This window comes from Somniosus microcephalus, chromosome 12 (assembly GCF_052327205.1).
Source record: "Somniosus microcephalus isolate GS21.2 chromosome 12, FLI_Smic_1.0, whole genome shotgun sequence".
Classification (NCBI taxonomy): Eukaryota; Metazoa; Chordata; class Chondrichthyes; order Squaliformes; family Somniosidae; genus Somniosus; species Somniosus microcephalus.
The window spans coordinates 189,768,998-189,841,086 of NC_140998.1; the positions used below are offsets into that span (position 1 = coordinate 189,768,998).

The 72,089-nt window shown below is 47.5% G+C and overlaps 2 protein-coding genes across 2 annotated transcripts; both read right to left on the reverse strand.

The window, feature by feature from the left end:
• Positions 1 to 2,695: 2,695 nt before the first annotated feature.
• On the reverse strand, positions 2,696 to 18,953 carry LOC147109787 (large ribosomal subunit protein bL17m-like). The gene is made up of 3 exons (XM_086002377.1): positions 18,942 to 18,953; positions 4,542 to 4,610; positions 2,696 to 3,244 (listed from the first exon to the last, which is right to left on the reverse strand). The coding sequence occupies exons 1-3, from the start codon at positions 18,951 to 18,953 to the stop codon at positions 2,960 to 2,962; spliced, it is 366 nt and encodes a 121-aa protein (XP_085858503.1). The 3' UTR covers positions 2,696 to 2,959.
• Positions 18,954 to 18,972: 19 nt separating this feature from the next.
• On the reverse strand, positions 18,973 to 48,357 carry LOC147109788 (uncharacterized). The gene is given in 8 exon segments (XM_086002378.1): positions 18,973 to 19,026; positions 19,028 to 19,953; positions 37,978 to 38,168; positions 38,644 to 38,711; positions 42,851 to 43,122; positions 44,166 to 44,303; positions 44,559 to 44,736; positions 48,286 to 48,357. Coding segments are annotated over 8 exon segments (1,899 nt in total).
• Positions 48,358 to 72,089: the final 23,732 nt, after the last annotated feature.

Consider the following 72,089-nt stretch of genomic DNA (forward strand, 5'->3'; position numbering starts at 1 on the left):
AAACAGGGAAGGGATGGTCGGAATTATTACCCAGCATACTAATGAGGCTGCGAGCCACCCCAGGACGAACGACCGGACTGACCCCCTACGAACTAATGACAGGACGAGCTATGAGACTACCAGAGGATTTGGCTGGAGGGGTGAGAGAACCAGGACCAGTACAAGATAGATTAAGTACAACTAAATCAGGAGGTACAAGCACTAAATAAAGAAGTAAGGAACCAACAACAGATTAAAGATCTAGAAAGGCAGAATGCTGGACTTAAACCAGACGAGTTGCCCAGAATAGGTCAACAAGTAATGACGCAAGTTATCGGAAGAAAGGGAATGGAACCCCGTTGGATGGGGCCATATACTGGATTAATGACCAGTGATACGTGTGTTTGTCTACAGGAACCGACGGGTATGTGATGGAAGCACTGGACCCAGGTAAAACCATTTAACACTAAAGACCCCCATTCTACCCTCTCCTCTAGGGGAAAGAGCTCGGAAGACGACCAGACCTCTGTTTAAATTACAGATAAACGTGGATCCAGTGAGATGGATTATTATAACTACTCTGATGACAACATTTATAAGCCCAAATAACGGGCTGAAAGAAATGGACTGCAAGTTAAGATCCCCTAGTGGAGACTCCACGAGGAACTTCATTATATCACACAGTTACGAGTGTGAAAAACAGGAAAAGGATGTTACAGGTGTAACGGTATCTGGGTGAACTTGGATCAACGACCATGCGGACCCTGTAGAATGACAGATACCAGCAATATGGTAAGATGTAATAGACACTGGCAGGTGTTGGGTCAAGTAGGGGGAGGATATATCCTGAGCTGCACGGACAATATCATAAGATGGACTATTGTACACAGCATTACAACACCTCAACCAACAACAAGAAGGATCACACCACAAGGAGTAACCCTAGAACAAACAACACCCCCAATCACAATGACACCTGAAGAACGAAGGTGTCCGAAATGGACGCCTGGGCCCGAAAATGGACTGGTGTTATTTACCGAGGGAGAACAATTGTATGATAATGTGAGACACGAAATTGTACCGGTACTAATGAACTTAACCATGCTACAATGGCCAGGATATTGTGAAAGATTTACTAAAACTAGAGAGTTGTATGCATATATGATAAGGAATGTAATTAACCAAGCTGCTGATGCAACAGGGGCTTCTAGTTTCAGGGGACATGCTGCATTCCACCAAAGAATTAAGAGGGGCTTAGGAAACGATGTACTCACGGGAATAAATACGGGGACGTCATTCATTAATGCCCTGGATATACAAGGAGTCCAGAGTAGTGTGGAACAATTACAAAGGGTAATACAACAGATTTTAGAGAAAGAAACTGGTTTGGTTCAACAAGATTCAGAGTTGGGAGAACATACGATAAGGAAATTACTCGAGGGAATCAAAGTTATAGAAACCATGCTGGCACTATCAACAAACTAAACCATAGAGATGAGGAACAGGCAAAGATGGGGTAGGGAGAGGCTTGTGCCATGCCTATGGCCAATGGACCACCGGACAGTTAAACACAATCTGGCACAGATACAACGAGGTGAGGTACCAGACTGGATTAACAGCACACAGCTCTATGGCCTGAGCCAGAATCCAGGCCCTCTGAGTGCCTGTACCCTCAAGGGGATGACCAGAGTATATCCAGTGATACAAAAATGCAAAGCAGAAGTGACAGCAATGATAGGCATGGTACTCATGATACCAGTGGTGAGACTAGACACGACTCCATACCCACAGTACCAGTTAACAAACATAGGCATAGTGAGGGGTGAGACATACCTCCAATACTATCCAATTGATACCAATGCCATCAGGAAGAATGATACTATAAGAGGAGTCTCCCTAAATGGATGCCATGGGAAAGGTACGCTTAAGATATGCCCACATCCGGTAGGAGAAGGCACTAAGGATGAGTGCAGCTATAATAAGACAGAGGGGTGCATGTTGGAATTATCACATCGATCACCATCACACCCGCTCGGGATATAGAGGCAGAGGGGAGTATTGTATAGCCACCACAGAGACTGAGTACCAATATTGTAACCTTGTATGTGTAATCACAATGCCTAACTTCTGCTTTACACCAAAGATCCCTGTGACAATTGGACACAGCAGATTGGTGTATGTACACTCAAGGGAGGAAATGAAACTAAATGTGACAGATAGTTTAAGGGACGAATTGGTCAATTATGAAGATCCGGTGGGGGCTCCAATACCCCGCCTGCAAGGGGATCTGCAAGAGATAAAAGAGGGCTTAAGTAAAATGGTGAAACAATACGCAATGTTGCAAAGGAACCTTGGGGAACTAGAAAGGGACATAGAAGTAGAACTACAGGAGGTCCCATGGTATAAGAAGCTGTGGGATTGGGGGATGAATGTCAACATCCACCCATGGGACAGCATTACGTCTCACATACCAGTTATAGTACAATTGGTTTTGGCGATAGGAATGGGAATAGCAGCATGTGCCGCCTGTAAAAAACGTAGAAAACAAAAAAGAAAGAAGGAAATGGAAGAAATATACATGACCTTGATAAAGTAGTAATGTATGCTGTTCGATGGTAATTGTTACAGAAACCTCCTGGGCAGATTCCCATCGAGCAGACAGACTATTACTATGAACGAGCGAAGGCTTGGGAGAAAGACCTGCTTAACGGATGTATAGTACAAATAACATTAATGCTTATAACCTATGTAATTGGATGGATAATATATTGATGGAAAAGATGTCGGGCTGCGCAGATTCAGGCCCGAGGCTGTCGGCGATTCCCAGGAGGCCGTCATTCCAGTGTGACTCCGGGAATCCGCCCCCAGATTTGTTCCCAGGCGGGCCAATAGCAGAAGGTCGTCCCCCGGGGGTGGGAGGGGGAGGGGCGGGTGATCGATCACACATCGCTTCCTTGCTCTCCGCCGGTCAAGCTCCCAGCTAGGCTGCACTCGAAGCCTGGGACTCGCCTGAGCCCGAGGCCCTGCCCCAGGCCCCCTCCTCCCTGTACCCCTTCAGCAGCTGGTTGAGCAGGGTCTTCTCGTTGGCCCCTTGCTGCCGCGAGAGGAGGGGCGGCAGCGGGTTGCACCGGTACTCGATGACCGCCATCTTGGCCCGGTCCAAGTTCTCCCGGGTGGGAATCTGCATCATCCACACGGAACTCCTCCGGTGGTCCTGGAATCGCGGAGCCTGGACCTGGAAGAGCTTCGGGATCAGACCTTTCTCCTGACACAAACAGAAAAAAAGAGGTTTATTCCCAGAAATATTCCACCCTGCCCCTCCTCCCAACCGGGCCCAATAAGAACTCTCCCTTCTCAGTTAAGGCTCACTCTCGCCTCCGAGTCAGAAGGTCGTGGGTTCGAGCCCCACTCCAGAGACTTGAGCCCATAAACCAGGCCGACACTCCCAGTGCAGTACTGAGGGGGCGCTGTACTGTCGGAGGGGCAGTACTGAGGGAGCGCCGCACTGTCGGAGGGGCAGTACTGAGGGAGCGCCACACTGTCGGAGGGGCAGTGCTGAGGGAGCGCTGCACTGTCGGAGGGGCAGTACTGAGGGAGCGCCGCACTGTTGGAGGAGCAGTGCTGAGGGAGCGCCGCACTGTCGGAGGAGCAGTACTGAGGGAGCGCCGCACTGTCGGAGGGGCCGTACTGAGGGAGCGCCGCATTGTCGGAGGGGCAGTGCTGAGGGAGCATTGCACTGTCGGAGGGGCAGTACTGAGGGAGTGCTGCACTGTCGGAGGGGCAGTGCTGAGGGAGCATCGCACTGTCGGAGGGGCAGTACTGAGGGAGCGCCGCACTGTCGGAGGAGCAGTACTGAGGGAGCACCACACTGTCGGAGAGGCAGTGCTGAGGGAGCGCCGCACTGTCGGAGGGGCAGTGCTGAGGGAGCACCGCACTGTCGGAGGGGCAGTACTGAGGGAGTGCCGCACTGTCGGAGGGGCAGTACTGAGGGAGCGCCGCACTGTCGGAGGGGCAGCACTGAGGGAGCGCCACACTGTCGGAAGGGCAGTGCTGAGGGAGCGCCGCACTGTCGGAGGGGCAATTCTGAGGGAGCGCCGCACTGTCAGAGCGATTCCCTGTCAGAGGTGTCACCTTTCAGATGAGAGGTTAAACACGAGGCTCCGTCAGCCCTCTCCAGTGAATGCAAAAGATCCCACAGCCACTATTTCAAAGAGGCGCAGGGGAGTTCTCCCCGCTGTCCTGTGACCAATATTTATCCCTGAGCCAACATCTGGTGATGATCACATTTCTGTTTGTGGGAGCTTGCTGTGCACAAATTGGCTGCCGGGTTTCCTACATTACAACAGTGACTACACTTCAAAAAAAAAACCTTCATTGGCTGTAAGGTGCTGTGGGACGTCCTGAGGTAGTGAAAGGCGCTATAGAAATGCAAGTAGCCAAGGCTCTTTGCGATGGATAGCGCGGCAAGATCGCGGACGTGGCGGAGAGACGCTCGCGACACAGGCCGACCCCGAAGACCCCGCGGCCCCCCCCACCCCCAGCCCCGCGCCAGAGATACTGACCGTCAGCCAGAAGTCGGCCATCTTCATGGCTTTCTCGTCCGTGTCCCCTCGCTTGGCGTAATCCACCAGCTGGAAAGCAAGGGCAGATCAGTCAAACCCGCAGGCTCCTTCCCAGCACAGACAGAGGCCAGTCGGCCCCTCCAGCCTGCCCTCCTTCTGTACGCGAGCAATCCCCAAACCCATCCCACTGCCCCGCTCTCTCCATTGACAAATATTGATCCCAAATTCCCCCTTTCACAGAAGCCATGATCTCGGCCTCAACCTCCTCCCCATGGCTTCAGTGACGTGGAGGATTGGAGAAGCTGGGATTGTTCTTCGAGCAGAGAAGGTTTAGGGCAGATTTAACAGAATCATAGAATGATACAGCGCAGGAGGAGGCCATTCGGCCCATCGTGCCTGTGCTGGCTCTTTGGACCCACTCCCCTGCTCTTTCCCCAGGGCCCGGAAAATGTTTCCTTTTCAAGCATTTATCCAATTCCCTTTTGAAAGTTATTATTGAATCTGCTTCCACCGGCCTTTCGGGCAGCACATTCCAGATCACAACAACTCGCTGTGTAAAAATAATCTCCTCACCTCCCCTCTGGTTCTTTAACCAATCACCTTCAATCTGTGTCCTCTGGTTACCGACCCTTCTACCACTGGAAACAGTTTCTCCTCATTTACTCTCAAAACCATTTATGATTTTGAATACAATCTTCCCCTTAACCTTCTCTGCTCTAAGGAGAACAATCCCAGCCCCTCCAGTCTCTCCACATAACTGAAGCCCCTCATCCCTGGAACCATTCTGGTAAAGAGCGGCGTTCAAAATCATGAGGGGTTTTGATCGAGTAAATGAGGAGAAACTGTTCCCACTGGCAGGAGGGTCGGTAACCAGAGGACACAGAGTTAAGATAATTGGCAAAAGAACCAGAGGGGAGATGAGGAGATTATTTTTTACGCAGCGAGTTGTTGAGATCTGGAATACGCTGCCTGAAAGGCCGGTGGAAGCAGATTCAATAATAACTTTCAAAAGAGAATTGGATAAATACTTGAAAAGGAGATATTTGCAGAGCTCTGGGGAAAGAGCAGCGGGAGTGGGAACGAATTGGATAAATACTTGAAAAAGAGATACTTGCAGGGCTCTGGGGAAAGAGCAGGGGGAGTGGGAACTAATTGGAGAGCTTTTCAAAGAGCCGGCACAGGCACGAGGGGCCGAATGGCCTCCTTCTGTGCTGTGAGATTCTATGGGAGCATTCCGTGCTTCAACACCTCTGTGTACAGAAATTTCTACTAATCCCTCTCAGAACACTCATTAAATTGATGGGCTCACGTCACGGACTCCCCGAGCACAGGAAATTTATTGTCCCTATTCACTCCATCAAAACTCATTATCATTTTTAAAAACCCTATTAAATCTCCTCTTAGCCTTCTCTGCTCCAGTGCAAATAGTCCCAGGATCTCAAGTCACCTCTCTAGCTCAGTGGGTAGCACTCGCTCTCGCCTCCGAGTCAGATGGTCGGTTCGAGTCTCAGTCCAGAAACTTCAGTACATAATCCAAGCCGACACTCCCAGCGCAGTAATGAGGGAGCACTGCACTGTCGGAGGGGCAGTACTGAGGGAGCGCTGCACTGTCGGAGGGGCAGTACTGAGGGAGCACCGCACTGTCGGAGGGGCAGTACTGAGGGAGCGCTGCACTGTCGGAGGGGCAGTACTGAGGGAGCGCCGCACTGTCGGAGGGGCAGTACTGAGGGAGCGCCGCACTGTCGGAGGGGCAGTACTGAAGGAGCGCTGCACTGTCGGAGGGGCAGTACTGAGGGAGCGCCGCACTGTCAGAGGGGCAGTACTGAGGGAGCGCCGCACTGTCGGAGGGGCAGTACTGAGGGAGCGCCGCACTGTCGGAGGGGCAGTACTGAAGGAGCGCTGCACTGTCGGAGGGGCAGTACTGAGGGAGCACCGCACTGTCGTAGGGGCAGTACTGAGGGAGCGCCGCACTGTCGGAGGGGCAGTACTGAGGGAGCTCTGCACTGTCGGAGGGGCAGTACTGAGGGAGCACCGCACTGTCGGAGGGGCAGTACTGAGGGAGCGCCGCACTGTCGGAGGGGCAGTACTGAGGGAGCGCTGCACTGTCGGAGGAGCAGTACTGAGGGAGCGCCGCACTGTCGGAGGGGCAGTACTGAGGGAGCGCCGCACTGTCGGAGGGGCAGTACTGAGGGAGTGCGGCACCGTTGGAGGTACCGTCATTCGAATAAGTCGTTAAACCGAGGCCTCGTCTGCCTTCTCAGGTAGACATAAAAGACCCTGCGGCCACTGTTGGAAAAAGAGCAGGAGAAGTTATTCCAAGTGTCCTGGGCTAATATTTATCCCTCAACCAATAATCACTAAAGACAGATGATCTGGTCTTTTTAAAAAATGCATTCATGGGTTGTGGGCGTTGCTGGCAAGGCCAGCATTTATTGCCCATCCCTAGTTGCCCTTGAGAAGGTGGTGGTGAGGTGCCATCTTGAACCGCTGCAGTCCGTGTGGTGAGGGCTCTCACAGTGTTGTTTGGGAGGGAGTTTTTAGGGAGCCTCTTTTCCAGGTTGAATTGCCCAAGTCTCTCCACACAACTCAGTCCCTCTGGCACCGGGGATCGGTCTCGTGGCTCTACTCTGTGATGCCCCTAGTAGTCGAATATCTCCCTTATGTCTGTGTGTCCAGAACTGGACCCAGTACGTTTAAAAGGAAGACTTGCATTTATATAGCGCCTTTCACGACCACCAAACATCCCAAAGTGATTTACAGCCAATGAAGTACTTTTGAAGTGTAGTCACTGTTGTAATGTAGGAAACGCGGCAGCTAATTTGTACACAGCAAGCTCCCACAAACAGCAATGTGACAATGACCAGATAATCTGTTTTCTAGTTGAAATAAAGAGTAGATTTGCCTTTCTAAATCTAGGCTTTATTAACCTTAAAAACCCAGCAGCACATCTTCAACACCCAGTCCCAACCAAGGCTGTAGAGAACTGAATTTAAGATGGCCACCACAAATCACATGACATCAACTACCAATGAGTTTACAGCATATATCTCAAGGCAGGAAACAGGCAACCAATTACAATGTTTCTTACAAAACAAGAATAATCACCACATTCACCCCTCCTTTTAAAACATACTCCAACCTAGGTAGCCTTTACAATTTACAATTAATTATTTATAACTAAAACAATACAAATATAATATTTCAACAATTTTAAAACATTACTATCTAATCATTTTAAAAGTCCATTTTCAATCGGTCGACCGGATATCTTGTTCGTGTTGACCTTCTTAACCTTGGTGAAATTCCTTGCCCTCCCACACCAGGAGACACAGAAGTATCTTCTGCAGGAAGGCTATCCATATCCCAATTATCAACGGTTTCCGGATTGGAAATCCCATCAAAAGGTAAACTGGGAGGGTCGTGAACATCCATCGAAGGCTGACTAATAGAATTATAATTATCTGCAATAGGATTGGAAATATTTGTAGTATCTGTGACGACATCCACATTATCTGAATCATGACTATTGTTAATATCCTCAGAAGAGGGCTGGCCACCACAAGGAGCCAAGTCTTTAATTGAAACAGTACTTTCTTTCCCATCTTGGAATCGAATATAAGCATATTGGGAATTTGCCTCCAACAGCTCCACCTCCTCCACTAAAAGATCATATTTTGACAATCTAACATGGCGTCGAAGCAGCACAGGTCCCTGCATAGTAAGCCATGAAGGTACCGAATATCCCATAGTAGATCTCCGCGGATAGTTAAAGAGCCTTTCATGGGGGGTCACATTAGTAGCCGTTGAAAGCAATGATCTAATGGAATGCAGGGCATCAGGCAATACCATTTCCCACTGGGTATTCTTAAGGTTCCGGGATGTCAAAGCCAACACAACTGCCTTCCAGATCACCCCATTATATCATTCGCACTGTCCATTACCCTGGGGATTATACGGGGTAGTTCTACTAGTAGAGATTCCCCGACTCTGGAGGTATTCCTTCAACTGGGAAGACATAAAAGAACTTCCCTGATCCGAATGGATATAGGCAGGCATCCCAAAGATGACAAAAAGTTGAGTCAGACATTTGATAACTGTAGCAGCTGATACATCTGCGCAAGGAAAAGCAAAAGGGAACCTTGAAAACTCATCCACAACAGTAAATATATATCGATTCTGAGTCGTTGAAGGAAGAGGCCCCTTGAAATCAACGCTCAAACGTTCAAAAGGAGAAGTAGCCTTTATAAGATGAGCTCGTTGAGGCTTAAAGAAATTCGGTTTACACCGAGCACAGATAGAACATGATGAAGTCATCCGCTTGACGTCTTCAACTGAAAAGGGCAAATTCTTACTGCGTACGAAGTGTATCATCCTCGTAACACCAGGATGGCACAAAGCATTATGAAGATTAATAAGCGTATCTCCGTGAATCACAGAACAATAAGCCCTCGACAGCGCATCAGCAGCAACATTATCCTTCCCCGGACGATAAACTATATCAAAATGGTAGCATGCCAACTCAATCCTCCACCTCATTATTTTATCATTCTTGATCTTTCCAAAATGTTTGACATCAAACATAAAGGACACAGATTTTTGGTCAGATACCAACGTAAAATGTCGCCCCGATAAATAATGTCTCCATTTACGCAGTGCTTCTACTATTGCATACGCCTCTTTCTCTATTGAGGAGTGTCTTTTCTCACTATTGTTCAAAGTACGTGAGAAAAAGGCCACAGGTCTTCCATTTTGGTTCAGAGTAGCCCCAATTGCAAAATCGGAAGCGTCCGTCTCAATCACAAAGGGAACTTGCTCATCAATAGAATGCACAACTGCTCCCAGGATATCCTTTTTGAAATTATCAAAACACGTCCTGGCCTCCCATGATAGAGGATATGTCGTAACCCAAATAAGGGGCCGGATCTTCTGCAAAAAGTTTGCAATCCAATTAGAATAATAAGAAAACAGTCCAACAACTCGTTGCAAAGCCTTAGAATTAGTAGGACAAGGTAAATCGATCAATGGTCGCAGGCGTTCTGGATCTGGTTTAATCTTGTTTCCCGAGATAATATACCCCAGTAAATTTACCTCAGTGGTCGAAAAGACACACTTCTCTTTATTGAAAGTTAAACCAACTTTTTCCGCAGCTTGAAGGAATCTTTCTAAATTAGAATCATGCTCCACCCTTGATTTGCCACACACCGTGATGTCATCTAAATATGAAAAGGTGTCAGAGAGAGAATTATCACTTATAAAAGCATCCATTGCCCGTTGAAAACAGGCAACACCATTAGTAACACCAAATGGTACTCGGCAAAACTGATACAGCTTTCCGCCAGCCTCAAAGGCCGTATATGGTTGATCCCTCTTAACGATAGGAATCTGATGATAAGCACTCTTTAGGTCAATAGTGCTAAAAACCTTATACTGAGATACTTTGTTGATAAGCTCATCAATCTTAGGCAAAGGGTACGCATCTAATTGAGTATACCTATTAATAGTTTGAGAGTAGTCTATCACCATTCGTTTCTTATGTCTCTCGTTAGTGGTGACAACTACCTGTGCCCGCCAGGGCGAACAACTAGGTTCAATGATTCCTTCCAATAAAAGACGTTGAACTTCAGAATTAATAAATTCTTTATCCTGACTGTTATACCTTCTTGACTTGGTAGCAATTGGCTTACAATCCGGCATCAAATTGGAAAAAAGTGATAATGGAGAAATGGATAAAGAAGTTAATCCACAAATAGATAAAGGTGGCTTAGTTCCTCCAAAAGAAAGATTGAGAGACTCGTGTAATTGAAGCACATCATGACCAATCAAAATATCCGCACAGAGATTAGGCAAAACAGATAGGCGTATATCAGTATACGTATTACCTAGAAGAATTAATTTCACAAGGCAACAACCAGCTACTTGTGAGGTGAGAGTCGTCTGAGCCATACACACCTGATAAGTAACAGGCGAAATTTTCAAACGCTTCTCCTTCACAAACTGAAGACTTATAAAACTCTCGGTGCTGCCCGTATCTATAAGGGATGTTCGGTACCTTCATGGCTTACTATGCAGGGACCTGTGCTGCTTCGACGCCATGTTAGATTGTCAAAATATGATCCTTTAGTGGAGGAGGTGGAGCTGTTCGAGGCAAATTCCCAATATGCTCATATTCGATTCCAAAATGGGAAAGAAAGTACTGTTTCCCTGTTTTCAACGGGCAATGGATAATGTGGTGATTATTCTTGTTTTGTAAGAAGCATTGTAATTGGTTGCCTGTTTCCTGCCTTGAGATATATGCTGTAAACTCATTGGTAGTTGATGTCGTGTGATTTGTGGTGGCCATCTTAAATTCAGTTCTCTACAGCCTTGGTTGGGACTGGGTGTTGAAGATGTGCTGCTGGGTTTTTAAGGTTAATAAATTGAAATAAAGAGTAGATTTGCCTTTCTAAATCTAGGCTTTATTAACCTGGGACAGGAGGGAGCTGTTCCGTTGGGACGGACTCCACTTGGCCAGTGCTGGGACTAGAGTCCTGGCGAATCATATAACTAGGGCTGTAGAGAGGGCTTTAAACTAATTAGTGGGGGGGAGGTTTCTAGAGAGCAAATCATAGAAATGACAACAGAGAAGGTCATAGACTTAGGTAGCAGTGGGGGAATTAAAAAACAGAATGTGTCAGGAAGGGACAGAAGGTATGGAGTAAAAAGTAAAGTACTAAAAAGGGAAAAAACAGGAACTAAGTGTTACAAAACATATTTGAAAGTTCTTTATCTGAATGCACGTAGCATTCGTAACAAAATGAATGAGTTAACGGCACAAATAATGACATATGGGTATGATCTTGTGGCCATTACAGAAACATGGCTGCAGGGTGACCATGACTGGGAATTAAACATACCAGGTTATTTAACAATCAGGAAGGACAGGCAGGAAGGGAGAGGAGGTGGGGTGGCTATGTTAATAAAGGAAGGAATCACTATAATACAGAGAAATGATATTGGGTCAAAGGAGCACGATAGTGAAACAGTTTGGGTGGAGGTAAGGAATAATAAGGGGAAAAAAACACTAGTGGGTCTAGTCTATAGGCCTCCGAACAGTTGCAACTCTGTTGGACGGAGTATTAATCAGAAAATAGTTGAGGCTTGTAATAAGGGAACAGCTATAATTATGGGGGATTTTAATTATCATATTAACTGGACAAATCAAATTGGGCAGAGCAGCCTTGAGGAAGAGTTCATTGAGTGTATTAGGGATGGGTTTCTTGAGCAGTATGTAACTGAACCGACCAGGGGGCAAGCAACCTTAGATTTGGTCCTGTGTAATGAGACAGGATTAATTAAAAATGTCCTAGTAAAGGATCCCCTTGGAATGAGTGACCATAACATGGTTGAGTTCCATATTCAATTAGAGGGTGAGAAGGTTGGATCTCAAACAAGCGTGCTGAGCTTGAATAAAGGAGACTATGAAGGTATGAGAGCGGAATTAATGAGAGTGGACTGGGAAAATAGATTAAAGGGTAAGACGGTACATGACCAGTGGTGTACATTTAAGGAGTTATTTTACAACTTCCAAAAAAAATATATTCCACTGAGGAAAAAAGGGTGTAAAAGAAAAGATAGCCATCCGTGGCTAAGTAAAGTAATTAAGGATAGTATCCGATTAAAAACAAGGGCATATAAGGTAGCCAAATCTAGTGGGAGGATGGAAGATTGGGAAGTCTTTAAAAGACAGCAAAAAATAACAAAAAGATTGATTAAGAAAGGGAAGATAAATTATGAAAGTAAATTAGCAAAAAATATAAAAACAGACAGTAAAAGTTTCTATAGTTATATAAAAAGAAAAAGGGTGGCTAAAGTAAATGTTGGTCCCTTAGAGGATGAGACCGGGAAATTAATGGTGGGAAACATGGAGATGGCAAAAACACTGAACAATTATTTTGTATCAGTCTTTACAGTAGAGGACACTAAGAATATCCCAACACTGGACAAACAGGGGGCTCTAGGGGGGGAGGAACTAAATACAATTAAAATCACTAAGGAAGTGGTACTTGGTAAAATAATGGGACTCAAGGCGGATAAATCCCCTGGACCTGATGGCTTGCATCCCAGGGTCTTGAGGGAAGTAGCGGTAGGGATTGTGGATGCATTGGTAATAATTTTCCAAAACTCACTGGACTCAGCAAAGGTCCCGGCAGATTGGAAAACTGCTAATGTAACACCATTATTTAAAAAGGGTAGTAGGCAGAAGGCTGGAAACTATAGACCTGTTAGCCTAACATCTGTGGTTGGTAAAATGTTAGAGTCCATTATTAAGGAGACAGTAACGGGACATTTGGATAAACACAATTTAATAGGGCAAACTCAGCATGGTTTCATGAAGGGGAAGTCATGTTTAACAAATTTGCTTGAGTTTTTTGAGGAAGTAACATACAGGGTGGATAAAGGGGAACCAGTGGACGTAGTGTATTTAGACTTCCAAAAGGCATTTGACAAGGTGCCACACAAAAGATTATTGCTCAAGATAAAAAATCACGGGATTGGGGGTAATATTCTGGCGTGGGTGGAGGATTGGCTCTCTAACAGAAAGCAGAGAGTTGGGATAAATGGTTCGTTCTCAGATTGGCAACCAGTAACTAGTGGTGTTCCGCAGGGGTCAGTGCTGGGTCCCCAACTCTTTACAATCTATATTAACGATTTGGAGGAGGGGACCGAGTGTAACATATCAAAGTTTGCAGATGATACAAAGATGGGACGGAAAGTAGTGAGTGAGGAGGACATAAAAAACCTGCAAAGGGACATAGACAGGCTAAGTAAGTGGGCAGAGATTTGGCAGATGGAATACAATACTGGAAAGTGTGAAGTTATGCACTTTGGCAGGAAAGATCATAGAGCAAGTTATTATCTTAATGGCAAGAAACTGGAAAGTACTGTAGTACAAAGGGATCTGGGGGTCCTGGTGCACGAAACTCAAAAAGTTAGTATGCAGGTGCAGCAAGTGATCAAGAAGGCCAATGGAATGTTGGCTTTTATTGCTAGGGGGTTGGAATATAAAAACAGGGAGGTATTGCTGCAGTTGTACAAGGTATTGGTGAGACCGCACCTGGAATACTGCATACAGTTTTGGTGTCCATACTTAAGAAAAGACATACTTGCTCTCGAGTCAGTACAAAGAAGGTTCACTCGGTTAATCCCGGGGATGAGGGGGTGGTCATATGAGGAGAGGTTGAGTAGATTGGGACTCTACTCATTGGAGTTCAGAAGAATGAGAGGCGATCTTATTGAAACATATAAGATTGTGAAGGGGCTTGATCGGGTGGATGCGGTGAGGATGTTCCCAATGATGGGTGAAACTAGAACTAGGGGGCATAATCTTAAAATAAGGGGCTGCTCATTCAAAACTGAGATGAGGAGAAACTTCTTCACTCAGAGGGTGGTAGGTTTGTGGAATTTGCTGCCCCAGAAAGCTGTGGAAGCTACATCATTAAATAAATTTAAAACAGAAATAGATAGTTTCCTAGAAGTAAAGGGAATAAAGGGTTACGGGGAGCGGGCAGGAAATTGGACATGAGTCTGGGTTCGGAATGGTCATGGCCCTATGGGTAGTGGAGCGGGCCCAGGGGCCGTGTAGCCTTGTTTTGCTCCTACTGTGTTCTAATTCTGTTAGATTTCAGGAGATGGTTTTATTCCTGTTCCTGGCTGGGGTGGAGATCGCCTTTACAGAAGGTAAGTACTGTAGAAAATATAGGGACAGAGTGATCTCCTGGAAGAATTTCGATCGCCTAGATGGGTCGGAGAGGAATTTCCCAGATTTTTTTCTCCCAAATTGGCCATTGGGTCTTTATCTGGTTTTTCGCCTCTCCCGGGAGATCACATGGGTTCGGGTGGATGCAGAGTGATAGAAGATTTGAGGTTAGGATCAGATCAGCCATGATCTTATTGAATGGTGGAGCAGGCTCGAGGGGCCGATTGGCCTACTCCTGCTCCTATTTCTTATGTTCTTATGTATGTTCTTATGATCACCACCCCCCCGGACCCCGTCCCACACTGATCACCGCGCCCCCGGACTCCGTCCCACACTGATCACCGACCCCCCGGACCCCGACCCACACTGATCACCCCCCGGACCCCGTCCCACACTGATCACCGACCCCCGGACCCCGTCCCACACTGATCACCCCCCAGACCCCGTCCCACACTGATCACCCCCCCGGACCCCGTCCCACACTGATCACCGACCCCCGGACCCCGTCCCACACTGATCACCCCCCGGACCCCGTCCCACACTGATCACCGCCCCCCCAGACCCCGTCCCACACTGATCACCGACCCCCCGGACCCCGTCCCACACTGATCACCCCCCGGACCCCGTCCCACACTGATCACCCCCCGGACCCCGTCCCACACTGATCACTGACCCCCCGGACCCAGTCCCACACTGATCACCGCCCCCCCGGCCCCCGTCCCACACTGATCACCGCCCCCCCGGACCCCGTCCCTCACTGATCACCGACCCCCCGGACCCCGTCCCACACTGATCACCGCCCCCCCCGGACCCCGTCCCACACTGATCACCGACCCCCCGGACCCCGTCCCACACTGATCACCGACCCCCCGGACCCCGTCCCACACTGATCACCCCCCGGACCCCGACCCACACTGATCACCCCCCGGACCCCGTCCCACACTGATCACCGACCCCCCGGACCCCGTCCCACACTGATCACCGACCCCCCGGACCCCGTCCCACACTGATCACCCCCCGGACCCCGTCCCACACTGATCACCGACCCCCCGGACCCCGTCCCACACTGATCACCGACCCCCCGGACCCCGTCCCACACTGATCACCGACCCCCCGGAACCCGTCCCACACTGATCACCGGCCCCCCCGGACCCCGTCCCACACTGATCACCCCCCCCGGACCCCGTCCCACACTGATCGCCGACCCCCCGGACCCCGTCCCACACTGATCACCGCCCCCCCGGACCCCATCCCACACTGATCACCCCCCCCCGGACCCCGTCCCACACTGATCGCCGACCCCCCGGACCCCGTCCCACACTGATCACACCCCGGACACCGTCCCACACTGATCACCCCCCGGACCCCGTCCCACACTGATCACCGCCCCCGGACCCCGTCCCACACTGATCGCCGACCCCCCGGACCCCGTCCCACCCTGATCACCCCCCCGGACCCCGTCCCACACTGATCAGCACCCCCCGGACCCCGTCCCACACTGATCACCGACCCCCCGGACCCCGTCCCACACTGATCACCGACCCCCCGGACCCCGTCCCACACTGATCACCGCCCCCCGGACCCCGTCCCACACTGATCACCGACCCCCCAGACCCCGTCCCACACTGATCACCCCGCCCCCCGACCCCGTCCCACACTGATCACCGACCCCCCGGACCCCGTCCCACAATGATCACCAACCCCCGGACCCCGTCCCACACTGATCACTGACCCACAGCTGACTCGGTCTGCTAACTCTGGTTGCAGGTATTCCTGGAGATATCATCATATGAACTCCGACCTCCAACCACTCCACCCGGTCAAACAGCCTTCCCCCCGTCCCCATCTCACACTTGCCTGGATGAGTGCAGCTCCAACAACCCACAAGAAACTCGACACCATCCAGGACAAAGCAGCCCGCTTGATTGGCACCCCATCCGCCACCTTGAACATTCGCTCCCTCCACCACCGGCGTACCCTGGCCGCAGTGTGTACGATCTACAAGATGCACTGCAGCAACTCACCAAGGCTTCTTCGACAGCACCTCCCAAACCCGCCACCTCTACCACCTAGAAGAACAAGGGCAGCAGGCGCATGGGAACACCGCCACCTCCAAGTTTCCCTCCAAGTCACACACCATCCCGACTTGGAAAGAGCACTTCAGCTCGTCCCACTCCCCCGCCCTTTCCCCGGAGCCCTGCAAATTCTTTTTCCTTCGGGTTCTTATCCAATTCCCTTTTGAAAGCCACGATTGAATCTGCCTCCACCACCCTTTCAGGCAGTGAATTCCAGATCCTACCCACTCGCTGCGTAAAAAAAAAACTTTCCTCACGTCGCCTTTGGTTCTTTTGCCAATTAAAAAGTGGAAATAAATTTCCCGGATTAAAGTAGACGAAACGCTTTAATGAAATCTAAAAGTAATAATCAGGTTAAATTTAAAATATAGTATAAATTTATATTTAAGAGATTAAAATCATTTTTTAAAATCAAATAGATTACAATAAAATTAAAGAGGGGTTAAAACGAGCTAATGTTTTTAGGTGCGACTAAGTGTAAGAGGTTGAAGTGAATGAGAAGTTTGAGTGGAATGTGAAAGTGCTGCTCAGGTTGAACTGGGCTGAATGTGGGTCCTGGGCCTGAGGCTGGGGGAGGGGAGAGGAGGGGGACCTGGGCCTAGTCTCCAGGGCCCAGCCCGCCCACTCATTCCCGCTGCCAGCGCCTCTCCGGCCCCACTTACCCCAACTCCGGGGCCTTATCGGCGGCTAGCGGGTGCCCACTCCCAGGGCGGCTCTTTCTCCGCGGCTCCGGCGGGTTTCTTAAACCCGGTTTTCTTCCTCTTTTAAACGACAAGAAGCCGCTTTTCCCCCTCACATGAGCGCCGCCATCTTCCTTCCGGTCCCGCGTCCCCGCGCTAAACCCGCCGGCCAGCGCACCTCACCCCGCCAACAAACGTTCCGCCTGACTCCCCTCGGATCAGAGGCAATTCAGTCATTTTCAGAATAAAAAGAAAGACTTGCATTTATATTGCGCCTTTCACGTCCACCGGACGTCTCAAAGCGCTTTACAGCCAATGAAGTACTTTTGGAAGTGTAGTCACTGTTGTAATGTGGGAAACGCAGCAGCCAATTTGTGCACAGCATTAAATAAACTGCTCAGTGATAATTAATCAGATCACAATTTGCTTGTTTAATAATGTTTGAATAACTCTGTACACCAACATAGATTTTACTTGGACAATGTAGACACACATCAATCAGTTTGCATGTAAATATTTTAAATACAATACAGAATAATACAAATTAAAGCACATTTCGGCCTGTCGAGCCTGGGTCAAATAAATTACACGTTTCAACCAACTTTTCAATTTTCAAATTCAGCTTCTGCTTAAACTCTTGTCGACACTTTCTTAAACTTTGAAAACTCCAATAACAGCATTTTACAGAACATCTGTTCAGAAAATCTCATGGGAAACAATTTTTCTGTCCCTATATTATTAACACAGTGGGGGAGAAATTGGGTGAGTAGCGCCACCTGTTAACGCCTAAAGAGGCAGTCAGTGGCTGTAGCGCCACTGGCTGCGCCTCCCGCGATATTCAGCGGGGGCGCTAATGGTGGCGTTAGCCTGTTGCGCTGCGCCGCCACCGATGACATCATCGGTGTGCGCAGCGCCCCAATCGTGCCCCGATCGCGATATTTGGTAGCGAACGCCGCTGTAGCGCCGTTCGCTACCCGCGCCCGGTTCACGGGGCCTTGCTGCGCCGGCAGAGGCGCAAGTTAAGGTGGAGGTGCGGGGCGGCCGGTTTTTTCGGCGGTCGCCTGCCAGCACCTCCGTCTCCGGCCTCCAGATCCCCCCCCCCCGCAGCATTGCCGGCGGTTTCCCGAGAGCCCGGCACTTCTCCACGGTGCCGGACTCTTTTGCCGGCACTCGCGCTCGGGGTTCGCGCTGCTGCAGGCCCCTCCCCCTTAACAATGGGAGGAAGGCCTGCAGTACCGCAGCATGCCGTGCCGCAGTGTGTGGCGCTGCGGCACTTTGCGCTGTGATATTCAGTTTCAGCGCCCTAAGAGGGACGCGGAGCGCCTCGAGCCTCGCCCCGTGTCCCTCTTGGGGCACTTGAACTGAATTTGAGGCGATCGCTGCTGCTCCGATCGCAGCGCAAAATCCAGCGCCCAGGCGAACTTTGCGCTGCTTTGGCGCCTCCAGCGAATTTTTAGCCCAGTATATTTTGTGATCGGCACCTTTACCAACACAGATTTAACCAGACTGCATAAAGACAGCATCGATCCCAGCGATCTCTCACCATCAGAATAAAGGGGCTGTGACAGCTCGGCGGGACAAAGACTCACGGAGATTAAACACATTCTGCAGATGCTGCAGTTTATATCAGCGGGAACATTTTGAAATCCCAGTCAAAAGATACAATTTCAGAGTGAGAGGGTCAGACATTAGGCTACAGCAACAGAGCCCCAAATCTCCAACCCTCACTGGGAGTGAGGAATTGTGGAATTTACCCTTATATTCCATCTTAATCCACACACAAATATTATCATAAAGAGTGAAAGGTAAGAAGTATAAATATGAGTAATCTTTGAGATAACTAGTGGTTATTGAAGGCCATTCAAATAGAAAGAAATATTTAAACTTAGTCAAATTATAAATTGGTTACCATTATCTTCATTATGCTTAAGAACATTTTCTCAGGTGAACTTTGAAAGCTGCTGAATCCTTGAAGAATTCCCCACAATGACGGCAGGTTTCAAAGCACGTGTGAGCTTTCAACTGATAGATGTAAGCAAAACTCTCTCCACATTCAGCACATTTATACGGCCTCTCTCCTGTGTGGATCCGCTGGTGTCTATGGAGGCTCCCTGCCTGTGTGAAACTCTTTCCACGTTCAGCACATTTATACGGCCTCTCTCCTGTGTGGATCCGCTGGTGTCTATGGAGGGCCCCTGAATCTGTGAAACTCTCTCCACATTCAGCACATTTATACGGCCTCGCTCCTGTGTGGATCCGCTGGTGTCTCTTGAGGGCCCCTGAATCTGTGAAACTCTTTCCACATTCAGCACATTTATGCGGCCTCTCTCCTGTGTGGATCCGCTGGTGTCTATGGAGGGTCCCTGAATCTGTGAAACTCTCTCCACATTCAGCACATTTATGCGGCCTCTCTCCTGTGTGGATCCACTGGTGTCCATGGAGGTGCCCTGCCCGTGTGAAACTCTTTCCACATTCAGTACATTTATATGGCCTCTCTCCTGTGTGGATCCGCTGGTGTCCATGGAGGTGCCCTGCCTGTGTGAAACTCTTTCCACATTCACTACATTTATATGGCCTCTCTCCTGTGTGGATCCGCTGGTGATTATGGAGGTGCCCTGCCCGTGTGAAACGCTTTCCACATTCACTACATTTATGCGGCCTCTCTCCTGTGTGGATCCACTGGTCTCGGTGAAAATCTCCTGATTTTATACATTCTCTCCTGTGGACAGTTTGTGTGAACGATCCCTGCCCATTTTTGCATTGTGCAAGATACTTTATGCTGGCAGGAGATTGTCCTGCTGAAATTTGTCTACTGGATTCTGGATGTCTTCTGATGTGTTTCTGAAGAAAATCTGCAGTGGCAAAAGCAACATTGCAATGAGGGCAAGGATGAGACTCATCTCGGTGCACTTGTTGCCCTGCTGGAGAAGGAAGAAAGAGAAATTGTCAGTGTAATGAATCATCTAGAAGTTTCTTTTGGTAGTACAATTTGTGGTTATTTCAGTGTTAACGCGGGGCTCTTTAGATGTTAATATTGTGAATTTAGAGCCTCCTTCAGTGAAAGAAGTGGTGAGGGGGGAATCATCAATAGTGTGTGGAGATTAAAAGGGCAGTCCCAGCCCCGCTCACAGCCCCCAGTCCCTGACCCGTCCCCAGTATCAGCCCCAGTACCAGCCTCAGATGCAGCCCCGCCTCCAGTACACAGTGACAGCCCCGCCCCCAGTCACAGCCCCGCCCCCAGTCACAGCCGTGCCCCCAGGACCAGCCCCACCCATTGCCCCACCCCCTGGCCAAGTCCCGACCGCAGGCACAGCCCTGCCCCTAATCCCAGACCCTACCCCCAGTCCCAGAGAGAGAGAGGGGCAGAGAGAGACAGTGGGGCAAAGAGAGAGAGAGAGTGGGAAAGAGAGAGAGGGGGCAGCGAGAGAGGGCCAGAGAGAGAGAGTGGGACAGAGAATGAGAGGGAGGGCGGCAAAGAGAGAGGGAGGGGGGGCAGAGGGAGAGAGGGGGGGGCAGAGGGAGAGAGGGGGGCAGAGGGAGAGAGGGGGTGTGGTGATTATTCTTTATGTTTAGTAAGAAGTATTGTGATTGGTTGTTTGTTTCCTGCCTTGGGATATATGCTGTAATCTCATTGGTAGTTGATGTCATGTGATTTGTGGTGGCCATCTTAAATTCAGTTCTTTCCAGCCTTTAGTTGGGACTGGGTGTTGAAGATGTGCTACAGGATTTTTAAGTTAATAAAGCCTAGATTAGAAAGGCAAATCTATTCTTTATTTCAATTTATTAACTTTATGTCAGAATGGAGCGATATCTTCAACCAGAACGATTCAATGCTGACCCCAATTCTGCAGGAGTGGATGATAAATGGAAACATTGGTATTGTACATTTAAAAACTTTTTGGGCGTGTTGGATCAAGAGTCTCTAAATAAGCTGAATATGCTGATCAACTACATTGCTCCGGATGTGTATAAGTACATTTTGGACTGTAAAACTTACGAAGTGGCTATTTCTACATTGGAAAAGATTTTTGTTAAACCAAAGAATGAGGTATTTGCACGTCACCTTCTATCTGCCCGTAGGCAGCAGGTGGGAGAATCTTTGGATACTTATTTACAAGCACTTCGGTGCCTTAGTGTTAACTGTAATTATAAGGCCGTGACGGCTGAAGAATATAAGGAAGAATCGGTACGGGATGCTTTTATTAATGGATTACTGTCTAGATCAATTCGTCAGCGGTTGTTAGAAAATAAGACTTTGGATCTTAAGAGTGCTTTTGAGCAAGCTTCTACATTGGATGTGGCTCAGAGAAGTTCAGATTCTTATGCTCTTTTTAATCGGCCTGTGACTGTGGTTTCGGCAGTTCCGGATGAAAAGGAATTATGTGGACTTAATAGGAGTGGTTTACTAGATTCTGAAACAGTTTCTACTTCAGCGGCTGTTGCCTCTAGGATTCAGAAGTGTTATTTTTGTGGGAACGTCCGGCACCCTCGTCTGAAGTGTCCTGCTCGGGAGGCTGTGTGTAGTAAATGCGGCAAGAGAGGTCATTACGCACGTGTGTGTAAATCATTAGGTTCAATTACCTCCTCTGTGACTATTCAGCCTTTAGATAGGGCGTTTATTGCAACAATTTCTGCTGCATTTGCTCATGGCCTAAACAAAGCTATAGTTACGGCCCAAGTTAATGGGTTGGAAGTGAAGGCCCTTATAGATACGGGCAGTACCGAGAGTTTTATAAGTCTTCAGTTTGTAAAGGAGAAACATTTGAAAATTTCGCCTGTTTCCTATCAGGTGTGTATGGCTCAGACGACTCTCACTTCACAAGTAGCTGGTTGTTGCCTTGTGAAATTGATTCTTCTAGGTAATACGTATACTGATATACGCCTATCTGTTTTGCCCAATCTCTGTGCGGATATTTTGATTGGTCATGATGTGCTTCAGTTACACGAGTCTCTCAGTCTTTCATTTGGCGGGACTAAGCCACCTTTATCTATTTGTGGATTAACCTCTTTATCCATTTCTCCATTATCACTTTTTTCCAATTTGATGCCGGATTGTAAGCCAATTGCTACCAAGTCAAGAAGGTATAGCAGTCAGGATAGAGAATTTATTAATTCTGAAATTCAACGTCTCTTATTGGAAGGAATTATTGAACCTAGTTGTTCGCCTTGGCGGGCACAGGTAGTTGTCACGACTAACGAGAGACATAAGAAACGAATGGTGATAGACTATTCCCAAACTATTAATAGGTATACTCAATTAGATGCGTACCCTTTGCCTAAGATTGATGAGCTTATCAATAAAGTATCTCAGTATAAGGTTTTTAGCACTATTGACCTAAAGAGTGCTTATCATCAGATTCCTATTGTTAAGAAGGATCAACCATATACGGCCTTTGAGGCTGGTCGAAAGCTGTATCAGTTTTGCCGAATACCATTTGGTGTTACGAATGGTGTTGCTTGTTTTCAATGGGCAATGGATGCTTTTATAAGTGATAACTCTCTCTCTGACACCTTTTCATACTTAGATGACATCACGGTGTGTGGCAAATCAAGGGTGGAGCATGATTCTAATTTAGAAAGATTCCTTCAAGCTGCGGAAAAAGTTGGTTTAACTTTCAATAAAGAGAAGTGTACCTTTTCGACCACTGAGGTAAATCTACTGGGGTACATTATCTCGGGAAACAAGATTAAACCAGACCCAGAACGTCTGCGACCATTGATTGATTTACCTTGTCCTACTAATTCTAAGGCTTTGCAACGAGTTGTTGGACTGTTTTCTTACTATTCTAATTGGATTGCAAATTTTTCACAGAAGATCCGGCCTCTTATTCGGGTTACAACATATCCTCTATCATGAGAGGCCAGGACGTGTTTTGATAATTTTAAAAAGGATATCCTTGGAGCAGTTGTGCATTCTATTGATGAGCAGGTTCCTTTTGTGATTGAGACGGATGCTTCTGATTTTGCAATTGGGGCTACTCTGAACCAAAATGGAAGACCTGTGGCCTTTTTCTCACGTACCTTGAACAATAGTGAAAAAAGGCATTCCTCAATAGAGAAAGAGGCGTATGCAATAGTAGAAGCACTGCGTAAATGAAGGCATTATTTATCGGGGTGACATTTTACGTTGGTAACTGATCAAAAGTCTGTGTCCTTTATGTTTGATGTCAAACATTTTGGAAAGATTAAGAATGGTAAAATAATGAGGTGGAGGATTGAGTTGGCATGTTACCATTTTGATATAGTTTATCATCCGGGGAAGGATAATGTTGCTGCTGATGCGCTGTCGAGGGCTTATTGTTCTGTGATTCACGGAGATACGCTTATTAATCTTCACAATGCCTTATGCCATCCTGGGGTTACGAGGATGATACACTTCGTACGCAGTAAGAATTTGCCCTTTTCAGTTGAAGACGTCAAGCGGATGACTTCATCATGTTCTATCTGTGCTCGGTGTAAACCGAATTTCTTTAAGCCTCAACGAGCTCATCTTATAAAGGCTACTTCTCCTTTTGAACGTTTGAGCGTTGATTTCAAGGGGCCTCTTCCTTCAACTACTCAAAACCGATATATATTTACTGTTGTGGATGAGTTTTCAAGGTTCCCTTTTGCTTTTCCTTGCGCAATGTATCAGCTGCTACAGTTATCAAATGTCTGACTCAACTTTTTGTCATCTTTGGGATGCCTGCGTATATCCATTCGGATCAGGGAAGTTCTTTTATGTCTTCCCAGTTGAAGGAATACCTTCAGAGTCGGGGAATTTCTACTAGCAGAACTACCCCGTATAATCCCCAGGGTAATGGACAGTGCGAACGATACAATGGGGTGATCTGGAAGGCAGTTATGTTGGCTTTGACATCCCGGAACCTTAAGAATACACAGTGGGAAATGGTACTGCCTGATGCCCTGCATTCCATTAGATCATTGCTTTCAACGGCTACTAATGTGACCCCCCATGAAAGGCTCTTTAACTATCCGCGGAGATCTACTACGGGATATTCGGTACCTTCATGGCTTACTATGCAGGGACCTGTGCTGCTTCGACGCCATGTTAGATTGTCAAAATATGATCCTTTAGTGGAGGAGGTGGAGCTGTTGGAGGCAAATTCCCAATATGCTCATATTCGATTCCAAGATGGGAAAGAAAGTACCGTTTCAATTAAAGACTTGGCTCCTTGTGGTGGCCAGCCCTCTTCTGAGGATATTAACAATAGTCATGATTCAGATAATGTGGATGCTGTTACAGATACTACGAATGTTTCCAATCCGACTGCAGATAATTATACTTCTATTAGTCAGCCCTCGATGGATGTTCATGACTGTCCCAGTTTACCTCCTGATGGGATTTCTAATCCGGAAACCGTTGAAAACCGGAATATGGATAGCCTTCCTGCAGAAGATACTTCTGTGTCTCCTGGTGTGGGAGGGCAAGGAATTTCACCAAGGTTGAGAAGGTCGACACGAACAAGATATCCGGTCGACCGATTGAAAATGGACTTTTAAATTGATAGTAATGTTTTAAAATTGTTGAAATATTATATTATATTGTTTTAGTTGAGAGATACTTAATACTTATGTGCAATGTTACTAATTGTTGTTGCTCACTTAGTATTGTGTCATGTTGAATAGTTTTATTTTGTCTGTGCATAGTTTTAGTTGTAAATAATTAATTATAAATTGTAAAGGTTATTTAGGTTGGAGTATATTTTAAAAGGAGGGGTGAATGTGGTGATTATTCTTTATGTTTAGTAAGAAGTATTGTGATTGGTTGTTTGTTTCCTGCCTTGGGATATATGCTGTAATCTCATTGGCAGTTGATGTCATGTGATTTGTGGTGGCCATCTTAAATTCAGTTCTTTCCAGCCTTTAGTTGGGACTGGGTGTTGAAGATGTGCTACAGGATTTTTAAGTTAATAAAGCCTAGATTAGAAAGGCAAATCTATTCTTTATTTCAGGGGGGCAGAGGGAGAGAGGGGGGCAGAGGGAGAGAGACAAGGGGCAGAGGGAGAGAGACAAGGGGCAGAGGGAGAGAGACAAGGGGCAGAGGGAGAGAGACAAGGGGCAGAGAGAGAGAGACAAGGGGCAGAGAGAGAGAGACAAGGGGCAGAGAGAGAGAAGGGGCAGAGAGAGAGAGACAAGTGGCAGAGAGAGAGAGACAAGGGGCAGAGAGAGAGAGAAGGGGCAGAGAGAGAGAGACAAGGGGCAGAGAGAGAGAGACAAGGGGCAGAGAGAGAGAGACAAGGGGCAGAGAGAGAGAGACAAGGGGCAGAGAGAGACAAGGGGCAGAGAGAGTGAGTGTGGGGCAGGAAGAGTGGGGTAGAGAGAGATTGGACAGAGAGAGAGAGAGGGAGGTGGGAGAGAGGGAGGTGGGAGAGAGGGAGGTGGGAGAGAGAGGGGGAGGTGGGAGAGAGAGGGGGAGGTGGGAGAGAGAGGGGGAGGTGGGAGAGAGAGAGGGAGGTGGGAGAGAGAGAGGGAGGTGGGAGAGAGAGAGGGAGGTGGGAGAGAGAGAGGGAGGTGGGAGAGAGAGAGGGAGGTGGGAGAGAGAGAGGGAGGTGGGAGAGAGAGGGGGAGGTGGGAGAGAGAGGGGGAGGTGGGAGAGAGGGAGGTGGGAGAGAGAGGGGGAGTTGGGAGAGAGAGGGGGAGGTGGGAGAGAGAGAGGGAGGTGGGAGAGAGAGAGGGAGGTGGGAGAGAGAGAGGGAGGTGGGAGAGAGAGGGGGAGGTGGGAGAGAGAGGGGGAGGTGGGAGAGAGAGGGGGAGGTGGGAGAGAGAGGGGGAGGTGGGAGAGACGGAGGTGGGAGAGAGAGAGGGAGGTGGGAGAGAGAGAGGGAGGTGGGAGAGAGAGAGGGAGGTGGGAGAGAGAGGGGGAGGTGGGAGAGAGAGGGGGAGGTGGGAGAGAGGGGGAGGTGGGAGAGAGAGGGAGGTGGGAGAGAGAGAGGGAGGTGGGAGAGAGAGAGGGAGGTGGGGGAGAGAGAGAGGGAGGTGGGAGAGAGAGGGGGAGGTGGGAGAGAGAGGGGGAGGTGGGAGAGAGAGGGGGAGGTGGGAGAGAGAGGGGGAGGTGGGAGAGGGGGAGGTGGGAGAGAGGGAGGTGGGAGAGAGAGAGGGAGGTGGGAGAGAGAGAGGGAGGTGGGAGAGAGAGGAGGAGGTGGGAGAGAGAGAGGGAGGTGGGAGAGAGAGGGGGAGGTGGGAGAGAGAGGGGGAGGTGGGAGAGAGGGGGAGGTGGGAGAGAGGGGGAGGTGGGAGAGAGAGGGGGAGGTGGGAGAGAGAGAGGGATGGGGGAGAGAGAGAGGGAGGGGGAGAGAGAGAGGGAGGGGGAGAGAGGGAGGGGGAGAGAGGGAGGGGGAGAGAGGGAGGGGGGAGGGGGGAGAGCGAGAGGGAGGGGGAGAGAGGGAGGGGGAGAGAGGGAGGGGGAGAGAGGGAGGGGGAGAGAGGGGGGGAGAGAGGGAGGGGGAGAGAGGGAGGGGGAGAGAGGGAGGGGGAGAGAGGGAGGGGGAGAGAGGGGGGAGAGAGGGGGGGAGAGAGGGAGGGGGAGAGAGGGGGGGAGAGAGGGAGGGGGAGAGAGGGAGGGGGAGAGAGGGAGGGGGAGAGAGGGAGGGGGAGAGAGGGAAGGGGAGAGAGGGAGGGGGAGCGAGGGAGGGGGAGAGAGGGAGGGGGAGAGAGGGAAGGGGAGAGAGGGAAGGGGAGAGAGGGAGGGGGAGAGAGGGAGGGGGAGAGAGGGAGGGGGAGAGAGAGGGAGGGGGGAGAGAGAGGGAGGGGAGAGAGAGGGAGGGGGAGAGAGAGGGAGGGGGGAGAGAGAGGGAGGGGAGAGAGAAGGAGGGGAGAGTGGGAGGGAGGGGAGAGTGGGAGGGAGGGGGAGAGTGGGAGGGAGGGGGAGAGTGGGAGGGAGGGGGAGAGTGGGAGGGGGAGAGAGGGAGGGGGAGAGTGGGAGGGAGGGGGAGAGAGGGAGGGGGGGAGAGAGAAGGAGGGGGAGAGAGAGGGAGGGGGAGAGAGAGGGAAGGGGAGAGAGAGGGAGGGGGAGAGAGAGAGGGAGGGGAGAGAGAGAGGGAGGGGAGAGAGAGAGGGAGGGGGGAGAGAGAGGGAGGGGGGAGAGAGGGAGGGGGAGAGAGAGGGAGGGGGAGAGAGAGAGGGAGGGGGGAGAGAGAGAGAGGGAGGGGGAGAGAGAGGGAGGGGGAGAGGGAGGGAGAGAGGGAGGGAGGGGGAGAGGGAGGGAGGGGGAGAGGGAGGGAGGGGGAGAGAGAGGGAGGGGGAGAGAGAGGGAGGGGGAGAGCGAGGGAGGGGGAGAGAGAGGGAGGGGGAGAGAGAGGGAGGGGGAGAGAGAGGGAGGGGGAGAGAGAGGGAGGGGGAGAGAGAGAGAGAGGGAGGGGGAGAGAGAGGGAGGGGGAGAGAGGGAGGGGGGAGAGAGAGAGGGAGGGGGGAGAGAGAGGGGGAGGGGGAGAGAGGGGGAGGGGGGAGAGAGAGATGGAGGGGGAGAGAGAGGGGGAGGGGGGGAGAGAGAGGGGGAGGGGGGGAGAGAGGGGGAGGGGAGAGAGGGAGGGGGAGAGAGAGGGGGAGGGGGAGGGGAGAGAGGGAGGGGGAGAGAGGGAGGGGGAGAGAGAGAGGGAGGGGGAGAGAGAGGGAGGGGAGAGAGAGGGAGGGGGAGAGAGAGAGGGAGGGGGAGAGAGAGAGAGGTGAGGTGGGGAGGGGGTCAGGAAGTTGGGCGGGGTGGGGAGGAGGTTAGGAGGTTGGGTGGGGCGGGGAGGGGGTCAGGAAGTTGGGTGGGGAGGAGGTCAGGAAGTTGGGTGGGGTGGGGAGGAGGTCAGGAAGTTGGGTGGGGTGGGGGTCAGGAAGTTGGGTGGGGTGGGGAGGGGGTCAGGAAGTTGGGTGGGGTGGGGAGGGGGGTCAGGAAGTTGGGTGGGGTGGGGAGGGGGTCAGGAAGTTGGGCGGGGTGAGGAGGAGGTCAGGAAGTTGGGTGGGGTGGGGAGGAGGTCAGGAAGTTGGGTGGGGTGGGGAGGGGGTCAGGAAGTTGGGTGGGGTGGGGAGGGGGTCAGGAACTTGTTTGCGGGGTGAGGAGGAGGTCAGGAAGTTGGGTGGGGTGAGGAGGGGGTCAGGAAGTGGGGTGGGGTGGGGAGGGGGTCAGGAAGTTGGGTGGGGTGGGGAGGAGGTCAGGAAGTTGGGTGGGGTGGGGAGGGGGTCAGGAAGTTGGGTGGGGGGTCAGGAAGTTGGGTGGGGTGGGGAGGAGGTCAGGAAGTTGGGCGGGGTGAGGAGGGGGTCAGGAAGTGGGGTGGGGTGGGGAGGGGGTCAGGAAGTTGGGTGGGGTGGGGAGGGGGTCAGGAAGTTGGGTGGGGTGGGGAGGAGGTCAGGAAGTTGGGCGGGGTGAGGAGGGGGTCAGGAAGTTGGGTGGGGTGGGGAGGAGGTCAGGAAGTTGGGTGGGGTTGGGAGGGGGTCAGGAAGTTGGGTGGGGTGGGGAGGAGGTCAGGAAGTTGGGTGGGGTGGGGAGGGGGTCAGGAAGTGGGGTGGGGTGGGGAGGGGGTCAGGAAGTTGGGTGGGGTGGGGAGGGGGTCAGGAAGTGGGGTGGGGTGGGGAGGGGGTCAGGAAGTTGGGCGGGGTGGGGAGGGGGTCAGGATGTTGGGCGGGGAGCAGGTCAGGAACTTGTTTGGGGGGTGGGAGGTGGTCTTAACCCGCGAGGGTGAGCCCTGTCTGTTCCAAGTGAGCTCTGTTCTGTCTGGAGTTCGCAGTCAGAATGGCTCGAATTACACTTTGCAAAGTAACTGATTACGTCGGCTGGGAGGATCTAATTACACATTCCAGAGAAACTGCTGGGTGTGTCTTGTCCTCCAAGGGGACCAATCAGCAATCAGGACTTGTCATCCAAGGGAACCAATCAGAGCTTTAGGTGTTGCAAATAAACACATCCTTTAAAGAATACCACCAAAGATTTCAAGGTTCATGCATTCAGTCTTTGAAATCCTCCAAGGAACAAGGTAGCTATCAATACTCTTTCAATAACTTTTATAAACCAGAGTGAAAATCAGTTTTCTTAAAACAGGACAGAAAATTAAACAGCAAGTGTTGAATAAAAGGGAACTGGCTGGGAGTAGCCAGGGGCCCCAACAGTGCAATGAAGCTCACTGTATCTTTACAAATAACAACAACAACTTATATTTATATAGCGCCTTTAACATAGTAAAACGTCCCAAGGCTCTTCACAGGAATATTTATGAGGCAAAAAATTTGGCACTGAGCCACAGAAGAAGAAATTAGGGCAGGTGACCAAAAGCTTGGCCAAAGACGTCGGTTTTAAGGAACGCCTTAAAAGGAGGAAAGAGAGGTAGAGAGGTGGAGAGGTTTAGGCAGGGAATTCCAGAGCTTAGGGCCTGGGCAACAGAAGGCACAGCCACCAATGGTTGAGCAATTATAATCAGGGATGCTCAAGAGGGGTGAATTAGAGGAGCGCAGATATCGCGGGGGGTTGTGGGGCTGAAGGAGATTCCAGGGATTGGGAGAGGCGAGGCCATGGAGGGATTTGAAAACAAGGATGTGAATTTTCAAATCGAGGCGTTGCTTAACCAGGAACCAATGTAGGCCAGCGAGCACAGGGGAGATGGGTGTTCGGGACATGGTGCGAGTTAGGACACGGGCAGCCGCGTTTGGATCGCTTCCAGTTTACGGAGGGTAGAATGTGGTAGGCCAGCCAGGAGTGCGTTGGAATAGTCAAATCTAGAGGTAACAAAGGCATGGATGAGGGATTCAGCAGCGGATGAGCTGAGGCAAGGGCGGAGATGGGCGATGTTCTGGAGGTGGGAATACGCGGTCCTAGTTATGCTGCGGATATGTGGTCAGCTGAGGGTCAAATATGACACCAAGGTTGTGAACAATGTGGTTCAGCATCAGACAGATGTTAGGGAGAGGGATGGAGTCAGTGGTGAGGGAACGGAATTTGTGGTGGGGACCGAAAACATTGGCTTTGGTCTTCCCAATATTTCATTGGAGAAAATTTCTGCTCATCCAGAACTGGATGTCGGATAAGCAGTCTGACAATTTAGAGACCGTGGAGGGGTCGAGAGAAGTGGTAGTGAGGTAGAGCTGGGTGTCATCAGCGTACATGTGGAAACATTCGGATGATGTCGCCAAGGGGCAACATGCAGATGATTAATAAGAGGGGACCAAAGATCGATCCTTGGGGGACAGCAGAGGTCGTCGTCGTACGTGTCTTCACACTGTTCCCTTTGGGGAACTGTATGAAGTGGTGGAAGGATTTCTGGCCACGTTAACGCTCCTTCCGTGACCGTAACAGCAGAGGTAAGGATGCGGGAGTGGGAAGAGAAGCCGTTGCAGGTGATTCTCTGTCTACGATTAGAATGATAAGAATGGATAGGATAGGAGGCTAGTGAATTCAGAGGCGAGAGCATGATGGATTGAGATGGAGGTTGAAATCAGAGAATGAGAAGTCGTTCGGTGCAGAGGCTGGGGAAGGAAAGCAGTGAAGATATCGTAGGAATAACATTTTTATGATACTTGGGTGGGCGTTAGAGAAAGAGAATTTAAAATGAGAGGTGAGAGGCATGGACTAGGGTGAGATGCTCAAAGGAGGAGAAAGTGCCGGAGGAGTAGGGGGACAGACCAAGGTGTGATTTGGTGATGGGAGCCACACCACCACCATGGCAGCCTGCGCGGAGGAAGTGGTGGAAGGTATAGCCAGGCGGAGAGGCTTCATTTAACGATAAGGTGTCATCACCCCTCAACCAATTTTCCGTCAGGGCCATGATGTTGATGCAATCATCCACGACATGCTCATGGATGGCAAGGGCCTTGTTCACAAGTGAACGGATATTCTGGAGGGAGATGTGAAGAGGGTCAGCGATGGCTGCCCCACTGCCAGCGTCCAGTGTCAGCACTGTGGGGGATGAGTTGGATGGGGAGGAGTTTGGCAACATTTGCCCTAGTGGGCATGTTGGGTGGGAAGGTCGGCGAGAGAGTCGAATAGGACAGTTGGGGTTGCTGCTCGTAAGGAGGCAGCAACGAGTGCCTCGATGGGCCCTTCATAGGATGCCAAGAGAGGCACAGAGGGAATCTGTAAGCTTATCTAAGAAGGAAACAAACCTGGGATGGCAGCAGAGAGTAGGAAGGTCGAAGAGTAATGAAGGATTGGGGTAGGGATTTGGGACGGCAGTGTATCCGAAAGGAGAGATGAAAGGGGGCATGACGACAGGAGAGAGCGGTCAGGGAGGGACAGAGAGCAAAGGAAAAGAGGGGGAGAAAGTGGAAATGTACTGAATGGCTCGGGTCCGGAGCGGTAGCCAAAGTGCACACATGAATGGACACGGGAAAAGCTCAGGTTACAGAGACCTGTTTAAATGTAGTAATTAATGGGATACATATTTCCTGGTAGCAGGGAATGCTCAATTATTCAACTTGAACTACTCCAAGTAAGTTTTCTAATAACAATTGGCCCAGAAATTCGGGTCTCCACGGGTGAGTACGCATGGGGAACTCACCCGTAAGCCCAATGGAAGTGCCGGTTTCCTGCATGCACTGCGCAGGCGCGGGGAACCGGCACTTCCGTTCCCCTGAAAGAAGGGGTTCAGAGTTCGAACGCGTGCGCCGGAGAGGCTGCGCATGCGCATCGAACTTACGATTTTTTTTGCAGGTTTTCCCGGGAGGGTAAATCTCCAAAAGTTAGACAAGTAAAAAGCAGTCGCAAGGCCTGCTTTTTACAAGGTAAGTGGTGAATTAATTAAAATTTAAACATTTTTTCCGCAGGTTTATTATTTTTAAATACTTTAAAGAAAGGTAAGTTTATTTTTAGCCCCGTTAGAAAATAAAATAATTTTTTTCAAAAATTTAAATTTTTGTTTAAAATAGTTATTTCATGTAATTTATAGTTTATTTAAAAATTGTGATGTAAAAAAAACATTTATTTGAAGATTTAGTGATGTTTTGGGGCTTGTAGTATTTATAAGTTTGACAGCCCTTCCTGTCAAACTTATGAATGAAGCATTCCCTGCTCCGATTGGCTCCCCATGGCCCACGTGATCCCAGGAGACGCATCGAACTAACTGCGCCCCTGGGATACGCAGGCACTGCGCGCCGGCAGTTGGAGGAGGCCCAGGATCGGAATCCCACAGGGGCCCACAGCTCAACGGCCGGCGCGTCAGGTAAGTGCAGGTCGGGGGCTTACACCCGCGGGAAGTGTGTGGGGGGACAATGTCTCAGTGGGGTGGGGGTGTAACACTGCCTCGGCCGGCAGATTGGTGTTAGAAAATATCACTTTGGAGGCAATACATGAAAACCTCACTAGATGTGGAGGGGTGGGGGGTGGGGCAATACTTCTGTCTCCGAAAATGTGATAACCTCAATCAGCCTCGGCTCAGTATTTAGCTCTCTCACCTCTGAGTCAGAGGTTGTGGGTTCATGTCCCACTCCAGAGACTTGAGAACATAATCCAGGCTGACACTGCAGTGCTGTACTGAGCGAGTGCTGCACTGTCAGAGGTGTCATCTTTCAAACCGGGCTAAACGGTGTCCTTGTCAGCCTGTTAAGTTGGACAAGAACAATCTCATTACCAGACCATTTATCTGATTGCTGTTTGTGGGATCTTGCTGTGTGTGGAACCTGTGCTGCTGAATTTGCGAACAGAACGACAGCGATCGCTCTTCTCAAAGTGACTCAATGATGTAAAGGACTTTGGGCCATCCCGAGTACATCCAACGCTCGATATGAGAGCAATTCTTTCTTCAGCTGGAAAGTAGGACGATAATTTTTAAGGGGGCAGTTCCTGACCTCAGAGCCTATTCTACTGTGGATAACAACCATTGTCTGAGAGACAACAGTGAGACCAACTGAGGATCATTGACACACCAAAGAGTCACTGTATCGGGATCAGGAGGGGAGACACTTGCTGAATTCATCCCTTCCCAGTCCAAGAGTACTGAGGGCAACTATCCCACCTCACCCACTGTCCAGGTAGGGAAACTGGGAACCGTTAAAGCAGATACAAAACTTAGTTGCACCTCAAGCTTCCATCTACTCTCTATCCTCTATTAGAACATAAAAGTCACAAGGCAGTCAATTATCATAGAACCATACTGCACAGCAGGAGGCCATTTGGGCCATCATGTCTGTGCTGGCTCTTTGCAGAGTTATCCGATTAGTACCACTTCCCTGCTCTTTCCCCATAGCCTGCAATGTTTTCCTTTTCAAGTATATGTCCAATTCTCTTCTGAAAGTTATTATTGAAGCTGCTGCCAGCACCCTTTCATGCAGTCCGTTGCAGATCATAACAACTCGCTGCGTAAAAAGATTTTACCTCATCTGCCCTGACTTTTTATCTTTGGCCTCTGGTTACTGACCCTCCTGCCAGTGGAAACAGTTTCTCTCTATCTACTCTTATCAAAACCCCACATCATTTTGAACACCTCTATTAAAAATGCCCTTAACCTGCTCTGCTCTAAGGAGAACAACCCCAGCTTCTTTAGTCTCTATACATAACATAAGATCATAAGAGTTCTGACGAAGGGTCATCGACCTGAAACATTAACTCTGTTTCTCTCTCCACAGATGCTGTCTGACCTGCTGAGTATTGCCAGCATTTTCTGTTTTTATGTTATATTATATAAGAACAATAAGAATTAGGAGCAGGAGTCGGCCATACGGCCCCTCGAGCCTTCTCCACCATTCAATAAGATCATGACTGATCTTCGACCTCAACTCCACTTTCCCGCCCGATCTCCATATCCCTTGATTCCCCGTGATTCCAAAAGTCTATCTATCTCAGCATTGAATATACTCAATGACTCAGCATCCATAGCCCTTTGGGGCAGAGAATTCTAAAGATTCACAACTCCCTGAGTGAAGAAATTGCTTCTCATCTCAGTCTTAAATGGCCGACCCCTTATCCTGAGACTCTGCCCCCTAGTTCTCGACTGTCCAGCCAGGGGAAGCAGCCTCTCAGTCTACCCTACAATCACCCTCAGAATCTTATATGTTTCAATGAGATCACCCCTCATTCTTCTAAACTCCAGTGTATGGGCTCAATCTACTCAATCTCTCCTCATAGGATAACCCGCTCATCCCAGGAATCAATCCAGTGAACCTTTGTTGCACCGCCTCGAAGGCAAGTGTATCCTTCCTCAGATAAGGTGACCAAAACTGTGCACAGTACTCCAGGTGTGGTCTCACCAAAGCCCTGCACAATTGTAGCAAGACTTCCTCAATCTTGTCCTACAGCCCCCTTGCAATAAAGACCGTCTTGCCATTTGCCATCCTAATGTCTTGCTCTACCTGCTTGCTAACTCTGTGCTTCCTGTGTGAGGACACCTAAATCTCTCTGAACACCAACATTTAATAGTTTCTCACCATTTAAAACATATTCTGTTTTTCTATTCTTCCTACCAAACTGAATAACCTCAGATTTCCTCACATTATACTCCATCTGCCACCTTATTGCCCACTCACTTAACCTGTCTATACCCCTTTGCAGGCTCTTTGTGCCCTCCTCACAGCTTACCTTCCCACCTAGTTTTGTAATGTCAGCAAACCTGGATACATTACACTCGGTCCCTTCATCTAAGTTATTAATATAAATTGTGAATAACTGAGGCCCAAGTACTGATCCTTGGGGCACCCCACTAGTTACAGCCTGCCAACCCGAAAATGATGAGTTTATCCCTACTCTCTCTTTTCTGTCCGTCAAACAATCCTCTATCCATGCTGATAAATTACCCTCAACCGCATGAACTTGGATAGAGAACTGGTTGGCAGATAGAAAGCAAAGAGTTGGAATAAACGGGTCTTTTTCCAAGTGGCAGGCAGTGACTAGTGGGGTACGGCAGGGATCGGTCCTGGGACCCCAGCTATGCACAATATATATTAATGATCTAGACAAGGGAATGAGATGTAATATCTCCAAGTTTGCAGATGACACAAAGCTGGGTGGGCGTGTGTGCTGTGAGGAGGATGCCGAGAAACTACAGGATGATTTGGACAGGTTGGGTGATTGGGCAGAAGCATGGCAGATGCAATATAACGTGGATAAATGTGAGGTTATCCACTTTGGTGTCAAAAACAGGAAGGCAGATTATTATCTGAATGGCAATAGATTGGGAGAAGGGGAAGTGCAACGAGACCTGGGTGTCCTTGTGCACCAGTCGCTGAAGGTAAGCATGCAGGTGCAGCAGGCGGTTAAGAAGGCAAATGGTATGTTGGCCTTCATAGCGAGAGGGTTTGAGTACAGGAACAAGGATGTCTTGCTACAGTTGTACAGGGCCTTGGTGAGGCCACACCTTGAGTATTGTGTGCCGTTTTGGTCGCCTTATCTGACGAAGGATGTTCTTGCCATGGAGGGAGTGCAGCAAAGATTCACCAGGCTGATACCTGGGATGGCAGGAATGACGTATGAGGAGAGATTGGGTCGACTGGGCTTGTACTCGCTGGAGTTTAGAAGAATGAGGGGGGATCTCATTGAAACTTATAAAATTCTGACAGGACTGGACAGACTAGATGCAGGAAGGATGTTCCCGGTGGTCGGGGAGTCCAGAACCAGGGGTCACAGTCTAAGGATAAGGGGTAGGCCTATTAGGATGAAATGAGGAGGAATTTCTTCACCCAGAGAGTGGTGAACCTGTGGAATTCTCTACCACAGAAGGCAGTAGAGGCCAATTCATTAAATATATTCAAGAAGGAGTTGGATATATTTCTTAAGGCTAAAGGGATCAAGGGGGGTGGGGAGAAAGCAGGGACCGGGTACTGAACTTGGATGATCAGCCATGATCACATTGAATGGCGGAGTAGCCTCGAGGGGCCGAATGGCCTACTCCTGCTCCTATCTTCTATGTTTAACCCTTATCTTGCATAACAACCTTTTATGTGGCACCTTATCGAATGCCTTTTGGAAATCCAAATTTACTATCTACCCTGCGAGTTACATCCTCAAAATACTCTAATAAATTTGTTAAACACGATTTCTCTTTCATAAAACCATGTTGACTCTGCCTAATGATATTACGATTTTCTAAATGCCCTGTTACCACTTACTTAATAATGGATTCCAGCATTTTCTCGACAATTGATGTCAAGCTAATTGGACGGTAGTTCGATGTTTTCTCTCTCCCTCCTTTCTTGAATAGCGGTGTTACATTTGCTACCTTCCAATCCGCTGGGACTGTTCTAGAATCTGGGGAATTTTGGAAAATCACAACCAATGCACCCACTATCTCTGCAGTTATCTCTTGTAGAACCCGAGGATGTTGGGGTCCAGGGGATGTGTTGGCTTTTAGTCCCATTATTTTCTCAAGTACTTTTTCTCTACTGTTCTTAATCATTTCCCTTCCTTTCATTTGCCCCTTGGTGCCCCACTACTTTTGGTATGTTTTTTGTCTTCTACTGTGAAAACAGATACAAAATATTTGTTTAAGGTCTCTGCCATTTCCTTATTCCCCATTATAATTTCTCCTGTCTCAGCTCCTAAGGGATCAATGCTTATTTTGCTACTCTCTTCCGTTCTACATACTTGTAGATACTCTTACAATCTGTTCTTATATTTCTTGATACTTTACTCTCCTATTCTATTTTGTCCCTTTTTATCAATGTTTTGGTCATTCTTTGATGGTCTCTAAAGCTTATTACTATTCTTTGTAACATTATAAGCCTCTTTTAATCCAATACTATCCTTAACTTCTTCAGTTAGCCAAGGATGGATCAATTTTCAACAGGAGTTTTTAATTCTCAAAGGAATGTATATTCACTGAGAATAATGGAATATGTTTTTAAATGTTTGCCACTGTTTATCTACCATCATATCTTCTAATCTAATTTTCCAATCTACCATAGCCAATACACCACTCATACCTAAATAATTGGCTTTATTTAAGTTTAAGACACTAGTTCAGACATAAGTATTTCGCTCTCAAGCCCAATGTGATATTCTAACATATTATGATCACTCTTTCCCAGAGGATCCTTTTACTATGAGATAACTGAAGTCTCCCATCCCTGGTATGATTCACACAGATTTGGACACAATACTCTAGCTGAGGCCTAAACAGTGATTTATAAAGGTTTACCATAATTTCCTTGCGTTGGTACTCCATGCCTCTATTGATAAAGCCTAGGGTCCCAAATGATTATTAATAGCCTTAACAATATGCCCTGCCACCGTCAAACATTTGAGTATGTGAATCCCAAGGTGTCTGTTCCTGCACCCACTTTAAAATGTTATCATTTAATTTATGTTGCCTCTCCTCAGTTTTCCTTTCAAAATGCATCACTTCACACTGTTCTGCATTAAATTTCATCTGCCATGTAACTTCCTATTTCATTAGTCTATCTACATCTTCCTGAAAACTTCTACTATCCTTTTCACTGTTTACTACTATGGCCTCAGTGGTGTGAGAGGATTTTTCTCTCAGCACTGACACTATCAGCTGTGGGGAAGGCACTCTGAACTTTGATACACCTTTGGTCTCAGTGGGGTGAATTGCAATTGTTTCCTCTGTGGTGGTGTTTGGTGGGTTCCAGTCAGATAGAAGCATGTTTGCTTTCTCGCTTCCTGATTGTGGTGAGTCATGTTCGGGTAGTTCCGTGGCTGCACCCAGCCCTACGATAAACACACCCAGTAATCCATTCTTCATTTGTGAACAAGCTTTGTGTCATCTGCAAACATTGAAATTATGCCCCCAATTGTCAAAGTCCAGATCATAAATATGTATCAGAAAGAGCAGGGGTCCTAATACTGACCCCTGGGGGATACCACTGTATACTTCCCTCTAGTCTCAAACAAAAATTCAGCACCACTCTTTGCTTTCTGTCTCATGGCCAATTTTGAATCAACGCTAACATTCCCCCTTTGATCACATGGGCTTCAATTTTGCTGACAAGTCTATTACGTCGCACTTTATCAAACACCTTTGAGAGTATAACAGAAAACAAATGATACTTTGGCTACAGTTCCCTATTTTGATCAGAATCCTTACATTTTGGTTCTTGTTTTGCCACCAACATTGTGGTCCATTTGATACCGAGTTCCTTGGCATATTCATCACCATACCAGACCAGCAGCTCGCACCGAGGAGGAACAGGCTTGCAAGTCCTGTAATAAATTTTGCCGCAGTGCTGAATGGCTACAAGGTTCTGCTCCTCCTCCTTTCTGGCACAGTTAACAAACCTGGAACATAACATACAAATATTTAAGTGGCCAAAAATAAGTTAAAATTGTAAAATGAATACAGAATGTAAAGCACATTAGTATAGCGAGTTAGAATGAGAACATGTCCCCAGCCATGGACAAATTTCAATTTCAAACACACTGTCAGGAGAGGACACTCAGTGGGGACCAATCACTTCAGTGTAGATACGAAAGATAATGGCCCCAATATTTCTAAGGAGGGAATGTCTGACGGGGGGTGGGGGAGGTGCAGCAATTCAGAAATACGGGTTTCCCGGAGTTCATACTGAATATAATGCCTAGAGCTGATTAAAAAATTTGGCTCGTTTTCCCAGCCACAGCCACCCAGAATGAAAGGCTGACTGGCTGTTGGGTGGGATATTGTACTGGATGGATCAAATGAAATGGGACAAATGATCTTCTTCATCCGTTACTATCTTGTGATCCTCACAATACGGTATCAGTCTTCCCTCACCTCATCCAATTTGATGTAGATTCATCCTTCGCATCAATATATTCAAAATCCCTGTTGGATTTGCTGATCTGCAGAAAAGTATTTTGATAAAAAGAATGGAATAATAAAAATTTTAAAAGCAACTTTATCTTTATATTAGACTGTCATAAGGCTTAACACGTATTGCAAGATTCTATTACATCGCCTCCCACGTCTTTGAGTAAAAATTGACCTTCCTCTTACCTGTGTTCTGTGATTATACCTTTTTATCCGAGTGCCCAGTTCAACACGATGGCTGGGACTGAAATGATGCAGCATAGGAGCTTGAAAAATAGTATAATGGTGCTGAACAGTTTCAGGAAGCTTTGTAAAGTCAGGAAAGGTCCCTGAATTACTGTATTGTCAGAGCGCCCAGGATTTGGCAACTACTGTTCAATGCATTCTGAAACTAGGAATGATGAGAGTTGGTTGAGGTGACACCTGACTCACCTTTGTTCATAAATACAATGACAGCAGGCTCTGGGAATCTCCTGGAACTGCTTTAATAGGATAATACCTGAATTAGAGCAGCAGGACTAAATTAATCAGAAGATGAACAAAGTACAAGGGACTGGAATGTAGGCTCATTCTTAGTTGACCTTGGCTCAGTACAAAGCCATTGGATTAAAATGATAACAGCTACAAGGTCACCCAATACCAACAGGCTCTATTCCTCAAAAACAGGAGTGGGGAATCAAGCTAAGAATGCAATAGGCAGAGGCCTAGAAATTGGATAAGGCCCAAAAACAGGTGCGGGCAGCACGATGTGCCCACGCCCGTTCAAAGTAGTGCAGGCAGCACATAAAATTCATGCTGCCTGTTCATTATAATGATCGTAGCGCTGAAATGTGCTGCTGATTGTCTTAGTGCTGATTCAGGGGCCAATATTGGGTGGAGTCTTGTGGCCAATAAAGTTTGTTCAAGGCTCTAATACAGGGGAAGTGCTTTTTTGCACAAACACCTCATTGTCATTGTGGAGAAAACCATGGCCCAATAGCCAAGAAAAAGGGCAAGGAGATTTTCTGATGTGGCACTGGAGGCCTTGATCCTGGAGGTTCTATGACATCCTCAGGTCCTCTACCAACAGGGGGCAGGAGGCCCACGGACACAAGAAGGCTGTGGGTGGAGACTGCTGAAGCTGTCAGTATGATGAGTGTTGTCCGCAGAACCTGGATCCAGTGCTGCAAAATGTTTAGTGACCTCACACGACTGGTCAAGGTGAGTAAATGCATCTTCAAATACCATATCCCACTATCTGTGCCATGAATCGCAAACACTGTTCAATGCACCACACCCCCATCAGTCACCTACCAACAATCTCTAGCCAGCACCACTCATACCTCACACACTTACCACTGCTGCAAGACTTACACCCACATCTCACACCTTGCACAAATTTCCAGCTATTCAACCATGGCAGGCACATCACCCAAACATATTGTACCACACTCACTGACGCTTCCTTTCTCTTGCAGGCCAACTTGCCGCACAACCTCCGGGAGCACCAGCAGATGGGTGAAGGGTCATCGGGTGGCAGTTCTGTCAACAAGGGCAAACAGCGATGACGAAGTCCAGCACCGCCTTCAGTGTGCCAGTGCAGCCTTCGGTCGCCTCAGGAAGAGAGTGTTTGAAGACCAGGACCTCAAACCCGGCACCAAGCTCATGGTCTACAGAGCAGTAGTGATACCCATCCTCCTGTATACCTCAGAGATATGGACCATTTACAGCAGGCACCTTAAATCACTGGAGAGGTACCACCAATGCTGCCTCTGCAAGATCCTGCAAATCCATTGGCAGGATAGGCGCAGCAACGTTAGTGTTCTCGCTTAGGCCAACATCCCCAGCATCGAAGCTTTGACCATGCTCGATCAGCTCCAATGGACAGGTCACATCGTCCACATGCCCGATACGAGACTCCCAAAACAAGCGCTCTACTCGGAGCTCCGACGCGGCAAGAGAGCCCCAGGCGGGCAGAGGAAATGCTTCGAGGACACCCTCAAAGTCTCCTTGAAAAAGTGCAATGTCCCCACCGACAGCTGGGAATCCTTGGCCCAAGACCACACAAAATGGAGGAGACGCATCCGGGAAGGTGCTGAACACCTAGAATCTCTTCGCCAGGAGCAAGCGGCAGCCAAGCGCAAGCAACGCAAGGAGTCTACGTCAACCCAAGCATCCCACCCACCTGCCCGCCCCTGCAACCACCATCTGCCCCACCTGTGACAGAGACTGTCGGTCCTGCATTGGATTGATCAGTCACCTGAGAACTCATGTTTAATGTGGAAGCAAGTCATCCTCGGTTCCCAGGGACTGCCTAAGAAGTAAGAAGAAGGGCAAGTCAGAATTGAGAACCTCATGGACTTGAGGGAAGTAGTGCTCGCAATAATTGTTGGGGCAGTGACAGAGTCCGTGGAGTGCGGGGAAGTGAAAAACATTGCTGATGATGACGGTATGCTTATACCTAATCCTTCTTCTCTCAGCCCACTATCCCTCATCCCACAATCTCTTTTCACTTGCACGCTGCTGATGGTGTATGCATGGATATCTGGCTTTCCCTCCTACCTCAACACAACCCGACCCTTGTGCATTTCTCCTTTCAGATACCCAAGCACTTTCAGCAGCCCAGCCTGACTCTGAAGTTCTGGAGGAGGAGAGTAATGGAGGAGAAGCAAATGGCACTGTAAAGTAGCAGAAGTGCCAGGAGGTGGGAAGATGTGCTGCTTCGGGTCCCGTCTCCTGGAGGCGGGAAAGGCATTAAATACTTTTAACTGCCTGTTAACAGGCAGAAGAAAGGATTAGTGCCATTTTACCTTCACAGCTGAAGGCTTCCCGACCTCGGAGAACCCCGCCGGGTTGGAGGTGACGTGGAGGAGGTCTTCGGCAGTCGGAGGTACCTGGAAATATGATGTAGAGGTGAGTGATGGGTGCAAGTGTGGAGTGGTAAGTATGTAAGGTGAGTGACAAGTGTAAAAAAATAGTCACTTACCTTGTTTTCTTCCTACAGCCTTCATCCTCTCTGGATCGGGAGACCCGACATCCTCCTTGTCGATTTCACAGACTGGCTGTTGGATCCTCCGAACCAACAGCCATGTGAAATCGACAAATTGAAAGGTTTGATGAGTCCTGAACACAAGCACTCATCAAACTACAGAGAATGTCAGTGTTTGACAGCCTCACAGAGCTGTCAAACACTGACAATTCTTCTTTCAAGTCTTGACAGACAGAGCACGTCATCGTCAGACGTGCTGTCAGTGACTTCCTCGCTAATTGGCCTGCTGAGCCAGCAGGGCGGGCTTAACAAGGTCAATCAGGGGAAAATCCCTCTGGTTGGTCAGACGAGGGTAGAGACGGGACATTGACACAAGCAACAGTCCCGCCTCCAACTTGTCTCCATTGAGAAAATCCAGCCCATTGATGTGACGATCTGTCTCATCTAACTATCTGGGGCATGCGCAGGCAACGGCAGCACTACCGACCTCGCAAAATGGCGGCCACCGCAGGACCCACCGAAAACAAGGCAGCCACCATTTCTCAGCAAAACCAGTCTGACCGGCCAGCGCTGAGACTTCAGAATTCGCGGTCACGGAGTTCAATAATTGCCTCAGCTGGCAGGGGGGTGGGGAGGAATTCTAGTGAGGGATTTTGTTTCAGAGTGTGAACATGCTGCCTCAGCTGGGGGCGGGGTGGGTGGCAGAGTTTTTATAAATAGTTGGGAGTCTGCTATGGCCTCAGTGGTGTGAGAGGATTTTTCTCTCAGCACTGGCACTATCAGCTGTGGGGAAGGCACTGTGAACTTTGATACACCTTTGGACTCAGTGGGGTGAATTGCAATTGTTTCCTCTGTGGTGGTGTTTGGTGGGTTCCAGTCAGATAGAAGCATGTTTGCTTTCTCGCTTCCTGATTGTGGTGAGTCATGTTCGGGTAGTTCCGTGGCTGCTCCCAGCCCTACAATAAACACACCCAGTAATCCATTCTTCATTTGTGAACATTTCCATGAGTTGACAGGCTAAGTGAACACAAGAGGCCTCACAGCAAAGACTAATTCTGTCTTCACTCGCTGTCTACTTACCAGTAGGACTCACTGAACAGCAACCAGGAATGGGAACCTTGGATAATTTATAGAAAATAAATTCCAATAAGTCCTGAACTTTATTATAAAATAAGGAACTTGATAACGACAGCAGTCACTTACCGCCCATGAATACCCACTGACAGCCTCTGCTTCTTCATTTGATACTATTCCTTCATAGGGTCCAAAGTGAACGCCTTTGGGAATAACCTGCCCTTCATTCCATACACCAAGACCAGCTTTTCGAACTTTTGAAGTCGCTATGCTGAGACCCTCCGGAAGGGTTAAACGTGCTCTGTCTGGCTGACCGAATTCCACCACCATGTCCTTTAGGAACACTGCAGGGCTATGCACAGGGCATTCTTCAATAAAAAATGTCTCGCAGTCTTCACAAACTAACACATAAAATACAAATTAAAGATGGATCAGGATCTCAATTCATTATTCAGTGTTCATGAAGGTAAAAGGTGCTAGTACTGTACTGAGATTGATTTGCCTCATTGTTTGATTGCAATTCAGTCTGCACACACACGATATTTCCATGATCTATCAGCTGGTGAAAACACTTGGGGCATCTTCCCTCTATGAAAATTACACCCAGTGCCAGTCAGATCTTCCCCCACTCTGTTGTATACAAGGGCTTGTTCTGGGCGACATGTTCGGTTCTTTACTCCAAGAAGGCAGTACTGACCACAATTAATAACAGCATTGCAAAAACTGTCAACAGTATCTCCAGGCTGTGCCGCACCAGATAAGATTGGAGTGGGCAGGAAGGGAATTTTGCACAAGGAGGCTGAATTACCTCCTATAGCTACCTCATTCTTTGCATGAAGTTCAACCTGCATATCCAGTAACAAAAGTCCCTCTAAACTATCAGGCAAATCACTCTTGGGGACAGTGTCACTTCTCAAATTTGCCCTTTCAGTTATGCCATCATCTTGTCCCCACACCCCTTCCCAAACCATGCTGACTCCCAACTTAATTCTGGCTGCACCGTCAATTCTTCGGAGATGGTCATTGCTTGCTGTTCATAAGTTTGAATGCTAGCTGCCGCTTGTCAGCCCAAGCCTGGATTTTGTCCAGGTCCTGCTGCAGGCTGGCATAGGATGCTTCAATATCTTAGACAAGGAGCTGCTATTCCCTGTAATCAGGGGCCATTAGTTTATAATTACTGAAAGTCCTATTCTATTTTATTACAAGATTCCAGAATTATTATCAATAGTTTGGGGATCATATTTGTGATTGTTTTTCCTCAATGAAAAAGAACAATCGGTGCCTGTTTGTGGGCAAACACAGGCCTGCACTCCTGTCCCACCACTCTGACATGCTGCATTGCTCCACCAATCCCCTGGCCTACCAAGGCCCCTGTGTCATCACACCAAAATGCCCAATAAATTATTCCTGCCCTGAGGAAATGGATAGGTTACTTTGCACATACACAGGTAATCATCGTCACAAAGTTCCCTTTCTTCAGTATCAACTTTTCTCTCTCTATTTCTGAAACTGTATCTTCTGCTTTCAGTCTTTTTGGTTGTTTCTTCATTTGCTGACCCCAAGATCTTTCCAGTACAGACAACTATGAAATAAATCAAAAAGATCATGAAGAAAAATTGAACCAATTAATTGTAATATTCTTGCATGTAAGGTTTGTTTCTGGTTACACAGAAGATGCTGTAGACATTTACATAATAATGCAAGACACTGTGTTAATCTGATTTGAATGACTACGGTAGTGGTCACATTATCAACATGGAGCATCTCTTCCTCATTCAAAAAATAATTGTTCAAAATAGTAATACTTTACTGAAATCCTTTATTCCAGGACAAATACCTTTATTGGATTCGCTACAAGACTCATTTTCACAAAGCAAGGTGCTCGTTTCTCTTTTGATCTTTTTAACTGGGGCTGTCTCTTCCATCGCTGAGGCATTGTCCTCAGTGAAGCCCCTGGAAACTTCAGCTTTATCCTCTTCTGATTGGGATGCCATCTGTGATGGGGCTTTTTGGTTCTGAAATGCAGAATGTGACGGTAAAACTGTATCTCACCGCTTCTGAATTAAAGAATAGCTGCCTCAAGACTGCCTGTATGACTAAAGAGATTGTGTACAAGTCAAAGTGTTTGTCTATTTTTCCTGTTCATTAGTTGTTTTCGAATATTTAATAAACAAACCTACCCAACTACCCGTTGGATAAATACAGTTGCTCCCCAGTGTAGTCCTGAGCCACACATATCAGAAAGTTCCCATGTTTGATACTGTACTCCTGTGTTAAGTTTGCTGATCTCAGCAAATGTGGTAAACTTAATAGAATCATAGAATGGTTACAGCACAGAGGTAGGCGATTCTGCCTGTCGAGCCCATGCTGGCTCTCTGCAAGAGCACTTCAGCTAGTCCCACTCCCTGCCCTTTCCCCATAGCCCTGCACATTTATTTCCATCAGGTACTTATCCAATTCCCTATTGAAAGCCACAATGAATCTGCCTCCACAACCCTTTCAGGCAGTGAATTCCAGATCCTAACCACTCGCTGCGTAAAACAGTTTTCCTCATGTCGCCTTTGGTTCTTTTGCCAATCACCTTACATCTGTGTCCTCTGATTCTCGACCCTTCCGCCAATGGGAACAGTTTCTATCTTCTATGTTTCTCTCTATCTACTCTGTTTAAACCCCTCATGATTTTGAACTCTTCTATCAAATCTCATCTCAACCATCTCTGGAATGAGAAGAACAACCCCAGCTTCTCCAGTCTATCCACATAACTGAAGTCCTTCATCCCTGGAACCATTCTCTAAGGCTTTCGCATCCTTCCTAAAGAGCGGTGCCCAGAATTGGACTCAATACTCCAGTTGAGGCCGAACCAGTGTTTTATAAAGGTTCATCATAACTTCCTTGCTTTTGTTCTCTATGCTTCTATTTATGAAGCCCAGGATCCCTTATGCTTTTTTAACCACGTTCTCAACCTGCCCTGCCACATTCAACGATTTGTGTACGTATACCCCCAGGTCTCTGTTCATGCACCCCCTTTAGAATTGTACCCTTTACATTATATTGCCTCTCCTTGTTCTTCCTTCCAAAATGTATCACTTCACACTTTTCTGCATTAAATTTCATCTGCCACGTGTCCGCCCATTCCACCAGGCTGTCTATCTTCTTGAAGTCTATCACTATCCTCCTTACTGTTCAGTATACTTCCAAGTTCTGTGTCATCTGCAAATTGTGCCCTGTACACCCAAGTCTAATTACAATTTACCTCAGCACCCTTTTGCAAGGGAGGGAATAAAATTAGCCAGGATTCCCACTAAATACTAACTAATAATCAGTTGTGGAAAGGGTCTCTGCGTGTATACAAAAAAGGGACAGATCTTCTCCAACAATGATGAGTCTAACACATGAAGAACAGCCATTTAGGAAATGCCATCAGGGCTGCACATTAAGTCAGCCTAGACTTAGGAAGCATGAATCAGTGCATTCAGGAAAATGAGAGAGTAGGTTAGATGCATAGTTTTACTACTTCAGCTTTGGTCTTCACAAACCACCCACAATCCCTAAAAGAGAGGTAGGGCTCGAAATTCGGTAGCCTCCAAAAATGGGTGGTTGGATTGCGCAGTGGAGTCACGAACCAGGTGGTCAAGAGATAGCCCTTGTCGCCCAGTAGCCACCCACTGGTTTGTCTTGGTGTCTCAAAGACCGAGGGAGTAGCGGACTGGCGCAGAATAAAAGCATCATGACTGCTGCCAGGATACTGGGCATTCACCATCATGATATGCTGAGCATGGTCACACACCAACTGCACATTTAGCGAGTGGTAACCTCTGCAGTTGTGGTATAACTCAGCATTATACAGATTAAGTTAACGGCCAAAACTGTGGCAAATGGATTTCAATGTAGGCAAGTGAGAGGTTATCCTCTTTGGACCTAAAAAGGATAGACCAGGATACTTTCTAAATGATGAAAAGCTAAAAACAATGGCGGTCCAAAGAGACTTGGGGGTCCAGGTACAAACATCATTAAAATGTCATGAACAGGTACAGAAAATAATGAAAAAGGCTAATAGAATGCTGGCCTTTATATCTAGAGGACTAGAGTACAGGGGGTAGAAGTCATGCTGCAGCGATACAAAACCCTGGTTAGACCACAATTGGAGTACTGTGAGCAGTTCTGGGCACCACATCTTAGGAAGGATATATTGGCCTTGGAAGGAGGACAGCATAGGTTTACCAGAATGATACCCAGACTTCAAGGGGTAAGTTACGAGGAGAGATTACACAAATTAGGGTGGTATTCCCTAGAATTTAGAAGGTTAAGGGGTGATCTGATCAAAGTTTTCAAAGTATTAAGGGGAACAGATAGGGTAGATAGAGAGAAACTATTTCTCCTGGTTGGGGATTCAAGGACTGGGGGCATAGTCTAAAAATCCACTCACCACCACTTTTAAAAATTATTCTTCCTCTCTTTCTTTAAGCGCACACGCACATTCCACAGCCAATTGCAACCAAATAACCTACAGCAGGATTTCGGTACTTGTTTTTGAGCGATTTAAGGACACCCAGTGAATGCCTCCGATTCCTCTCAGCTCAGTACAACATTATTCACACTCACCTGAACGTCATGGTCGAGATCAGTCTCGTAACTTCAGGGAACACAGGAACAGGAATAGTCCACTGAACATGTTGTTAAGTATGTTAGATAAAACCCTTTAACCCCATTCATGTTTTGCCACCATCACCTTTCACCTAATATCCTGACAACCCAAGAATCTATCACCTTTTAAATAACTGAATTAAATCTGCATCAATGGCCTCCTGTGGTAGTGCATTTCACATTCCCATAACATTTTGCTTTAAGAATGTTTTCCTGGATTACCTTTTCAATAGCTTAGTTTTCAATTTATGTCCCTTTCTTACAGATTTCACGATCAGCAAAATTACTTTTGGAAATCATCTATCTTGTCAATTCCCTTTTTAATTATTACACAGGATGTGGTCAATGCTGACAAAACCATCTTTAATGTACATCCCTAGTTGCCTTGAGAAGATGGTGGTGGACCTTCTTTTGAAACACCTCGATCAGATCACTCATGTTTCGGGAGATTTGCTCAGTCTCTGATCAGACCGAAGGTAATACATGGAACAGGAAAGACAAATCCACAGCAGTACTTTCAGTTAAATTGTAACTACAAGACTAGGATAAACCTGGTAAAAGAGAAGTTCAGAACGAAGGTCACAGCAGGAATTATCAGTACCTGAAATGGTCGCCTGGGGAGGGTAGTAGAGGCAAAAAACAAAAATGAATTAATTTAAGCAGTTAGATATTGTGATAAGGGAATCTTAAGTTTCTACTGGAAGGATAAGTTCGATGGGCCAAATGGTCTCACTGCTCAATACTAATGTTAGTGATCCAATCTAAACACTGGGGAACTCAGCCACTCCCTACTGACAGTATTAATGTGATTGGTATCTTGTGGGACTGAGCAGCTGAATCTTCCCCATCTCAAGTTGCAAACAATACATTTCTCCAGCATTTTCTTTCTGGTTTCCATTTGAAATCTGCCCTCATCTCACCTCCGATTTGCTCTTCTCAGACATGGCCTTGCCCTCTTCGGTATCTTCCCTGTCACTCTGAGTTTTGCCCATCCCTTCCTGAGGTTGGCCACCTTATTTACTCAACTTTTCCCTCGGATTTTTGTGCCCTTCTCGATCCCTCAGTCTTTTCAATGGTTTTGCCCCCGGGTCTACTTTTTTCTTCCTTTTTTCTGTCACCTCACGGGGCTAAAATGAAGCCCAATGTGAGTGAAAGGCTTTCCTGTCAGCGGCAGTGTTTAGTTTATGTGGCACTAATATCTGAAGCGGTCTTTTCTTCTGACTTTCCCTCAGACTAACATGACCGGAGTCTCTTTCTCACTAAAAGTAACCCTGCCAGCTCCTGGGTTTTCTTCAGGATATTTTTTCTTCCTTTGCTGGTCAGAAATAATGTTTGACCGGATTATTTTTTGTTCAGCTGCAATCCCTCAGCATTTGCCCTAAAACATGTGAAGTGAGTGAGAATGTGCTTTCCCCGCCCAGTCCTCCTCCTCCTCCTCCTCCTCCCCTTTGAACCAAGATGGCAGCGCGGGGACGTCCCACATTCCTTCACCAAGATGGCGGCGGGTTGCCGGAGTAACCCGGGTTTGTAGCTGGGGAGAAATCCTTCAGCAAGATGGCGGACAGTCGCCCCGCTCACCCGGGGGCGGGGCGGGGCCGGGCCTGGCGCTGCGACGCAAACACGAGGCCTCGCGGGGTCTTATTCCCGCCCTTTGTCTTTGGGCCTTGGTTCAAAGGGCGCGCGCTCGGCCTCCCTGGGCGCGTGAGGCGGGCTGTCTCGTCACGCCGGCACTCGCGCCTTGCTCAACCCTCAGCCGCAGCGCTCTGATTGGCCGCAGCGCTGCTCACATGTCGCCCTTCTGTTGGCCCCGCCCCGGGGGAGGCGGGGCTATAAATAGAGGCGGCGTCGCCTGGCAACGGGCAGAAAGCGGGAGGTTGCAGGAGGGGGAGGAAGTGTGAGGCTGGGCGGGGAAAGCACATTCTCACGTTTTAGGGCAAATGCTGAGGGATTGCAGCTAAAAAATAATCCGGTCACAAATTATTTCTCAAGAAAAGGAACAAAAATATTCTGAGGAAAAACCAGGAGCTGGCAGGGTTACTTTTAGTCAGAAAGAGACTCAGGGTGTTAGTCTGAGGGAAAGTCAGAAGAAAAGACCGCTTCAGATATTAGTGTCACATAAACTAAACACTGCTGCTGACAGGAAAGTCTTTTACTCAGATTCGACTTCATTTTAGCCCCGTGAGGTGACAGAAAAAAGGAAGAAATAATCGTCCCGGGGGTAAAACCATTGAAAAGACTGAGGGATCGAGAAGGGCACAAAAATTGGAGGGAAAAGTTGAGTAAATAAGGTGGCCAACCTCAGGAAGGGATGGGCAAAACTCAGAGTGACAGGGAAGATACTGAAGAAGGCAAGGCCATGTCTGAGAAGAGCAAATCGGAGGTGAGATGAGGGCAGATTTCAAATGGAAACCAGAAAGAAAATGCTGGAGAAATGTGTTGTTTGCAACTTGAGATGGGGAAGATTCAGCTGCTCAGTCCCAAAAGATACCAATCACATTAATACTGTCAGTAGGGAGTGGCTGAGTTCCCCAGTGTTTAGATTGGATCACTAACATTAGTATTGAGCAGTGAGACCATTTGGCCCATCGAACTTATCCTTCCAGTAGAAACTTAAGATTCCCTTATCACAATATCTAACTGCTTAAATTAATTCATTTTTGTTTTTTGCCTCTACTACCCTCCCCAGGCGACCATTTCAGGTACTGATAATTCCTGCTGTGACCGTCGTTCTGAACTTCTCTTTTACCAGGTTTATCCTAGTCTTGTAGTTACAATTTAACTGAAAGTACTGCTGTGGATTTGTCTTTCCTGTTCCATTTAGTACCTTGGGTCTGATCAGAGACTGAGCAAATCTTCCGAAACACGAGGAGTGATCTGATCGAGGTGTTTCAAAAGAAGGTCCACCACCAGCTCCTCAAGGCAACTAGGGATGGACATTAAAGATGGTCAAGTTAGCATTGACCACATCCTGTGTAATAATTAAAAAGGGAATTGACAGGATAGATGATTTCCAAAAGTAATTTTGCTGATCGTGAAATCTGTAAGAAAGGGACATAAATTTAAAACTAAAACTAAGCTATTGAAAAGTTAATCCAGGAAAACATTCTTAAAGCAAAATGTTATGGGAATGTGAAACGCACTACCACAGGAGGCCATTGATGCAGATTTAATTCAGGTATTTAAAAGGTGATAGATTCTTGGGTTGTCAGGATATTAAGTGAATGGTGATAGTGGCGAAACATGAATGAGGTTAAAGGGTTGGATCTAACATACTTAACAACATGCTCAGTGGACTATTCCTGTTCCTGTATTCCTTGAAGTTACGAGACTGATCTCGACCATGACGTTCAGGTGAGTGTGAATAATGTCGCACTGAGCTGAGAGGAATCGGAGGCATTCACTGTGGGTGTCCTTGAACTCGCTTAAAAACAGAGGTACCAAAATCCTGCTGTAGGTTATTTGGTTACAATTGGCTGTGGAATGCGCATGTGCGCATAAAGAAAGAGGAAGAATAATTTTTAAAAGTGGTGGTGAGTGGAAGCATTTTTAGCCATTTTGTTTTGCCTCTCCAGGCATTCTCTGGCGCATGTTAACACCACAATTAGTTGTAGAAGGTCTTGTGAGGCAAGTTCCCTTCAAGACATTTCAACATCATGATGCCATAATAATTACTCTGCTCGTAATAAAGATTGACTGTGCCCTTGGAGCAAATGTCAATGGCCCAGAAATTTGGTTCCCAATGCGTGAGTACGCACGGGGTATTCACGCTTAGACCCAACGACAGTGCCAGTTTCGTGCATGCACTGCGAACGCGCGGGAAACCGGCACTTCCATTCCCCTGAAAGAAGGGTTGACAGGTGGAACGCGTGTGCTGGAGAGGCAGCGCTTACGCATCGAACTTATGTTTTTTTTGCAGGTTTCTCCGGGAGGGTAAGTCTCCAGCGGTTACACTTTTAAAAAGCAGGCGCAAGACCTGCTTTTAACAAGGCAAGTGGTGAATTAATTAAAATTAAAACATTTTTTCCACAGGTTTATTATTTTTAAATACTTTAAAGAAAGGTAAGTTTATTTTTAGCCCCGTTAGAAAATGTAATTAATTTTTTCAAAAATTTAAATTATTGTTTAAAATAGTTATTTCATGTAATTTATAGTTCATTTTAAAAATGTGATTTAAAAAAAAAAAAATTATTTGAGGTTTTAGTGATGTTTTGGGGCTTATAGTATTTATAGGTTTGACAGCTCTTCCTGTCAAACTTATGAATGAAGCATTCCCTGCTACCATTGGCACTCCATGGCCCACGTGATCCCAGGGGACGCATCGAACTAACTTCGCCCCTGGGATACGCAAGCACTGCGCGCTGGCAGTTGGAGGAGGCCTAGGATCGGAATCCCACGCGGGCCCACAGCTCAACGGGCAGCGCGCTAGCTAAGTGCAGGTTGGGGGCTTGCACCCGCGGGAAGCCCCCGACCCGAATTTCTGGGCCATTGTCTTCACTGGACAAAAAAGACGCCAGTGGATTTGTTGTTAATTATGTCTTCAAGAACCAAGCTCAAAGAATGATAGAATTGTACAAAGACTTTGACCCCAGCAGATCTTCCATCAACACAGTGCCCTTAAATAAACAATCACACTTTTGGTCTTATCCTGAGGAGGTCATATCTGCAAATCTTGACTGTAAATGATTCTCACCGGTGCCATAGATATTCAAGGCTGGGCCTTTGATTGCCCCCAGAGAGCTCCACATTGTCAAACTGACCAATGTTGAGCCATTGGATCCCAGCAGAAGCTTGTGACTTGGGAACACATCTCGTTCAACTCTCAGGTCCTACTGAGTGGTTTCTTCTACTGAATGGTGAACTCTGCACTGTTGAAGTGCAAGATCCTCACAAGCTTACTTCCTTTCTGTGTCTAGTATTGCCATTTCATGGGCACCTTTTGTCAGTCTGCTCTTTATAACTCCTGAGGGGCATCTGTGCTTTCATGATCTAGAGTCTGCGGGGGATTGAGTGCTCTCATAGTACATTCTGAATGACGGGAGCTGATTTTGGTGGGTGTGGGAGTTATTCTATCAACACCTTTATTTATGAGTGTGCAGCAAGCATTGTTAACCTGGTTCCTACTCTGAACTAATTTCAAACATCTCTGAGGCAGCATTCGCTATGACAATACTGGTGGCCTAGATACCAGCACACAATGGTGTTTTTTGACCTTTATTTAGCTATGCTTGTGTGAAATGCCTGTCTGTCTTGTAGTCCTTATAAAGCTGTAGCTAGCACCATGTCAACAGGTGAACAAGTTCCTGGAATTTCAGATTCTCTATTAATTGAGACATTGTCGAACTAATACAGAGCCCTAATGTTTGTAGCTGCCTTGTATCAGACAGCCCCAGGAAAGTTCTTGTCTCCATAACTGCACAGTTACTGAGATACTGATGTAGCTTTAGCGTGAAGAGACTCAGATTACACCAGAGCTTCCTTTATGTTCTTGGACTGAAGATGTTCTATTTGTCATTCTAAGTGATTGACTATGACAAAAGTAAACTATCACACCTTGTCCTTCCCGACCTGTCTCCAGCCTTTGACACGGTTGACCATAGCATCCTCCTCCAGCGCCTCTCCACCGTCGTCCAGCTGGGTGGGCCTGCACTCGCCTAGATCCATTCTTATCTATCTAATCATAGCCAGAAAATCACCTGCAATGGCTTTTCTTCCTGCTGCCGCGCCATTACCTCTGGTGGCCGCCCAAGGATCTATCCTTGGCCCCCTCCTATTTCTCATCTTCAAGCTGCCCCAAGGCAACATCATCTGAAAACACAGCGTCAGTTTCCAAATGTACACTAACAACACCCAGCTCGACGTCACCACCACCTCTTTCGACCCCTCCACAGCCTTTAAATTCTCAGTCCGCTCATCCAACATCCAGTACTGGATGAGCAGTACCTTCCTCTCACTAAATATGAGGAGGACCGAAGCCATTCTCTTCAGTCCACGAAACAAACTCCATTCCCTAGCCACCGACTCCATCCTCTACCTGGCAATTGTCTGAGGCTGAATCAGACTGTTGGCAATCTTGGTTTCATATTTGACCCCGAGATGAGCATCTGATCACATATTTGCACCATCACCAAGACCGCCTATTTCCACCTCTGGAAGATCGCCCGCCTCGGCCCCTGCCTCAACTCAGCTGCTGCTGAAACCCTCATCCATGCCTTTGTTACCTCCAGACTTGATTATTCAATGCACGCCTGGCCAGCCTTACACTTTCTACTCTCTGTAAACTTGAGGTCATCCAAAACTCTGCTGCCTGTGTCCTAACTCACACCAAGTCCCGGTGACCCATCACCCCTGTGTTCGCTGACCTGCATTGGCTCCCTGTTAAGCAACGCCAAAAATTCTCATGCTTATTTTCAAATCCCTACATGGCCTCACCCCTCCCTATCTCTGTATTCTCCTCCAGCCCCACAAAATTCCGAAATATCTACACTCCTCTAATTCTGGCCATCCCCAATTTTAATTGCTCCACCGTTGGCGGCTGTGCATTCAGCTACCAAAGCCTTAAGGTCTAGAATTCCCTCCCTAAACCCCTCCGCTTCTCTACCGCTCTTTCCACATTTAAGAAGCTCCTTAAAACCTACCTCTTTGACCAAGCTCTGCCCTCATATCTGTTTATGTGGCTCGGTGTCAAATTTTGATTAACAATGCTCCTGTGAAGCAGCTTGGGATGTTTTACTACATTAAATGAGCTATATAAATACAATTTTGTTGTTGTGATACCTCTTCAGCAGAACTTGTGTTGTCCATGGTCTCTTCATCCATCTCCATTGGGCCAGCTGGTAGAGGTGGGCTGGGCCTCTGCTCTGGAATTGAAGATGATTGGAGCATCAAAACCTTCTCTAAAGGTTTCTGCTGTAGTCACTTCCTTCTCAAATATAGCTGGTGACAGATGCTTCCCTCTCGAAGATGACGACTGAAGATTCATCCTGGCATATGAGCTGGCTACTACTCTGTTCCCTCAGAGCCTTGCATGAAAGAAGTGTATCATATCCTTCTCTACCAGGCAGGCTTTTTGGGTAAAATGAACTGATAGTTGGGCTTGTCCAGCTTTATTTTTAGTGTGCCATGGTACAAAGATCATATGGACAACAACCACACCATCATGACATTGACGTGTTTTGTAGCGAGGCTGCCCTTTATGTGATTTTTCTACCAGCGATTAGTGCCAGCACACTCTAGTGATGTGCAGGATATTCTTGTAAAGAATGGCAGATCTGACTGGGCAGCTAATCCCACATTTGTAGAACTTTAGTTTGTGGCGAGTCCAGATTTTGATGCCTAGATGTATCAGGAATCACATTCATTTTATGTTTTCAGATTATAGACAAGTTTAAAGACATTGCTGTTCATTTTTCCAAAGATGAATGGGCAGAGCTGAGTGAATGGGAAAAGATCCGTTATAAGAATGTGAAGCGGAACTATGAAGCCATGCTTGCAATAGGTTTGTACTGAATCCATTTTTAAAATTCCTTTCTACATTTCTCCCTTCCTCTCCTGAACACTTTGATACGTACTGGCATACGTTCCTTCCAATATTGCACCCAAGTGGATATTCTCCTCATATGAGGTCAGACATTTTGTCTGGGATTTTCCATTTCACTACTGCTTGCACACATTATGAACACATATCAGGAAATCCAGTGTCCTCGGCCTGTGATACACTGAATATTAATTTAATGGCTGTAAAGTTACTGGCTGAGGTTCAGATTTTCTCAATATATGCTCCTTATGAGGGTCAGGAGTGCTGAAGCAAAAAATCCTGTCTGAGAGTTGGTGGACGTCAAAGCTGATCTTGAACCTGCCTTCATCTGACTAGCACACATGTATTTTTCAGCAGAAAAACTGGATAGTGACCAAGAGTGAAACTCCTGACTGATATTTTGACCCCTTCCTAACCTGAAGTAAGGCCACTTATAATATTTCTGTTGTCACTGTGGCTGAGATGAGCTAACTGCACAGGCCATGCATCAAACCTGGGTCTTTCTGGTCTTTATGACCCTGTTCATTATTAGACAGTACATTTTACCAAATAAGCTATTTGGAGAGCCTGATAGTATTCAGCTTCTGGGATTCCTTCCATTCCCACTAATCCTCCCAGGCAAGCACTGAATGTTGCTAAAATGGCGATTGAGTGCCATTCTATGCACCAGTTGTTGCTGTTTTGAACCAGGCAATAGAATACGTACCCTTTTTCCTTTCATTTTCCCTTCCCTGAGAGAAGAGTTTCCAAACCAACCCTGCAACACAATCTCCATTAACTGACATCCAATAGATATTGGAGATTTTACACTGCAATCAAAAGCAATGACTTATCTCAATGAGATGATGGTGTTCATAGATAGCACAAAGCCATATTCAGTGGCCCCCGGTTACCCCTTATTAGCATGAGTTTAAACTTTAGAACTAGTTGCTAGACACAGCCTGGCAACATATTTGTGTGGAAATTGCCCTGAATGGAGAATGTGCCCACAACTCAATGCTCCCATTCATATAGGGAGGGATTGCCCTGGTTAAGGTTATGGTTGCATAGTGGTTCTGTTACTGGACTAGTAATCCAGAGGCCTGGACTAATGATCCAGCGACATGAATTCAAATCACACGATGGCAACTGGAGAATTTAAATTCAATTAATTAAATAAATCTGGAATAAAAAGCTAGTGTCAGTAATGGTGACCATGAAACTACCAGATTGTCATAAAAACCCATCTGGTTCACTAATGTCCTTTAGGGAAGGAAATCTGCCATCCTTACCCGGTCTGGCCTATATGTGACTGCAGACCTACAACAATGTGGTTGACTCTTAACTGCCCTCTGAAATGACAGCTCACCACCACCTTCTGAAGGGCCATTAGGGATGGGCAAAACATGCGGGCCTTGCCAGCGATGCCCACATCCCGTGAATCAATTAAAAAAAGGTTGCTATATGTAGTGGCATCCTAAGCACATTGATGTTCAATGCATTATTGCTGGAGTTAGCAAAAGCAGAGTTATTGTGTGAAACCAGTAGCAGTGGAGAGAAGTGTACTGTTCTGTTTTACTTTATGTAGAAATGAGTGAAACTGGAAGGAAAATAAGGATTGCATTTTTGTTCCCTTTAAAAAAAAACTTGACTGGTCTCCATCCAGTGTGGCTTTTCCCCCATTCTTTGTGCTAAACCATTACATTATTATCATTAAATACTAAACCATGAATAAAATCAATAAATATTGGAATAAGGGAGGTGAACCCTGTATCTCAGATGCCATCACTGCCCTGCCTTTCCCTTGGTCCTGTGAGTGACCATCAGCTGTCACAAATGTAAAGCTCCTTCCTTCGGACTCTCCAATGGGTGCAATAGGGATCAGTGACATACTACTAAAGAAGAACTGTGAAAAGACGACTCTTCGAGGTCCAGGGTCTGAGTGCTGTGCTCCCAGCACCCCAGCATAACATAAAAGCTCCTTTTCATCTGATGAGTCCGAGTTGGATTTAAATCCAGATGCCATCAATGAAAGGAAAGCCTCTGTACTGCTCTTACCTGATATTATTCTAAAGTGGTTAGATTCAACAGATGCCTTACATCAGTAAGTTAAATACAGGCAATTACCAACTGTAGATGATTGGAATATTTTAATTTTCACAGGATTGAATGTACCAAAGCCAGCATTCATGTCAAGATGTAGCAGGGGGTGCCAACCCCGTGTGTATGAATCGAGTGACTCGGATGAGGATTGGACGCCTAAACCTCTTGTGAAAAACCCACCACGTAAATTGAATGTGTTTTCTTCGTTAAAATATTAAAAGTGTTTATTTTTTTAAAACTGATTGCAATCAGTTTGGCCAGGAGCTCGTACAAATTTGTTGTCAGGAGGCAGTTACTTTTAGGTTTTGCCTAACTGGAAAGATAAGTAAATTGACTTATATTTTTCCTGGCTGAAATATATACTTAATGCAAGTTTTCTTTTCCTAATTTTTATCTGCATAATGTGTTGATTCTTCTTTGGGCTGGAATACACTCGATATTTTTAGAATCATCATGCTGTTAACTTAAATAAACTAAATTCTGAGATTATCCAAATCACTGACATTACTTTTTTTTTTTTAAAAAGAGGTGAGAATCTTTAAGCCTCCCTTTAAGAATGAAGATACCAAGAAGACTAAGAAAGAGAGCACCAGAAAGGTAATTCAGTGTGAACAGAAATTCTTATCAGACTAATGTGTCAAGGTGGAAACAAACTGCTAGAAAGTCACAGCAGGCCTGTCAGCATCTGAAAGATATATTGATACAGGGTCCTCCTCAAACATTAACCAGTCTTTCTCCTTCAGACACGAATTGACCTGCTGCACACTTCCAGCATTTTCTGTCTTTATCTCTCATTTCCAGCAATTAATTTTCTTTATAATTCTGTTGGATGAGTGCTCAATCTGCAGCCGATGACCTTGGCAACTTGGCTCTATTGGTAATTATATTTCTTACTTTCTTACTTGTCCTATTTGAATTTCATGACTTGGAGATTTGGAAATGAACTATCTTTAACACTGTTTGTGGATAAATGCTCCATCAGCATCTCAAAATTTGTGAACAGCAGCAGCTTGAAATATTGGCAAATTAATTGGAACTTGGATTAAACTTTATGGGGGAGAAATTCAGTTGTTAGCGCCAGCCGCTAGCGCCTTAAGAGGGCGATAAGTGGGGCGCGAAGCGGCTAGCGCCTGGGCGCGGTGCGACCTCCACCTCTCACGAAATTGAGCGGACATTTAGCAGCGGCGCAAAACCGCAACGCCCGCTCAGCTGCGCGCGCAGATCCTGACGCCATTTCATGGTGCAACGCCCTTGGTGCGCCCCAAACCGGAACTTCAGTGGCGCCCCCTTCTTTCCGCCTGGCGCTCCCAGCGATTGGTTGACTGGAACAGTTCCCAGTTGCTGTGGGGCTGGGGGGGTTGCTATTTAAAGGGAGCTCGTCCTGGCTTCTTAGTGGTAGCCATTTTTGGACCACTCCTTCTGTGTGACAGAGAGAGAGATTTGCAGAGAGACAAAGGGAGAGAGCTTTCTGCATTGACTCAGCGCTCGCACAGGTACTTCTGGCTTCAGTCCAGAACTTTGCAGTTGGATTGATTTTTCAGTGCCATAGCCTTGAGTGGCCACATATTATGGGGGCTGCAATGGGTGGAAACGTTGGGTTTCTCCATTGCATTGAGAGGGCTCAGAGACGCCGAGAGAGAGTGCCAATCATGGCCAGATGGAGGAGGGCCAACAGGCGTCGGCACAGTAGGCCTTACCCTCCCAGGGTATACCGCCAGCAGTTCTCATACCTCAACATGTCTGAGGAGCAGTGTATTCGGAGGCTTCGATTCAGAAGGGAGGTGGTCACTGAGCTCTGCCACCTGCTTCAGACAGATCTGCAGCCTCAGCTGAGGAGCAGGACATCTCTGTCGGTGGCAGTGAAGGTGACAGTGGCTCTCAACTTCTATGCCACCGGCTCCTTCCAATCCGCTACTGGGGACATTGCCAATGTCTCCCAGTTCGCGGTGCATTGCTGCATCCGCCAAGTCACAAATGCCCTCTTCAAAAGGAGACGTCAGTACATTTCCTTCCCCATCACCCTGGACAAGCAGCAAGAGCGCGCAATGGGATTTGCAAGAATAGCAGCTTCCCCATGGTCCAGGGCGCCATTGACTGCACGCATATGGCTTTGCGGGCGCCTCTAGAGAATGCCGAGGATTACCGCAACCGGAAGGGGTTCCATCGTTGAATGTGCAGTTGGTGTGTGACCACAGACAGCTGATACTAGCTGTCAATGCCCGCTTTCCAGGCAGCAGCCAGGACGCCTTCATTCTGCGCCAGACTTCTGTGGCAGACCTTTTCAAAGCCCTGGCTCACCTAGGAGGTTGGCTTCTCGGGGACAAGGGCTATCCTTTGTGCACCTGGCTGATGACCCCGCTCCGTGCGCCCAGCACCCCTGCTGAAGAACGATACAATGAGAGCCATCAAGCAACCAGGAACATCACTGAGCACACAATCGGCATGCAAAAGTAATGGTTCCACTGTCTGGACCATTCTGGGGGAGCCCTTCAGTACTCGCCTGAGCGAGTCTCCCATTTCGTTGTAGTGTGCATGCTACACAACCTGGCTATCCTCAGGACTCAGCCACTGCCAGCAGACATTGGAGGTCCACCAGAGAAGGAGGAGGAGGAGGAGCACCAAGACGGGAGGGAGGCACAAAGTGCAAGGGCCGTCTGTCAGCGGCTTATTGCAAGTCGGTTCTAGGCCCCCTCTGAGGGAATGGCTTGTGCCATTGAAAGAACATGAATGGAACCGTTCCGCAAACCTTGAGCCGGTCAAGGCAACAAATTGTTCAAAGAGCAAACATGCACAATCTGAATAAAGACAATTATTTATTTAACAAACTCTGTGCCCTTCCTGCATGACAAACAAATACAGAGAAACCCCCCAAAAAACAGTCAGACTCATAACTGGCTCTCACAACCTGGAGACAATGAACAAAAGAGTTAACCAAAAATGATCCTCGGCCTTCACTAAAAAAAATCACACCATTTTGCCACACCTCCTACTTTTTGGTCTGCGAGGGTGATCTGCCTCGCTTGCGAGATTGGCCCCTTCCCACCCTGCAGCTCCTCCGCAATGGGACCCCAGTGGCTGCAGCAAGGCTGGGGGAAGGCTGCCGAGTGTCAGATAGTGAGTCGGCAGATGCCCTTGGGGGACGGCCTGGACCAGCTCTGGGCCTGGAGGGCTCGGCTGCTGACTGCTCCAACTCTGCATGGGCGGCAGCAGTCTGTCCTACGGGTGGTGGCAGCTGCAGTGGAGGAGTGACAGTGTTGGCAGCAGGAATGCTGCCATCCTGACAGAGCACAGGCACTCTCTGGTCGGACGACACACTGGCACTCGCATGGGGCAGCGCTGAAGCATGCGCAGCAATCTGCTGAAGCACAGACTGCTGGCCTGCTGCGGCGCGGCGAGGGCCCCGGCGAATCCTGCCCGATCCGGCGAGGGTGGCAGCAGTCAGTGCTCGTGTAGCCCTAATCTGTGTCTGCATCAGACCAGCCAGTGACTGCATGGCACCACTAAGCACTTGTGTGTAAGCCGCCTGTGCTGCACCGAAGTCCTGCAGACTCCTTGCCTGTGCTGACCCGAATTCCTGTACACTCCTTGCCAGTGACTCTATGGAGTCAGGCATCCTTGCCACTGCAGCCATGAGCTCAGTGTGCCTGTGCTCCGCCTGGGCACCCATTTTAGCGAGGAGCCGCACCTCCTCTGCGCTCACTGTAGCAGGACTGGAGGCCAGACTCTCCCTCCGGGGAGAAGGCCGCCGAGCTTCCCTACCACCCCCCCGCATTGCTGCAGCCCGCTGGCCCCGGAGCTTCACCCTCCTCAGACCCTTCCCCCCCTGCTCCCCTCTAGGGAAGACGTGTCCCCATTATGGCCATGGGCTGCCTTGGCTGAGGGTGGCACTGATGGTCCGGCTTCCTCTTCCTCCTCCTCGCCTTCTGAATCACTCACAGTGGCACCTTGAGGGCCTGCCTCCTCACCTGGCAAATCAGCATCTGAAAGCATGAAGGTACAAGAGTTGCTTTAGCGTGAGGACAGGGCGGCAGCGAGGGAGGCATGAGTGCTGCAATGCACTGCATTGGTTCGATAGTGGCAAAGGATGCTGGTGTGAGGCACAAGTGGAAGGGGAGAGGTCAAAAAGGTGATGACCTTACCATTGCTGTCCACAACAGGGTCGGCATCTCCAGTGGCGACGGGGCCAATCATCCGGCCTGCCATAATCCGTTCCACTCGCTGCTCCAGATCGCTGAGGTCTTTAATTTCAGGACGGCCTCCCCCGGTCCATTGCTGCTGCCTCCTATTGTGCGCCAGCTTGCCCTGCAAGAGAAAGGACGGGCTCTCAGTACAGTGTGAAGCCCTGATCTTGGCTGCACTGCCTCCCATGGTGGAATAGCCCTGACAGTGTCAAGCCCTGATCTTGCCTGCACTGTCTCCCATGGTGGAATAGCCCTGACAGTGTCAAGCCCTGATCTTGTCTGCACTGCCTCTCATGGTGGAATAGCCCTGACAGTGTCAAGCCCTGATCTTGGCTGCACTGCCTCCCATGGTGGAATAGCCCTTACAGTGTGTAAAGTGGTGAATGTGCATGTGAGTTTCATGAAAGGCCCATAGGTGTTGGATGAGGGCTGTGCATTGGGGCTTTCAGGACCCTTTGGCCATAAAGTGATGTGCACATGCAGGGATGAAGAGGATACTGGAAAGGGTACTCACCCTGACAACCCGAGTGAGGTCGTTGAACTTCTTCCTGCATTGCACAGGGGTCCTAGGTACCATGCTGCTGGAGGTCACTCTGTGTGCCACCTCCCTCCAAGCTTTTCGATATTTGTTGGGCAACGGCCTCCTATCACTGTCCGGAAACAGGATAGATCACCTGCGCTCCACTGCGCCAACCGGAACCTTCAGGGCCCCCTCACTGAACTGCTGCGCTCGCTCCCTGGCCCTCTCGATAGTTGTAGGCGTAACAATGTCGCAGCAGGTCTGTCCAGGCCAAGAATCAGGGCTCCAATGTGCAGGGCGTGGCTGCAAGCCAAATCGACCCTCCCCCTTTAAGAGGTGACCGGCGCCAGCGTGTCTGCCTGCAATCGCTAACTAGCCGCACCTGCGCTGCGCCCGCCCTCGGTGGTAGTGCCTCGCCTCTCCGGCTTAGCGCCTTAGGATAGTCGTGCTGCGCCTGCTTTAGCGCACCAAGAACCTCTTGGGACGAAGCAAGTCAATTTCGCTGAAGGTGGCGATAATTTGCGCCGGGCGCTAAATTTATCGCACGCTCGACTATAGCGCCCCAAACGTGGCGATACTGAATTACTATGTTAAAAAATCAAAAGGTTAAATTATGAGAATAGGTTGCATAGACTAGACATATTCCCTTGAGTATAGAAGATTAAAAGGTGATCTAGTTGAGGGGTTTAAGATGATTAAAGGATTTAATAAGGTAGATAGAAATAAATTATTTCCTGTGGTGGGTGGAGTCTAGAAGAGGTGGGCATAACGCTAACATTAGAGTGAGGCTGTTCAGTGGTGCTGTCAGGAAGCATTCCTTCACACAAAGGGTAATGGAATACGGAACTCTCCCCTCCTTCACACAAAGGGTAATGGAATACGGAACTCTCCCCTCCTTCACACAAAGGGTAATGGAATACGGAACTCTCCCCTCCTTCACACAAAGGGTAATGGAATACGGAACTCTCCCCTCCTTCACACAAAGGGTAATGGAATACGGAACTCTCCCCTCCTTCACACAAAGGGTAATGGAATACGGAACTCTCCCCTCCTTCACACAAAGGGTAATGGAATACGGAACTCGCCCTCAAAAAAAACTGTTGTGGTCAATTTGAAAAATGCAAAACTGAGATAGACTTTTGTTAAACAAGCATATTAAGGGATACGGCGCAAAGGTGAGTGCAGTTGAGGTACAGACCAGCCATGGTCTAACTGAATGGCATAACAGGCTCATGGGGTTGAATGGCTGCCTCTTGTTGCTATGTTTCTTGTTCCTAAAAGAAAAATACAGCGGCATTTGGACATTATGATGAATTGTTTATTTTGCTGTAGTGTGTATTCATTTGTTTCAAGTACCGTGTCATGTAAGCAAGAATTGAAATAGTGTTTGTTTATCACCAAGTTACTTGTGCATAGCATTAATGAAGCTGATCATTTTGATGATCTACATAAGTCATGGAGCAAAAGACCCTGTAATGATGTCTTTGAGAGACATTCAGAAAGTATATTAAACCAAGGGACACATTAGATAGTATTTTATGTGGTTTTGCTATTAAGGTGAAAGTGATAAACGTGTATTAAATCTTGAGGCCATGCTACTCTATATTAGTGGAATAGTGAGAGGACATTGTTACAATTTCTGAAAATACTCATAACATGTCATGTGAATGACTCCTGATAACCTGCAGAAATACATGTAAATATGCTTGCAGATGGTTTAGTTCATTAACATGAAACAACTATCTGCGAGTCATATCGGTAAGATGCTGTGCTCAATTGGACATGTGTTACGCTCACGGTATCTTCTCTGATCATCCTGTTCCTTTTAAGTTTAGGCTAAATATATTTGAATGTGTTGCTTTACTTTTTGGGTCTTTTGATGGTACCTAGCTCTTTGTGTTAGTATAGCTCATACATCTTTAACTATAGCCTTGCACGCATGCCACAATGGATCAGGTCAAAGCTGTGTAGTCCTGTTACATCCAGTCTTGAATGGTGAAGAACAGTTAAGCAACTAACGGGGGAGGAGTGAACATCCATGCACATTCCTATCCTCAGTGATGGCGAAGCCGAGCATGTGAGTGCAAAAGACAAGGCTGAATTGTTGGCAACCACATTCACCCAGAAGTGCCGAGTGGATGATATTTTTCGCCCTCCTCCTGTGGTCCCCAGCATCACAGATGCCAGTCTCCAGCCAATTCAATTTACTCCACATGATATCAAGAAATGTCTGAGTGCACTGGACACTGCAAAGGTCCCAGCAACATCCCGGCTGTTGGGCGGAAGACCTGTGCTCCAGAACTAGCCACGTCTCTCGCCAAGCTGTTCCAGTACAACCACAACACTGGCATCTACCCGACAGTGTGGAAATTTGCCTGTCAACAAAAAGCAGGACAAATCCCAAACTGGCCAATGACCGTCCTATCAGCCTACTCTCAATCATCAGCAAAGTGATGGAAAGAGTCGTCAACGGTGCTCTTAGGCAGCACTTACTCACCAATAACCTGCTCACCGACGCTCAGTTTGGTTTCTGCCGAAATCACTCAGCTCCAGACCTCATTACAGCCTTTTGTCCAAACGAACTGAATTCCAGAGGTGAGGTGAGAGTGACTGCTCTTGAGATAAAGGCAGCATTTGACTTAGTGTGGCACCAAGGAGCCCTGAAGTCAATTGGGATCAGGGGGAAATCTCGCCAGTGGCTGGAGTCGCAGCTAATACAAAGGAAGATGATTGTGGTTGGTGGAGGCTAATCATCACAGCCCCAGGACATCGCTGCAGTGGTTCCACAGGGCAGCGTCCTAGGCCCAACCATCTTCAGTTGTTTCATCAATGACCTTTCGTCCAAAATAAGGTCAGAAGTGGGGCTGTCCACTGATGATTGCAGAGTGCTAAGTTCCATTCACAATTCCTCAGATAATGAAGCAGTCTGTGCCTGCATGCAGCAAGACCTGGACAATATCCAGGCTTGGGCTAATGAGTTGCAAGTAACATTTGCGTAACACAATTGCCAGGCAATGACCATCTCCAGCCAGAGAGCGCCTAAGCTATTCACAATATATATAAATGACCTAGACGAGGGAACTAGATGTAATATCTCCAAGTTTGCAGATGACACAAAGCTGGGTGGGCGTGTGTGCTGTGAGGAGGATGCCGAGAAACTCCAGTTTGATTTGGACAGGTTGGGTGATTGGGCAGAAGCATGGCAGATGCAGTATAATGTGGATAACTGTGAGGTTATCCACTTTGGTGGCAAAAACAGGAAAGCAGATTATTATCTGAACGGCAATAGATTGGGAGAAGGGGAAGTGCAACGAGACCTGGGTGTCCTTGTGCACCAGTCGCTGAAGGTAAGCATGCAGCAGGAGTTTAGAAGAATGAGAGGGGATCTCATTGAAACTTATAAAATTCTGACAGGACTGGACAGACTAGATGCAGGAAGGATGTTCCCGGTGGTCGGGGAGTCCAGAACCAGGGGTCACAGTCTAAGGATAGGGGGTAAGCCATTTAGGACTGAGATGAGAAGGAATTTCTTCACCCAGAGAGTGGTGAACCTGTGGAATTCTCTACCACAGAAGGCAGTTGAGGCCAATTCATTAAATATATTCAAGAAGGAGTTGGATATATTTCTTAAGGCTAAAGGGATCAAGGGATATGGGGAGAAGGCAGGGACAGGGTACAGAATTTGGATGATCAGCCATGATCTCATTGAATGGCGGAGCAGGCTCGAGGGGCTGAATGGCCTACTCCTGCTCCTATCTTCTATGTTAACCACTTCCCCATGACATTTAATGGCATCATCATCGCCGAATCCTCCACCATCAACATCCTGGGGGTTGCCATTGACCAGAAACTCAACCGGATAAGTCACATAAATGCCGTAGCTACAAGAGCAGGTCAGAGGTTGTGTATTCTGTTGCACGTGACTCACCTCCTGTCTCACCAAAGCCTCTCCACCACCTACAAGGCATCTCAGGAGTGTGATGGATTACTCTTCTTGCTTCAATTGGTGCAACTGCAACAACACTCCAGAAGCTCAACACCATCCAGGGCAAAGCAGTCCCCTTAATCGGCAGCCCATCCACCACCTCAACCATCCACTCCCTCCACCACTGACGCACCGTGGTTGCAGCGTTTACTACCAATAAGATGCACTGCAGCAGCTTGCCATGGCTTCTTCGACAGCATCTCCCAAACCCGTGACCTTCACCACTTAGAAGGACAAGTGCAGCAGGTGCATGGGAACACAATCACCTCCAGATTCCCCTCCAAGTCACACACCATCCAAACCTGGACATATGTGGCCATTCCTTCATCGTTACTGAGTCTAAATCCTGGATCTCCCTATCTAACAACATTGTGGAAGTGCCTTCACCACATGGACTGCAGTGGTTCAAGAAGGCTCACCACCACTTTCTTGAGAGCAACTAGGGATGGGCAATAAAAGCTGGCCTTGCCACCGACGCCCATGCCCCAAGAATGAATAAAAGAAAAAAATTAACATCCATGTCTGCAGTGTCTTGACAAATTGAACAATGTTGGATCACTGAAGTACAAGTCAGTCAGTCTTCCAAGCTAGTCTCAATTGGAAAGATTATGCAGACAAAGTGTTTCATTCATCATATTTTATGAAACTTCTACAGTTTCTGCACTCCCTTTCCATGTACGTATGTAGTTGAGCCTGGCTGGAACACTGAAACTGGCATTGTCAAATTTTCTTCACTTAGCCCAGTTGCTTGAGGAATTTTAATGTTTAAAAGGAGTACAGCTTCAATTGTATACAGTCAAGGTAATGTGTGATCATTATTCCAGTAAAACCCTGTTGTATAACTTCCTGAGATCATTTGATCAATTAAACTTGGTTTGAGTTATTATCAGTTGTAATTTGGACATAGTTTTTAGTGAACTATTCAAATTCCAAGTTACATGTTATAGTTACTTTCATGGAGGAATCTTGTATTCCAATAAAAGTTAAACCATGTTTAAAGCAAAAATGGTGTGAATTTGATGTGGAATTATTAATGTTTTTATACTTCCTGTTACAGCATTTTCATAAATCTAATTTTACTTTCTCATGCAGGAAATAGATTGCCTCATTTATTTTGACACTTAATTTGCAATGCATGAAAATGTGTGTACACCTTGGGGTGACTATGATAGAAAATACCAGGAAAAACAAAACAAACACGAAGGAACTTCAGAAATTGTGCACATTTTGGTTGCCAAAAACCACACTGAATAAATTCCAAAATACACGTTTCCAGCGTGCCATTGATTTTCAATACCCTGTTCAAAACAAAAATGTAATTTATTGACTACACATCTAATTTATAATATTACATTTTCTAGATGGCACTCCCTGTGTTTACAGGAAAGTCACATCCAACATTCCCACTCTGTCGGTCCCACGCAGCCCAGGACCGGCTTTTCAAATGTGAAATTTCACGCATGCGCGAACCTTTGAATGGGCCACGCAACCCCTTAAAGGGACCGCGCACCCAAAAAAAATTTGGGGTAACATTGGTCACATCACACTACTTCTGTCATTCTGTCACACCTGGGTGTCATGCTATTTCTCTCATGCTTGGGAGTTAATTTAAAAATGTATGGTATGTATGTTTATCCGTGTATTTGCGTTTGAGTTGTCCAAGTGCTGGGGGTGCTGCTGCTGCTTCTCCCAGCTCTATTCCTCCAGATGGTGCTGCAGCTATGTTGTATTGTATTTTATGTTTATTTTTTCCTTTCCTGCACTGCTTCCTGTAGGTAAATCTTATTTTAAATGTATTTACCTTTTAACTTTTATATTTGCTGTCTTCCTAACTTCTATTACCTGTCTCCCGGTCCTCATTGTCACAGAGCTCCTCCGCCGTCCCCAGTCCTGCTGCCTTCTCTTCCCACTGCCACCGGGCCTGTTAAAGGGGAAGTTGTTGAACAACGCTTCAGTTAAAGTGGAGTGACACAGCTTTTAAGGTATAATGCTGAGCAAGCAGGATAAGTACATGGGAGAACAGCCAGCCTCCCATCTTCTACCCTCCATAAACTTGGGCTCATCCAAAACTCTGCTGCCCGTATGCCCTGGAATTCCCTCCCTAAACCTCTCTGCTTCTCCATCTTTCTCCTCCTTTAAGACCCTCCTGAAAAACCTACCACTTTGACCAAGCTTTTAGTCACTTGTCCTAATATCTCCTCCTTTGACTTCTGTAGATTTTTGTCTGATTATGCTACAAGAAGTGGCGTGGGATTTTTTTTATGTTAAAGGCTCTATATAAATGCAAGTTGTTGTTGAGAGGAGGGAAAAATAGAAAAAATCTTAAGTAATTACTGCAAACCACTGGGAGACAGGGTTGGATAATTGAAGAACAAACAGCTATTCGCATTTTAAGGAAGTTCTGTGATGTGTTGGGTAAATATTATAACAAATATGTCTATGAGCCCTTTATCTTTCAGTATTTTAGGGCATGTAATAATTTGATCTTGTCCTGAGTCAAGTTTCAGTAAATTTGCTGTGTTGCACTTATCTACTGTGTGACTGTAATGCACGACCCAGACAACCTGTGAACAATGCCGAGGGAAACCTTCTAGTTTTTATTTATTTATTTTTAAAGTTTGTATTTTTCCCTTTTATCATAATTTAAAGTGATCTTGTATTGAGAATTGCTGCATTAAAGATGAGCACTAAGGTTTTAAATATACACAATGGCCCAGAAATTCGGGTCTCCACGGGTGAGTACGCACGGGGCACTCACCCGTAGGCCCGATGGAAGTGCCGGTTTCCTGCATGCAGTGCGCATGCGCGGGAAACTGGCACTTCCGTTCCTCTAAACGAAGGGGCTCAGAGGTTGAACGCGTGCGCAGGAGGGGCTGCACGTGCGCATCGAACTTCGGTCTTTTTTACAGGTTTTCCCGGGAACGTAAGCCTGCAGAATTTAGAAATGTAAAAAGCAGGCATAAGGCCTGCTTTTTACAAGGTAAGTGGTGAATTAATTAAAATTAAAACATTTTTTCCACAGGTTTATTATTTTTAAATACTTTAAAGCAAGGTAAGTTTATTTTTAGCCCCGTTAGAAAATAAAATTATTTTTTTCAAAATTTAAATTATTGTTTAAAATAGTTATTTCATGTAATTGATAGTTTATTTAAAAAATGTGAATTAAAAAAAAAAATTATTTGAAGATTTAGTGCTATTTTGGGGCCGTAGTATTTATAAGTCTTGGCAGCACTTCCTGTCAGACTTATGAATGGAGCATTCCCTGCTCCGATTGGCTCCCCATGGCCCACGTGATCCCAGGGGACGCATCGAACTAACTGCGCCCCTGGGATACGCAAGCACTGCGCGCCGGCAGCTGGACCAGGCCCTGGATCAGAATTCCACGGGGGCCCACAGCTTAATGGCCGGCGCGCAAGGTAAGTGCAGGTCGGGGGTTGCACCCGCGGGAAGCCCCGAACCGAATTTCTGGGCCAATGTTTTGAATTTTAAACGTTAGCTTTAATTGGGAACTCATCAGTGTCAAAATTATTAAAGTACAATATCAGCTTGGGGATAGAATTCATAATCCAAAATTAATTCTCCTAAAAGCATTGAAGTTCCTGGAAATGTAGTTAGGTGCTTATCGAGATTCACCTACATTGTGTTAATTGTCAACAACCCTGTAGGTAATTCATATCGAATTCAGTTTATGTTAACACTGATTGAACTCTTCTGTAGAAATTGTATATTGTCTTAGTGTGCTTATCTGAGCTGGTTATTCCTTTTGCACAGTTATTTTCTGGCCAGCAGCAAATCAGGCATGATCAAATTAAAATGAAGAACAGGGGACTGCATGATGAGTAAGTTATAACACCTCGGTGAATTGGGTTTAAATCTAGCCCAGACAGATGGAACGAAATTCTCCCTTATGTGAGACCTGTTAAGACTCCTAAGCGAAATGAAGCCCGATAGCTTCCAGTTCTATACAGCACAAAACCCAGTGGATGAGAGTTCTCCACAGAAAAGTGTCTTCAAACTCAGCACAATCAACACCATTTTAACCCAGTGATGATGAAGGAACAGTGATACACTTCTATGCCAGGATGGTGTGTGACTTGGAGGGGAACTTGGAGGTGGTGGTGTTCCCATGCGCCTGACACCCGTGTGCTTCCAGGTGGTAGAGTTTGCGGGTTTGGGAGGTGTTGTCAAAATAGCTTTGGCGAATTGCGGCAGTGAATCTTGTAGATGGTACACATTACAGCCACGTTGTGCCGGTGGTGGAGAGACTGGATGTTTAAGGTGGATGGAGTGCCAATCAAACGGACTGCATTGTCTTGGATGGTGTCGAGCTTCTTGAAAGTTGGAGCTGCACTAATCCAGGTAAGTGGAGAGTATTCCATCACACCCCTGACTTGTGCCTTGTAGGTGATGGAAAAGTTTTGGGGAGTCAGGAGGTGAGTCATTCGCTGCAGAATACCCAGCCTCTGTCCTGCTCTTGTAGCCACAGTATTTATGTGGCTGGTCAAGCTAAGTTTCTGATCAATGGAGACCCCCAGGATGTGGATGTTGGTGGAGGATTCGGCGATGATAATCCCGATGAATGTCATGGGGAGGTGGCTAGACTCTCTCTTGATGGAGAGGATTATTGCCTGGCACTTGTGTGGCGCCAATGTTACTTGCCACTTATTAGCCCAAGCCTGGATGTTATCCAGATCTTGCTGCATGTGGGCACGCACTGTTTAATTATTTGAGAAATTGCGAATACAACAAAACACTACAATCATCAGTGGACATCACTACTTCTGACCTTATGATGAAGGGAAGGTTATTGATGAAGTTGATGAAGCAGTTGAAGATGGTTGGGCTTAGGGCACTGCCCTGAGGAACTCCTACAGTGATGTCCTGGGGCTGAGATGATTGGCCTCCAAAAATCACAAACATCTTCCTTTGCTATGTATGACTCCAGCCAGTGGAGAGTTTTCCACCCTGATTCCCATTGACTTCAATTTTACTCGGGCTCCTTGATGTCACACTTGGTCAAATGCTGCCTTGATGGCAAGGGTAGTCACTCTCACCTTACCTCTGGAATTCAGCTCTTTTGTCCATGTTTGGACCAAGGCTATAATGAGGCCTGGAAGCCGAGTGGTCTTGGCAGAACCCAGACTGAGCATTGGGGAGCAGGTTATTGGTGTGAGTGCTGCTTAATAGCGCTGTCAATGACATCTTCCATCACTTTGCTCATGATTGAGAGTAGACTGATTGGGTGGCAATTGGCCGGATTGGATTTGTCCTGCTTTTCATGGACAGGACATACCTGGGCAGGGCAATTTTCCACTTTGTCAAGTAGATGCCAGTGCTGTAGCTGTACTGGATCAGCTTGGCTAGAGGCGCGGCTAGTTCTGGAGCTCAAGTCTTCAGCACTACAGCTGGGATGTTGTCGGGGCCCATAGCCTTCACTATATGCAGCGCGCTTAGCCATTTCTTGATTGGCTGAAGTCTGGCTTCTGTGATGGTGGGGACCTCAGGAGGAGGCCGAGATGAATCATCCACTCGACACTTTTGGCTGAAGATGGTTGCGGACACTTCAGCCTTGTCCTTTGCACTCATATGCTGGGCTCCACCATCGTTGAGGATAGAGATGTTCGTGGAGCCTCCTTCTGCTGTTAGTTGTTTAATTGTCCTCCACCATTCACGACTGGATGTGGCAGGACTGCTGAGCTTTTTTGATCCTTTGGTTGTGGGATCGCTCGGCTCTATCTATAGCATGCTGCTTTCGTTGTTTAGCAGCATGTAGTCCTGTGTTATAGCTTCACCAGGTGAGCACCTCATTTTTAGGTCCACCTGGTGCTGCTCTTGGCATGCCCATTGAAGCAGGGTTGGTCCCCTTGCTTGATGGTAATGGTAGAGTGAGGGCTATGCCAGGCCATGAGCTTACAGATTGTGGTGGAATATCATTCCGCTGCCGCTGATGGCCCACAGTGCCTCATGGTTGCCCAGTTTTGAATGGCTAGATCTGTTCCGAATCTATCCCATTTAGCACAGTGGTAGTGCAAACAATACAATGGAAGGTCTCCCCAGTTTGAAGACGGGACTTAGTTTCCACAAGGACTGTGCAGTGGCCACTCTGACCAATACTATCATGGACAGATGCATCTGCGGCAGGTTAATTGGTGAGGATAAGGTCAAGTAGGTTTTTGCCTTCGTGTTGGTTCTCTCACCACCTGCCACAAGCCCATTCTAGCAGCTGTGTCCTTCAGGACTTGGGCAGCTCGGTCAGTAGTGGTGCTACCGGGTCACTCTTGGTGATGGACATTGAAGTCCCCCACCCAAAGTATATTCTGTGCCCTTGCTACCCTCAGTGCTTTTTCCAAGTGGTGTTCAGCATGGAGGAGTACTGATTCATCAGCTGAGGGAAGGCGGTAGATGGTAATCAGCAGGAGGAC

Bases quoted from the DNA above. Each gene is read 5' to 3' on its own strand.
- LOC147109787 (XM_086002377.1), bottom strand. The intron at 3,245-4,541 runs GTCAGTATCTCT...TGTTTGTGTCAG, and splicing joins TGGCCGACTTCTGGCTGACG to GAGAAAGGTCTGATCCCGAA.